The sequence below is a fragment of the Dermacentor variabilis genome, chromosome 11, assembly GCF_050947875.1.
Source record: "Dermacentor variabilis isolate Ectoservices chromosome 11, ASM5094787v1, whole genome shotgun sequence".
NCBI classification, from domain to species: Eukaryota; Metazoa; Arthropoda; class Arachnida; order Ixodida; family Ixodidae; genus Dermacentor; species Dermacentor variabilis.
Window position 1 is genome coordinate 23119166 of NC_134578.1, and position 72089 is coordinate 23191254.

General features: G+C 45.7%; 1 protein-coding gene across 1 annotated transcript; it reads right to left on the minus strand.

The window, feature by feature from the left end:
• Nucleotides 1-12166: 12166 nt before the first annotated feature.
• LOC142563138 (uncharacterized) lies at nucleotides 12167-50197 on the minus strand. The gene is made up of 13 exons (XM_075673684.1): nucleotides 50121-50197; nucleotides 47222-47266; nucleotides 44718-44777; nucleotides 39686-39748; nucleotides 34368-34403; nucleotides 33065-33091; nucleotides 32941-32970; nucleotides 26745-26783; nucleotides 25063-25119; nucleotides 24172-24320; nucleotides 20768-21058; nucleotides 15949-17061; nucleotides 12167-12742 (listed from the first exon to the last, which is right to left on the minus strand). Exons 1-13 carry the CDS (start codon nucleotides 50137-50139, stop codon nucleotides 12260-12262), a joined length of 2412 nt encoding a protein of 803 aa, XP_075529799.1. The 5' UTR covers nucleotides 50140-50197; the 3' UTR covers nucleotides 12167-12259.
• Nucleotides 50198-72089: the final 21892 nt, after the last annotated feature.

Consider the following 72089-nt stretch of genomic DNA (forward strand, 5'->3'; position numbering starts at 1 on the left):
ACGTTTGAAGTACCAGTGGTTCCATCACCAAACGTTCCAAAATATGTTTGTTTTAAAAAGCGAAACTTAAAAAAGGCGTCGTCATTACCCATCACTGCAAGTGACCTACAAGTTAGCCAGTACAAAACCAGCGCCTTTGTAGTCTGCCTTTCTTGAATATACCGTTCCCGTGTATCAGCGAATAGGTTCTTCACGTCTGCTAGCCATGGAGTTAGCTTACCGCTAGCTGCTTCGATCACTGGGCCGGCGCCTTTGTTAAATGACAAGCATGCTTCACCAAGTCAAGGCGATTTTCTCTATCTGGCTGTCTGCGTTCAGCGAGATGTGTTCGGTCTCCGCTCGGCGACGGGGAGCGCATTGAAGTGACCAAGCCAGAGAATCACAATAAACTTTGAGAAGCCAAACTGTGCCTTCAACACTGCAACGAAAATAAGAGTAGCGGTGACGTCGTCAACTAAATTAAGCGACCGAGAGATCGGGCTGTCAAAAATCAAACCTAGCGTCCTCATCCCTAGGTAGTGTGCAATGTAGCCGCTGCGGTAACGGATGGTGAGGCTAATAGCGCTGCTGACTCGCTGGTTTTTGGCGTTTTATTACCGCTGTCGAGTGGTGTAGTCATGTCTATGGTACTCTAACATGACTACTCTTGTCTTTGTTATGTCGCCAGGTGACCTGGATAGGCCTCAATTGGCAAAACTCATACACCTCACACAAGCAAGCTTATGATGTTTATGGTCAGCGGCGAATGAAGCAGTACATTTTCACAATTTTTCGCACAGGTCAGGTGACTTAATGTAGTCGATCACTTAGTTTGCAAGATACAGAAACGCAGGTAGCCATCTAATTATTGGAACTGAAAGCTAAAATTCAGCGAATTTTTCTCGCCCTGTTCCGGGTGTCATTCAGCGCAGGGAGAACTAAACTTCAGGCAAAAATTATTTATGCTGGGCTACCCTCGTACTGTAGTCGCACAGTGCTGTCGGCCATTTTTTCACACTGTACGTAGGTTGTCTTCGTGCGATGGTCTGAGCTAGATTGAAATGAGAAACAATATATGCTCGTTAATGATGTGCCTGCAAGATAAGCTCGAGGTGCGAGTCTGATTCCTTTCATAACACATTGGCGAGAGGCGCGTTGTGCAAAAAAAAAAGAAGAAAGAAGAAAGAAGTTATGCTATGATATCAAGCATGTACTGTCTGCTCTTGATATTTCTGCTGTACATAGCGTTCAGGAGTCGCAGTAGAGGTTTTGACACTGGTGGAGTATTGACCAGAGAGAAAGAAACGTTACAGAGACAACAGTGCTTACAGGGACTCCTGCGAAAAATTGTGCGAATACAACAATGACACTAAATGAACAAATATGCAATCCCAATGAATGCTCGCAGATACTTGAAAAATGCAATTTACGGTTTCATGCCTAGAAAACCTCCATTTACGTATTCGAACAAGTCAAAGTGGTTGCAATGACATCAACATTACAATTGAGTAACAAAGGTGAAAAAGGCAAGCCTCAGCCTGGAGGCATAGTTCCAACAAGCAAACATATTTGGTGAGGGCCACGAGGAAGAGAAGTGTCCACACTGAGGCTTCCCTTGCTCGAGCACTGTTGACCGGATGAAGGCTAAGACAAACTTACTATTTTCCGAGTATATTTCTAAAACTTTTATTGGGGAACACACTGACTTTAGGTTTGTCCTCTACTGTTTGAAGAAAAACCAAAAATTGTTTATAGTGATTTTTCATGTTTCCGAAATGTGCAGTAGGCCAATACTGTGAGCTTGCCTTTTCTATTGCAACTCTTAACTTACTGTGGAAAGCGAGCCTGCTTATAGAATTCATGCTGATTGTTCATGAACCATGTAAAGGCAACTGCAAGTGATTCAGTCCGCATGAAATCCCCTTTCCTCGAAACTTCCTTGAGCGATTGTGGCCATTTTAAAATAATTTCCACTTGTATTTCACGAACGATTGCAGTGAGGAGGCATGTGACACTTCGGGGTATCACTCAACAAGAAGATTTGCAAATAGCAGATGTCAGAGTTTGCGCATTAGGAAGTAGGAGCTTGCTACCTTGTTTCTGTTCTGGTTACCACGCTTGTAATGACTTGAGCAGAAACAAATCGGGGCTCAAGATGTTTATTTCTCAATTTGTCATAAAATGGCCTGAAAAGGAATTGTATGCTACATTCCTGCTCGACACAGTACAAAATTGTATTGCGCTGATTTCCTGCACCGTGCTCCCCACTTCCCCATCTGGTAAAATTGCGAACAGTTCATAGTGAGGCCTGGAGTTCAAGGGGACCCGTTGTCATTACGGCTACCTTTGAGCTTTTTATGGCTTGGCATGGGCAGTTTGCAGACCAATAATCTATCTTTTGTTCGTCTTTCTGAAAAGAAAAATGATGAAGCCATGAGAAGCATGCAAGCAAAATGTAGTCAAACGACAGCAGTCGAATAGACGAACAAATGACGGCTGTAGGTTAAGTGTTCAGAAACGTACATTGTGATGATTCTGGCCTTTGAGGTTACTTCCAGTAGTGACACATTCACTGTTGACATGCACGGCCAGAAGCACTATAGTTCAAATGAATCAACAAATTTGAGCAGCGTACTGGAGGTCGCCGTCACAAGTACAAGAAAACAGGCTCAGTTACTGTGGCGGAAGCGTGGGCGAGCTTCTGGTTCTTTTCTGACTAAGAACAGTGAACACAACGCTGCATCACAAATGCAGGCACACTGCTTTGCGTGTTCATTTCGTTATGAAATCACTACACTATTTAAAGCATAACTACAAGAATGAGCTTTATCCGCCTCGCTTGCAAAAAAAGAAAATCAGACTTGAAAAAGTCCCGAAGCAGACTGTGCTCCGTTCCAGCGATGAATTTGCTCCATAGTTAGCACTGTCTCTCAAGAAACACGTCATTACGCGGCCAGGCGTGGCAGATTACTGACAATGGAAACCATGCAGCCAATATGCCAGTGAAACGCCGCTGCTGTTATAATTCACCGTTTTTAAACACACGTTAGCTTCGTGGCGGTTTTCGAAAGTTGGACGCATAAACTGACTGAGATAACATAGTTATCAAACCAAAACTGCATTTAAACGAACCTGCGTGACGCTTCTCCATGGAAACGACTACGCCGTTTGGGAAATATTACCGCCGTACAGTTTGAAACGGTAAACCGCTCGCACTGATGGACAGCATTGGGACGCTGCTTATAGCACATCAGCAGGGTCTCAACCTTGAATCAATTATTAAAGGGCAGACTTTATTAACAAATGTCCAATAAAAACAGTTCCCTGCACGTTTTGAAAAAGTGGCAACTTGGGCATATTCGTCGCACACATATGTTTATAGACCAAGTTTTCAGCTGCGCTGAAGGCCCTACCGTACAGAAAACCAATCAATGCACGCGAACTAATTACAGTAGTACCACTTACGCGCGCCTTGCTGGAAAGGACCGCGGTTGATGTTTCGCCCTCTGTGACGATCGCTGAAACTTACGAGCGGCCGGGCGTTGTCCGACCAAGCTAAGGGACCTTAGCTAGCTTAGACCGTACGGACAACTACCGCCATCTCTGGTAAAGTCCCGGAAGTAGCTGAGGCTCAGCGCAAGCTGCGCGCAGTTTAACCCGTTTGCTATGGCGGAATTGCATACAGGCATCGTGTGACGAGCTGATCTTACACGGTTAAGTGACTGTGCTCGCGTAATGTAGCCTGTCCGCCTTCGTCAACTACAGTTCACTGGAATTGCGCACGTTGGCTGGTCCTTGTCGCAATTTCCTGCTGCAGCGTAGTGCCCGCTTGCGCCTTCAAAGCTGCTACAGGAAAGATGGACTCTGCCTTCCTCTGCGCAGCATTCAGTACTGCACCGCCATCGTTCGTGTTCGAATACGTGTCCGAGTGGATGTTCGAGCACCCGAAGGCGACATCACTCGTTGGCACTCTTGCAACGGCTATCAACAATATCAAACGCAAGCACGCCGGGAGACACACCAACATGGAGGAAGGAAAAAAAAAACTACCCAGTCCGCAAGCTAGGAGAAAGGTGTGTAAGCAGGCAATTTCTTTGTAGCAGTCATGTTGTATCGACACAATGGCGGTTTCGTTGTCTTGCTGCTTGCTCATGTGTATACTGCTCCGTAGATGTCGCACAGTGATAAAAGCGTCGTATGGGCAGGTTTGTGTTAGTCTCCGTGCTTTGCGTCACCGTGTTAGCTAGACCTTGCTCTCCCGGCTGTTGCTGTGGCCAGGTGGAACTCGAAGAAGTAAAAAGCGGGAAGCTAGGACGCGTACAAACCGGCCCACTGTGTACCGCGTCACGGACGAAGGACGATCTAGGAGTATTATTGCTGTCTTTCGTCGATGCCTGCTAACGTGGCACCATATAGACAAACCGCGGTGCTTCATAGGGTACGATAACGGTACAGTTGTGCAGTACTCCCGCTTTCGATAGAGGACGCTGCATTTGTGGCACGCAAATTAGTTATGCGCAAGTTTGAGGAAAAAGCAGATGGTCTGAGTAATATAGGGACCAACACCGCATACTCGAGACATATGCGCGTGCGAGGGGCACAGGGAAGCGAAGTTTGGCGAATGCGGTGAAAACGTGAACAAGGCTTCCCAGACGAACGTAATCCTGCGCGCCCGTCAAACGGCTGATCGACGCACGTAGTCCCAGTCAGCGCACTAGCCGCGCTCATAAGCGCTGTTCGGCACCGCGTGGCGACTACCACCAAACTTAGTTTGCATGAAGCTTTCCTTACCGTAAGAAGAATGCTTCTCTGGCTGCAGTCAAATATATAAACGTGTTCTCTTCTGCTGACCTCCTAGTCGGCGCGCTCTGGCTTGGCACATCGCTGCGTTGCGCAGTCGCCCGAAACATGGTTCAGTAAAGCAAAACTATGCCTCACGCCACGACTGGCCCACGTGTCAACTGCAGATGGGCTAGCCATACGTCTGTATGTCGCGGTGTACTAAGTATAGCGCGGTGCCGGTAATCACCTGTGTATTCTTGCAGTACAGCGAGGATGCCCAGAGTTATTTCCACAAAAGCCGGCAAAAGTAATGGGGGCCGCCTTCAAGGTCTAACTCGCGGAATTTATTACCAACTTCTTTCAATGCTAGAGCAGAATACTAGGACGACGAGACTTTGGCAACGGTATCGCGATTGGATCTGTTGACTGGATAGCTACGGAGCGCGCGCATGCGCACAGCCCGTCGTGGCCGCACGCCGGAGGCGATAAATGTAAAGAGAGGAGAATCCGCCTCGACAAGATGGCGGAGTAAAGCCAACTTCCGGCGTCGCGGATGGCTACACCAAGAGTGACCTCAGAGATGGGCGTCCATCCAAGGACACCTGTACGCAGCTGAGAGATCAGCAGTCATGTGCGGTTGCGGGACTGTGGCTGTATCCGCCGCACTACCACTCACAACCAGGTGCTCGTGCCGTCTGCATAATAGCTATGCAAAATGCTGCTAGTAAGAAAACCAAATAGCAGCCCTGTGGCTTTGCCAAGATTAGTTTCCTAGTATATGCTACGCTTATGTAGCCAATTTAGACCGAGTGAAATTTCATTGAAGTTGGCCTTCAAAACCAGTTACGTAGGGTAGCCAACCGGACGTGCGTATGGTTGAGTGCCCTACGTTTTATTCCTTCTTTTCTTCCTCCTCCTCTCTGCTTTTATTGTGGAGAATAAGTAACTGTGCATTCTTTATAGATATTCCCTAATATATTCCTTAATAATATGTATAGTGCATAATAATAATATTCCTTAAGTACATACTCCTTGACTACGCAATACCTGCATGACTGCTGGTACCTCAATTGAATCAAGTCCCTCTTTGTGACATATGGAAGCCGTTTATAGAGGCTGGTTGTACTATTCAGATTTCTTAATTACCATATTAATGACATGGACGTGATAGAACGTAGGATGCCCCCTTCTAACCCGCCGTGGTTGCTTAATTGCTATGGTGTTGGGCTGCTGAGCACGAGGTTATGGGATCGAATCCCGACCACGGCGGCCGCATTTCGATGGGGGCGAAATGCGAAAACACCCGTGTATTTAGATCTAGCTGCACGTTAGAGAACCCGAGGTTATCCAAGTTTACGGAGTGCCTCACTACGGCTTGTCTCATAACCCGATCGTGGCTTTGGCGCGAAAAACCCCATAATTTAGAATGCCCCTTCCGAAGCCAGCTTGTTCTCTCACTTGACTCCAGTCATTCGTAGCGCTGATTTTATTTAAAATTAGATTGGTGAGCTTTTCTTTTTTGAAATACTCAAAGGGAACTAATGGGCCTATATTTCTTTATTTATATGACCTCTCCTTTCGTATAGATTAGCATAATTGAACTATGGCTGATCTTGATATCACTGCTCAGTCATAGCTAACATTTTCGCTTGAAACAACTAGCTTCTATTGGCCAATGAGCCCGGCATTCGCATTACAAAGTCATTAAGCCGTGAGCGGGCCCTAACAGGCTCGGCTCTCTCTCAAAAGGGCACGTGCACGGCATGTCATGTGAGGAGCTTGTTTGTAATTTCTAGGTTGTTACTGATTATAATGTACTACCTCCACATTAGCGTTGCTTTCAGCGTTCAACGAATCCCCTTTATTGACGTTGCTTTTTCCGGAGATAAGTTTTTCGGTACGTTTATCTGCCGTCTTTTTTACGCATTCTATCTTTCTCTCTCTTTTCGGTGATCTTATTCAGAGGGGCAGATTTATTCCACTTATCGTTTTCGAGCGTTCCAAGTGTGGCCCTATGTCCGGCTTGGTAAAGAAATGACTTCACAGATGTATGCCAATATGAGCAACTGAGAAATCAAAGAAAGTGCAGCTCAATATGCTAGTTGAAATACCCGTCGTGGGAAGTACTAAGAGTCTCCTGGCTCACGGCCTCGCTTGCACGGAGAAACTGCGTTCAGGCGACTGCCTCCAAGCAGGTGACGTTGAAGCACCACGTTGTTCGCCTACGTTCAAACTCCTACCTGACCTCCAACGTGAAGCTGCCGGTGTAATGCGACCTGAGAAACAAAATTACGGAGTACTGGATATGCCAGTTGTAGAAAATAAAACACAAAGAAAGAAAGAATGAATGAATGAATGAATGAAAACGAATGAACGAATGAACGAATGAATGAATGAATGAATGAATCGAATTGACAGAGAATGGAACAGGCTCCCAGCCTACGTTGTGGATTTAAGGCTCTTTGAGTTGAACTATTCATTCACCCACTGAAAGTTCACCACCTGGCTGGTGTAACGTCGCTGAGAAATCCATGATGTATTCAAGAAGACAGCAAGCCTTCTCCCGGTTTATGCTTTTTTCTGCAGTGCCGCCGCTGTTTTCTCGGTTAAAAACCCGCAGGACGCCCAGGTGCGCGTTGAAATGCCGCATTTGCGTGCTGTTTTGTGTGAGAAGCCCGGAAAACAATTTTGTTGTGCTCCGATACAAATGCGGCTTCGGCACTCACAATATTCGCATGTACAGCAAGTGGGCTTCGAACTTCAATATCGCAGGCGGTCACTTCCTTGAGCTTCCATGAGCCACATTTCTCGCTGTATATTGGTCGGTCAGAAATATGCATCCACGCATATTTGTTGGTGTGGACACAGACAACACCAACGACCTGCTCCGTAAAAGACAGGCGAAAAAAAAAATCGAGCGCTCTTGCCAAAATCTTCGTACCACTGCGCAGCGTCATAGCGAGGTCAATGCTCGGATCTCTTTGGTGGCGAATCTCCATCCTTTCTTCGCGCCGGTGGCATCATGTCTTCTGCAAATAGAGTGCACATATCCTAAATAAAGAATGCCAATAAATCAGTCAATAAAGCGAAAAGTGATAACGAAACTTACCGGCGGATAGGAGCTAGTGTTTCGGGCTGGTCCTCTGAAGTTTCCTCATCCGAACTAAAATACAACAATGCGACGTCAATGTCCGAGTCGTCACTGCTTGAGGAGTCCAAGAGATCGCTTCTAGCAGCGTCGGGATGAAGCGGAACTGCCTTCTTTCGAACTCGCGCGGTTTTGTATATCGACTCCATCGCGTCACTCAAGTGCAATGTTGCGAAACTTCGAAGCCAGTTTTCCCCTAACTTGGCTTCAAAAATTACCCAGATTTCTCTAGAGTTTTGTGAATTCTGCACACAAAAATATTCTGTTATCTGAATAGGCCTTGAAGTGTATGTTTATTTCTAGACTAAGTTTGAAATATTTAAATAGAATTTTACTGGACTAAAGCTGAAATTATGTTACAGTGCAAGTTGCTTTTTGAACACAGCCTAGCATTAAGTAATTCATCGGAGAACAAGTCAACAAACTTATCCTTCCCTCAACATGAGAAACAAGGCTTCCGCGGAACCGTTTAGGGATTCTACGGAAGATGGCCACCCAACCTCTCTTACAGAATGTAACAGGTCAATGCAGTCTGTCACTTCAAGGCAACAAGATAAAAGATGTGGAATAAAATTTTCTTGTTTGTCATGCACTAGTTTGCTGCTCAGAGCCAAGACCGCCTTGTCGTAATCGGCATATAGTAAGTATGTGTCAGCTTACACCGAGATTTAGCTTGCTGCATTGTTCGGTGTTGCGGCATGCACAAGTTTCGCAGGTGACAAATAAAAATTTCCTTCAAAGTGCACGTATATCTGCAGCACAATAGCAATCTACACCCTGTAGTTTGCTTGGCGTGATACGTCCTCTAATGTGCACTGAGATTATAAGTCACTCTTCGCAATGTTACTGAAATAAAAACACGCCTTCACAACAGCAGTTCCAGATATGGGTTGCTGAGGCGCCCCAGCAGTGCTGTCTTCTTAGTAAATCACTTCACCTGCATTTCGACAAAATTCCCTTAATTTCTCTGAGCAACACACAGATGTCCCTAGATGTATGGGGAATTTCCCTATAATTGGCTGTACTGCGAGTAAAGTGCGCTTCAAGCTTTGAACTCTCGCGCTGTTCAATACATCTGCGCCACGCCGCGGTAAACCTGTGAACCGCGCACAACTGCCGCATATAGTTGCTTTACAATCCCCGAGATGGCGATAGAGGTCCAGGAGCGCAGTGAAATAGGCGTTTCAAAATATCGCACGCCGGTGATTGATCATTGATGCCTAATTGAGTGGTAATTAAAGCGTGCGTTCTAAAGCTATACTCATACGTGGAGCTTTTCGGCGGCTGCAACATGAATGCAGCGAACCACTGTTCTCCGGCAGAATTCATCTGACATTAATCAGATTAAAGTGAGATGGATTGCGACGGATTTTTTGCGTGCATAACCACTCCACTCTTTTCAAAGATATCTAGCGCAAACGTTCCTTGCAGTTTGCGTTGTAGTCGCATGCGAATAAACACAGGTGCTAGGAGTCGTAATCGAGTCGTAGGGACAGTGTATGTGCTGTCCACCCCCCCCCCCCCTTCCCCCCAACAGCTTTCCTTATATTTTCATCTTTCTTATTGCTTTCGTGGACACATGATGATAGAGAACGACACCTCCGATGTGCCGGCCCTGCTGTGTACTTCCGCAAAGACACTGTAAAGTGTCTGAGGAGGACAAGCTGTTCATTCGTTCGAGGCAACACAATTCATTCACCGCCAGTATAATTTAGAAGAAAAAAAAACTGGCATAAAATGCTCAGTTTTGAGCACTGTTTTTCCTGCCTCTCTCTCTCTCTCTCTCTCTGTGTATATATATATATATATATATATATATATATATATATATATATATATATATATATATATATATATATATTGCTTTACGGGAAGCCATCAACACGGGAACCTTTTCTTGAATGTCGATTACTTGAGTGCTGTTTGTATTCCTCTTTCGGAAGACAATGCAGCGTGCATCACGACGGTATGCAAAGTACGATGTGTCTTCTTTCCGAGTGCAGGATCACTCAACATGTTAAATCTTGAGTGATTCAAGTCACATAAGAACCGTGTTGAGCAAGTTGGTGGAGTGGACTGCCACCAGCTATTTATATCCCTAACACTACGTTAAAATCCACCCGATCCTTGGCCAGTCCCCCTGAGTGCGTACGTACCAATGACTTTAAGATCATCATCATCATCATCATCAACTATTAGAACCTGCAATTCCCATCAATTTACAGGTTGTTCCACCGCTGTCAGAGCCGGGTTTCTTTTCTTGGCGAAAAGGATAGTGCACGTAGTCGACGCCAGCTGTGACCACATTGTTATTATTGACCAGGAATTCCATGGAACGTCTACCTACAAGTGGAGCCTGGCGGTAATTGGCGGTTATCATAAATATACAAAGACGGCGCGACTTGACGATTTCGCCATTGTCCTACAAATGGAAACAAATATAAGGGTGCAGGGTACAAATTATTCTTCTATGAGCGCCACGCGCTTCTCGTATTTCGTACGAGCAAATGATCCTTCAGCTCGACGTGTAACATGATTGGACATCAGGTCCAGCAAGATTGACGCAAGGACAAGTTGGCCTTTCCACATAATGAAAACGGCATGGACAGCAATGAAATTGAGAAAATACAATGCCTACGCCCAAGCTAGTTGTCGTTTATGACTCCTAAACAACAGAGTCGTGTATATTTGCGAATATAATTTCTCTTCTCATCTCTGCTCCCAGGCTTTCTGTCCCTATTCTCTCCTCCTCCAGTGTAAGGTATACAGAACCGGGCTCAGCCGCGTTAACTTTGCTGCCTTTTCCATGAGACATTTCTCCCAGCTGTTTCCACAACTCACACCGATGTAGGTATTCTTCTGTCAACGCATTGTTAACGGTTGTGGGAATCAGGAAACTTATGGCAGGTGCCACTCAGCGTTATGCAGCATCTGCTATGGTTCATTTTCAGTGCATTAGGTGTCAAACTGAATTGCAAAGTCTGTCCGGTCAAATGTACAAAATATGGCGACTAATCATAATTTGACCTAACCGGAACTCACCTGAGAGCCCAGTTTCTAGGTATTCGCCACCCAAATCTGTCATGAAACCGGTCAGTGTTGAAAGCATAGCAACTAATCCTGACATTAACATCCACTTTGCAAAAATCTGCGACGAAATTTTACATTGGTGTTCCACTTAACTTCGTCCCGTGTTGAGAGGGAAAAGCTTTCTGGGAAAGGCGTGGAATGCCAATCAATTTATCCGCAAAGGTTGGCAACGATTGCAGGTAGGTCCTGGCGGCGGCGTCAGTATTCCGCCTAAATTAACGTATCTACGTCGCACTCGCGTGAAGTCGGCTTGCAAAAAGTTAGCGACGTTTCACTTGGCGTTATGGCTGCCATTCCTATTAACATTGCGATAGCAACGATATGGACATTCCAGGCGCATTTCTGCCGTCATGATCGCCGCGATGTTCCGTACAAAGTCGAAGGGCGATAACATCGTCCCCGCGCGAATGTATGTATGTACTGTACGTGCGAGTGAAAGCGTGCGACCAGGGTCCCGGTGCGACGGTGAGCCGAATCGCGCGCAAGGGAGGAAATCGAAAGTGCAGCGGGGGGAGGGGCTTGTATTCTGGCAGCAAGTGCGTAGGTTGCGCAGCGACGCGCGGCGTATCCTGCAGACCTGCAGCTGGCTCATACCTTTGTGGGTTCCGTGTTCTCACCGCGCAGTTTGTGGTGAAAGGTCGGTCGACTCGCGGTCGGCCTGACGCCACTTGCGTTGCTTCTCCGTCCTTCGTATACGACGCTCGGCCAATTCGATCACGAGACCAACCCGGTACCTCCATATTCCGTATAGAACCCGTCGCAACTGATAGATGTGGTCAACCTAGTGCGCTTCGCCTACGATCCTCCTCTACGAAACGAAGTCTATTTTTCCTCTAGGTGGCGTTGGCTTGCCACGTGCTCAGCGGGATTCTTCGTACTTCTGCGGGCGCGTTATTCTCCACCTCGAGGCGCCTTCCTCCTCCGTATCTTTCACGGCTTCTCACTAACCCTGAACAGGCCTCGGTGCGCCTAGCCATGTACGCTTGGGCGTAAAAAATAAATAATAAAAAAATAGAACGTCAAAGCCACTAAACCATCGCGGCGAGTGTCGCCTAAGCTAGTGATCCCAATTCCGAAAACTAAGGCATTGGCACTCATATTTGTACATTTTTTGTGGCTGCTTGGTTAGCCAGATATGGGACAGAAACCGAATCCAGTGGGCGTTTATCTAATAAATGTCCTGACAAAAACACAAAAGATGCGAGCAACGAAACCTCCTCGAAAGAAAGCAATAAAAGAGAACGCATTGGGAGGGTCTGTCTAGTCGACACAGCATCGGTTTATCTTCCACATCTGGTCTCTGGGTTGACACTGAAGAGCCTGGGCGAACTGAGGCAGGTTGGTCACGGCGAACAGGCACGCCGCGTACGACGTCTCGAAGTCCAGGGTGTTCACGTCCGCAGGGACGTTGCGGGCCGTACACAGCGAAAGGCAGGCGAGCTTGAAGAACGCCGCGTTGGAGTCCTTGGAGCGCTTCTCGCTACTCTTGACGATATCGACTTCGTGGTGTCGCTTGCCGGCGTACGCAAGCCGCAGGGCATCCACGACCGCGAACGCGTCGTCGAACTGGGAGTCGTCGAGGCGCTTGACGTACCTGGCCGAGACGCCTGAGTAGCACGTCTGGATGGCCGTGTAATTGGCCAGCGTACCCGAACTCCACCCATCGCCTTTGGTGGTGGCCGCTGTTCCGTTGTCGACCGCCTCCTGTGGGTTGAAGCTCTTCCGGTCCAGGAATGACAGTACCTAAAGATGCGAGTTCAGGTTGGTTGATGACCCCTGCTCAAAACATGTGGCACGAGGACAAGCTACAGGATCGCATGTAGAACAGGAACCTATAAGATATTTGAACGCTTCGGACCCTAGGGAGCACCCTGACACCTGATATTATCTCGCCTTTGAGACTGGCAAGCTAAAGCCGCGGAATGTTTCCCAATTGTCCAGCTGCTCCGCCAGTTAGAGCCAAGTGTTCGAAATGTTACCACAAGGACGAAAAAGTATTTCAAAAATCAAAACAAAAAAAAACATTCTGAGGCCTCCGGCTGGGCTAGCACAATGACACCTACCATCACCATGGCCTCGGTGTGAGAAACCTAAAATCCGGGAATGTTTTCCATGTCTCTAGTTCCTCGGCTAGTTCGTTACTCATCTTCAAGATTGTCACCTAGGTGTCAAATGAAGAGGGTATTTAGAACAGAGAAAGCACGAAGCCTTCCTGGGCTTCGGCTGTGGTGGCAACCTGAGACATGCTATCACCTTAACCTGTGAATGGTCTTCATGTTCTGTAATAGTAATCAATGTTTCCGCGAAATTTACGAAAGTGTAGCTTCAAGAAATATTTTATGAATGTTAACTGCTTCCGCGCTTCTCTTGGTATTCCTTCAACCCTAGTGTGCGAGTGACACATGGCAAACTATGCATCGGCTCTGTTACGATGCCAAGTGATCTCTCGCCGCATTCAGGGAAACTTGATACATGTTGTTCTGACATGAGCGATTACTTTGGATGAGATGGACAATGACATGTGCACCGAAATTTATACTGTACAGGAATAATCTGTACGTCCTTGATATTACCATTATAACAGCGCAAGGACAGAATTGGGATGACAACACACGACACTTAGTGTTGGGTTCTATGTCATTCATTGCCATTTTTATCAACTGAACACTATCCTAAATTATTCACGTTATACCAATAAACTCACTAACGTAAATATTTGCTGATATCTACAAGAAGTAAACTTATTTTGAAGATGACATTGCTTCCTTGATTATCATCAGGGCAGTTTAAAGGTGCTTGTCTCGGTCCGTTCAGAAACGTGGTTGTGCCATGCAAAGATGTAGTGAGTCTAAGGTTGGCTGGGGTTATGTTAGGTTGAATCGAGGGAGGAACAAGAATTCATACTTATACACCGTTTCATACGTAGAAGCCACGGAGAACATAGCAGGTCACTCTGTGGAGGCTAAACAGGCTTTTTCATGTCTCTGATTCCTGAGCAACCAATTGTGCGTCAAATGTGCATAAAAGATATATGTATGCACCGTGTAAGTCAGTCTCACATTATGTCGCAATATATCACATAATTATTACGTGAAAGGAAGCTGAATGACCGGTACCCTTTGAACACCGCGCAGTACAAAACACAGCAGGTCGTGTACACAAATAAAAAAGCTTCCCAAATGATGCGTGCTCTGTGAACAATTATAATATCAACGCATGAAGTAATAATTTTGTGTAAGATTGTGCAATGTACATAGCATGCCTGCTTAGTATGAAACAGGGTACATATATCTATAAGGTGGTGTATGTATGTCCTTCTCTCAAGCACAGCACGCAATTAAGATCATGTATATCCGCGCATCTGAGTAGGCGCTAACAGGAAAAGGACAGAAACACCGTGCGACACAATACGCGTGCGGCGACACTCATGTCGGTTCTCGTCTTGTTGAGTGCTGCCCATTACACCACTCTGGCACACTGACTCAACGTGAACAAACTTTACCGACTCGGCTATACTTGGGTAAAGCTTAGTGTGGCGGGGAAGAGAAAACTACGGAGGTGAAGCGCGCGCATTACACAGAGAGTTATAGCTTAGCGGGCTTACAGGCCAGCGAGAACAGCGGGCGAGTGGAGACGCCAGCGGAGCGATCCACGAAAGGAGGAGTTTCAGCTCAGCGATCCTTCCTCCGGACAAGCGGAGCAAAACCCCTTAAACTTCGTAAAGTAGTGGCACGCTTTGAACAATGCCGCTTCCTCCTAGTGCGCTCTGGCTGAGGCTAACGCCGCGTCGCTATTGCTCTGATAGCATGACGTGGGCCCTCGCGCCGTGCTTCAGCGCCATTTTTGCTCGAGAAGTCTCTACGGAGTGGCGAGGAGCGCATGTTGGCGCCGTTGCTACGTTCGAGCAGTGTAGGTGGCACCACGGTCGGCGAGGGAGCGTGAAAGAGGGGAGAAACGAGGAGGAGTGAAGGCGGAGAAGGAGAGTGTCGCTACTTTGGGAAGTGCAAGGGGGTTTAAAACGGAGCGCTTTGCTGCGCCACCTGTCGAAAAAGGTTAGACTTACTCTGAAAAGACCAGTACGCTTACTTCAGGTTCTCGATGACGGTTCCCACTTCAAATCGTCGCCATATGGCCTGGTTGCTATGACCTCTCGAAGGACACAGAGGCCCTCATTGGCGCTAAAACACCTCCTAGACTTTTTCGCCTGCAGGCGAGTCGGCGCCGCGTTTGCTCTGTTCGTGCGGGTAGTCGCCATGTTTGTTTCACATGGACGCTGGCCGGCTGCGCGCTCTCCGCTGGGAAACGGGACCGGCGAGTAACGGGCGGCTCCGTAAGCACGCTGGCCGCCCCAGAGTATCGCACATGCGCAGTGACGTCTCCACTCGCCTGCTGGGCCCACAGGCCCGTAATCCGCTGAGCTATAACTCTATCCTAGTCCTAGCGACTCGGTTTAGATTTGTTTTGGCTACTACAGCCACGTAAAATTAAGCAATGTGCACCCCACAGTGTCACACTTGGATATCTTTTCTTGCTTCGCTCCGCCGCGTTCTGGAAAATACGAAACCGTCGCAAGTATCAAGTCAGAATCAGGATCTGCAGTGAGAATCACAAATTATAGCGTATGATAATGTGGAGTGGTATTCTGCACAGAGTCAAATTTCACCATGTTGTCATTTTGAGTCACTCGTAGAGGCCGTAGCAGCCTTGTGAGTCAACTGGGTCTGGCAAATCACAAATTCGACAATATGGCAGAATTCGACAATGTCTTGAAAAAACTAGAATAGCACTCATGGTCTATCAAAACCGAAAGAGCTGTCAGACTCCGCGCGACTACACGGGACAGTACACATGTGCAGAAGCTCCGCCGCCTTATCATTCCCTTCATGTTCACAGGTCTACTGGGAGATAACATTATCGCTCTGCTAGTGCTATAAACATTGGCGAGATACCTTTCGCCCGAGCTGGACGCCCAGCATCGCCATGTTGACGAACTTGTCGTTCTCCACTCGCCGGTAGTACATCGGGGGAATCGCGAAGGATACCGGCACGTACACCGTCAGGGTCTCCCGTTCTGCGACCAGGTCCGTGCCGGCCAGGATCTTCGTGACACGGGAGTCGCTGCGGCTGAACTCCGGGTAGAACAGACACTTCTCGACATCGCGGGAGCGCAACGACACCAGGTTCGTCGTGAAGTTTGCCGACTTGCTGAACTTTTCGGCGTAGCACCGGACCGCCCGCTCTGTCAACACGGCGGTGCGGAAGCGCAACATCCGCGCCTTTTCGAGCTTGCCGAGCGCAGCGCTGCGGTCGCGTTCGCTCATCCAGCTCCTGGCACGGATATGCTCGCTCATGCGCAACTTGATGAAGCCCATGTAGGCGTCGACACCCTCCTCGACGGCCTTAGAGACGGACAGGAAGCTGCTCATCAGCTGCAGCCAGACGTCCTCGAACGCGGCCCCTGTGGCACGGTAGCAAGCACCCTTGATGGCGAAAGGACTGCGGTCCTCGGACAGCTCGTAATCGTAAGTGATTACGGGGACCGATAAAAGTGCCAGCACGTACAGCGGTCGGGCCGCACTGGTGGTGCGCACGAGAACGCCTTTCAGGTCCTCGCAGATTGCGTCCGCACCTGCCATCTTCACAACGTGTTCTTGCCGGGAGAGGTCCTTCTCGAGTGCTCGCCTCCAGACATCTGCTGCGAAACCCGGACAGCTAACGTCTTCGAGCCTCCGTTCTGATAGGCCGTCCTGTACAACCATGCGGGCTCTCGTGAGGTCCAGCTTCAGGACTTCCTCGATGACCGCGTCGTTCGCGTGTTCCTTGCCAATCGCTTTAAGGACGACTCTCGCGTAGTTCCCCAGGTGCGCTTCGTAAATGGGTTTCACGAGAAGGTGAAACGGCGACTCTCTGCGGATCAGGAGAGCCTTTTCTGAGTCGCTCACGACAGGGGTCGTGCTGACCAGCGTGTGGAAACGATTCACTAGAGACAGGTGAAGGATACTGTGCAAGAAGTTTTTCGAGCTCGTTTCCGCGAACCACTGCGGCAAGGGTAGCTTCAGCGCCTGCAAAGGGGACACATCATCATCACCACCACCACCACTCCGTCACACGACTACCATCATAACTATCATTATCGTCATCATTATTGAGTGCATGATATGCGCCTATCCTCCAGGTCTCCAATTGTCTTGTGATGCGTTTAGAGGAAATTTTTTGCAGCACCCTCAGTTTTCGCATTATGATCAATCTACCGGCTCGACATGACAGATCTGTGACTAAGGCACTCTGATGCAAAGTCAGAAACTGTGAGTTTGATTTCGAGATGCGGCTTTCGCATCCCGCAGCCATGGGACGGGAAGACGTTCTTGCGTAACATGTCCTGTGTGCGCGTTAAGAACTCCAAGTAGTAATAAACAAGCCCAAGTATACAGGATTTTTCTTGCAACGGAGCTGTATATGTCTACGTTTCCATATATTTCCTATGTCCGTGCCTCGAAACTCCCGCGCCCTCAATGAGGAGGCAAGGCAAACCGGTAAGGCATGTGCTGACATCTCGCGTAGCAAAAGGAAAGCTAGCAAACGGGTGGTGAATAGCAGCGAAGATCGTGCCCGCGAGGCTGCGCGCAAGCGGTGGGCTCGACAGGAAGACAGGTGCCGCGAAGCGGAGAATGTGGCGAAGCGACGCAAGTACCACGTCAGCAAATTGCGCGAGCACGAGGGTGCGTTATGCAATATTTTACAGGGAGTTTTTTGACAGACATTTTAGATTCAGTTGTGCGGTGTGTGACAGATTCGTTCGAGAACAATTTGATGGTGATTGGTAACGTTCGAGATGCCGCGAAGCGGCAGTGTTATGCGGGTCTGATAGCTGCCCCAGCTATCAAATCTAGCCAGCTGCTCGGTTTGGCAGCGCCGAGGGAGCGCTAATACCACAGCGCGCATCGACCATTTGGTGTGACAGGTGGCTGCTAACAAGCCACATACTGCATTTCCGCGCCTGCGCAAAGAACCGAATAGACAGTTTGTTGCGTGTGATGGTACGGGGAGGCAGCGCGTAGTGCGTACTGCCGAAGAACAAGCTGCTCCCGAGGCCCAACTTCGGGACCACAGGTGTGAGCGAGAGCGGCGGGCGACACGAACCAGCTAGGAGGGTGCCGAGGAGGCTGCCCGTCAACGACGGGCTCGAGCGGAAGGCCACCAGATCGCGAAGCGATTATTGCGGCCCAACGACGGAGATACCACGCTCAGAACGCTGATACTTATAGTGGGCTGAATACGCGATTCTGCCTATATTTAGCGAACAAAGCGTTTGGCTTCTGTTGTCGTGTGTGTGACCGACGGCAGTTTGAAAACGACCTATCGGTGATTGCCAACATTTCTCACTACGACGTTTACAGCTACGCTGGCCATCCACCTTTGCAGGGCTAGTGGCTTTGATTTTTTATGCGTTGCATATTGCAATCACTCAGTTCAGCCCTTGGGCGCGGCCGGGCAGCCACCATTGACATTTAGCGCAACCACGCGACGTGACGTCACGACAGCCAGAGGAAAAGCTGGGCCCCAACTCGGGCGGTCGCGCGCGGCCGCAGCCACCGCCTGACACCCGCTCCTCCCGCTAGGGGCGCTGCGCCGGCGCGTCACGTCTACGAATTACGAATTACATTAAATTACGAATTATAGCCTGAGTGTTCTTGAATTGTCCGACGAAACGCACTGGTGTTGCAGTTACGTTTTTTTAAGAAAGGCGATTGGAGGATTGGTGGCTCAAAAGCAGAGAGGTGACATAAGGTTAAAAGGGTAGGAAGACGTATTTAAAGAAAATCGAGAAATTCAATAACACGCAACACAGATAAAAATAAAAGACAAAATAAAAATCTGAGCATGGTGGCAACTGCCATCGCCCCGTTTCAAAGGGGACGCTCCTACCTTCCATCCATCCATCCACGTCACGGAGGAAAAGCTGGGCCCCAACTCGCGCGGTCGCGCGCGGCCGCAGCCACCACCTGACTCCCGCTCCTCCCGCTAGGGGCGCTGCGCCGGCGCGTGACGTCACGGAGCGAAAGCTGGGCCCCAACTGGTGCGGTCGCGCGCGGCCGCAGCCACCACGTGACCGCGCAATATGTAACGCATTCTTGGCTTAACCAAGCTAAGCCTGGCCATTTCTTTTTAGCTGCAGCACATCTTTAAAAATTGCCTGAGTTGCCTGATAGCACACCTCTAATCCTTGAACTAATTTACTCGATGGGGCGGTTATTAATTCTACGAGAAATAAAGATGCCAAATTCCCTAATTAAATTACTTATGCTAATTAACTTTATCGTTGATTAGTTTGCGGCACATTTTGAAATCTACGAATTATAGCCGGAGTGTTCTTGAATTGTCCGACGAAACGCAGTGGTGTTGCAGTTACGTTTTTTTAAGAAATCGTTTTTTTCGTGCATTGGAAGCACAAAATTATCTTGAACGCCAATGCATTTTGTCCGACACTTGGAAAAAAAATATTTTGAAACTGGTGCAGTCCAGAAAATTTGTTCGAAGTCTATGCACCTCCCGCACTCACTAGCTAGAAGTCGTAGATTAAAGTATGTGCAGTATAATATTTAAAAGTTAATGATCCTAACTATAATAATTGTTCATTTAAGGAGTTTGAACTCTGGTAGAAAAAAATTGGCGCCTCATCGATTATTTTATGCCAAGCATTGCAATGAATTGTGTCATTTTCCACAGGCAATTTTTCAAAATTTGGTGGAGCTAAGTGTTTTCTGTATGATAAATCTATCAACAGGTAAGCTTTTTTTCTAAATTATCCACCTTTACGTCATCATTTTTCATGTCCACTGGAAAACGCCAGCCTCTCGGACCGATCTCCAGCTACCCCAATCCCCAACTATATCAGTGATATCCAGTTACGTCTACCTCACCTGTCCGTAAAGACTGGCGTATAAACAAACGATACCTAACACAAGCTCCGCTTGAACACATGACTTTTAGAGCCTTTAAAAACATGACTCCAAGGTGCTGGCCTATGCCCAAAACAGTTCTTCTACGGTGCATGAGTGACTGCTTGGGGCACATATCTCTTGACCGAGGACAGCCGACGGAAGTGACTTGTGCTCAAGCGGACATTTGCAGGATTTAATGTTGAATTCCAATGGCGGAGTCGGAGCAAGTTTTTCTGCTCCATTCGGAGCAAGTTTGTTCCAATGACAGAGTGAGGGCGGTAGTAAGGTGTTCCAATGTGAGAGTCGGAGTGGATTCAGATCGGGAGTCACTCCGTGAAGCAGAAAAAGATGCTCCGCCAAAATTGGCGGAGTGTACCGGCACTTTGCGTGACGTATTTCCTTTACCACGTTTGTCGACTGGGAGGCGCCACCGGTAACGACTCGCGAGGAAGCAAAAGCTGCTGCACGCTTGGCGAGATATCCATTCCGCACTTTCAAAAAAAAACGACAGGTGAACGGCGCTGAAGAGACAAGTGACCGGTGCGGCGGTGCTGGCAGCAAACAGCGGAAGGAAATGACAACACGCAAGGTATGCTGGGTAACTCGGCGATAGAAGTTCCGCTTCCGCCTTGCTCCGGCGGCGCATGCCGTGTTCCACTCGCGGACTTGGAGGCGTTGCTGTACGCCAGAGTCGAGTGCTCGCTCGCGGAGTCCGTCGACCGTTCCGACTCCGCCATTGGAATTCAACGTAAGTTTGAAATGCGGTAGCGGACTAAGAAGTGAAGAGGGGATTGCTTTGTACCCCCTCCACTATCGTTAAACTCACGTCGAAGAGCTCTTGAGTCACGGCCCCAATGTCAATCGGTTTTTCAAGAGAGGCCCGGCACGACCGGTAGAATTGTGAGGCGTCCTGCTTCAGCGGCACGTAGTCTCCTTGTATGTGGTCCATGGTCAGCTCCCGGTGCCAGACGTTCGTGAAGTTGCGCGCCATGTCAGTCATGAACGAGGATGGCTGCTTGCCCACTGGCGTCTCGATCCAGCGATAGCACACGTGGCGGTAGAAGTCGCGGCAGGGTTTGACTTGGCTGTCCAACAAGCTGTCTGCGTGGATCATCACCTGCACAGCGATGCAATTCGAACACCGGATTCAGGTGAGCTTCAGCAACAATCGCGGCGCCGTTTTGTTTACTGACACGTTATTTCCGACTTGCCCTAAATTAAGGTTTAACTCCTACACGAAAGAATGCTCCAAAACGGTAGAGTGCCATAAATAATTTACTATGAGAGCCTGGAAGTAATATTGCACTTTTTTTTCTGTGATGTACGAAACCGCTCAAGAAATGATTATTTGGTAGGCTGTCTCGATAGCACCTCACGCTCCCAATCGCGCTATTGAAGCACCTTCTAGTGTTCGCTCGTACTTGCCATGACGCATGGGAGCCATTTTTTATGCAAATAGTAATGGTCATTTGATATCGACTGCTTGCACAATCCTGCCACTTCTATGTTTATCAAAATGGCCCCACGCATGTCTCGTTTCGTCAACGTGCTAGTGTACATTTTTTTGGTGAAAACGCAAATTAGAAAAACAAAAAATATGAGAGGCTTCCACGGCCGCACGGCGACGCATGAATGCCGGCTCGAGCAGTGCGCGAATATGGGCGAAAGATTTTAAGGATCGTCAGATAAGCATTGAAGTCTCCCTCAGACTTCAATGCCAACGAGGAAATCGGTATAATGCGGCCGTATATGTTCATACCCACGGTGACAAGTTATGTTTTCCTCCGCTTTCATTTCCTTTATCTTTATTATTTTCTATATTTAAATTTGAACCAGAGCTGATTTCGCCAACACTTTTCTTGTCTTCATTGTCTGTTGACATTATATGGTCATGAATACCAAAGATCCAGCACCTCCGTTTTGCTTCTCTTGTTCGTTCGTGGCGAGTGTCTCGAATGTGGCAGGCATGATTTCATTAGGTAGCATACGTGGGCTTCTTAGTAACGTACCTGCTCTCCTAATGTGTTACGTTACGCTATCGGGAAAAGAGGGATGTTCAACATCCGCCCACCACGGCTCTGAGAGGCGCTGGCTAAAGCTTCTATAGGACCAGATCTAGCATACATAAATACCCAAGTTAGTGACGCACTGATAACTATCACCGTAGCACAACTGGTAGAGAAACGCCCGCATGATAAGGAGGTTGTGGATTCGGCTCACATCAGCTACAAGTTATCTTTTCGTTCACTTTCATTTCCCTTTTCTTTATTATTTGCTACACTTCGATTACAACAACAGCTAACTTCCCCGATGCTTTGCTCCTTGGCTTCATTGTCTGTGGGCTGTATCTGTTGGTGAACAGTAATATATATATATATATATATATATATATATATATATATATATATATATATATATATATATATATATATATGTATATATATAATTAAATGAAAGTTCTGTAGGTCCGGGACATAGGTAGTTGACGAAACGAAGGACCACACAAAGAACATTGCATTTAACAAAAATGTTGTGTCTATGAGTTCTGTAACCGACTTCAGGTCTAAGTCTTATTGCTCTTCTTTTAAGTAACTAGAAGCGCATTAGTATCGGTTTGACATGTGGTTGCTCATACCAGGGGACAGTAACTGAGTAAACATTGGAATATGGTATGCCAGATAATGAGCTTGAACTTATAGACTGAAGCTTGTGGCGACATTTTGACACGAAACCTACAGCGCGTGACCGCTTTGGTGCACTTGGACCTGATCGGCCCGCCTCTTGTTGTCATCAAAGATTGAAATCTCTCGTACTCATCAAGAGATTTAAGTTTACTTACAACTTGAATTACTGAATTATTCAGCATCGACATTTGATTTACCGGGAAGTGTTTTTTAGTTGCGGACAAAAATTACTCCTGTAGTCTTTTTCCTTTTTGCTAGCAATTCATTTGCTCCAGACAAAATGCTTAGCGCCCTCAAAGCGGCTATACCTCTTGTTACGAGCTCTTCTTCTGAGAAGTTACCGAGTTCACACCAGTTACTTCGTACATTCTCCATTTCGTGACGCTCACCTAAGCTCGGCGCAGTTTTGTACAAAAACAATCAGGGAGAGATATGGCGTTACAGTCGTTCACTACCACGGGAACTATTGCTAGTTCCTAAAACGATGTACAATTCGGCATCCATTTCCACGGCCGCAACCGAACGCAGCAGCGAAACAGCTACAATGTGATCGAACAATTAATTTCATTTATAACTAACGGAGCCCAAATAAATCAAGAACATTATGAGTGTATGCGTGTTGCTAAACCTCATTTTGGTAAGTAAAATGAACAGCAGTTTCTAATCATTATTTTTTTAAATCTAAACAATCATTCGTGCTTGTAACCTTATGAAAATGACCGAAACATTGAGTGCGATGGTTTGTTGTCATACACAATTATTGCAAGGCGAAAATAATTTCGGAAATGTTAATCTGAGGATCCACACGGTCGTCTAAGTCAGAAGGACGAAGTCGAGACACGCGCGCGTGGTTTCCATTATCCAGCAAGATCTCTGAACAGGCACACAGGTACGACACACACTATGACGCACAGACACTAGCACCAGATTTCACTCTAGTGTCATCGTCATGAAACTCTGTGAAATGTAGCATGGAGCACGAGACCTGGCTGCGCCCGCTGCTGCCACTGTATCTCGGAGGCTATGGAGCTAGCCTATTCGTGGACTATTTATATCCTCGTGATTAGGTTTCTGTGGCAATGATGGAACAGCTATGGATACGGGAAGCGAACGCGGACCGCTCTCCCGAAAATATTCCCAACGCCTCGTTCGACACTGAGCTATAGGCTTGGCAACCGAAGACGGGGACATCTTATTTGCTACATCACTCATACCAATGTAGGACTTAATATGCACCACTGAGTTTCAAACATAAATTTAGTTTTTTTTTTTTCTTCAGCCACATGGCAAATGCGAAACCGTCTCAAGTAGTGAGATGAGATGATGTAGTAACTGTCCTGTTTATTCAGCAGCGGTTGAGCTGGTCCAGTAACTGTTCAGTTGATTAAGTAACTGTCCGGTTCTCGTGCTCCGAGAAACTGAAACAAAGGGTGCTGTCGAACTCTGCTACGCACTACGTGGCGCAGTGACACACGTGAAATAGTTCTCTCTATGTAGCTTTTGCGAAAGTGCCGCAGAATTTTGTGCGTTTGTTTAGTGACGTCACCTCTTGGCATTTTTGGCTGACGCACGCCAGGCCCTTCACGGGGGCTGTCTTCTTCCATACTCCCATCATCGTGAGCGCTATTAAGATGAAGCTTACGACGATAACACCGCCTGCTGCTATCAGCCGCATCTTGACGTAGTCGACGGCATCTGCGCGCCATAAATCAAATATAGTCAACAAATCAATTCATCTGTCGATTGCACTGCAATCGCAATGTCATGCCCAGGTCACATGAGTTGTTTGTTCGAAGTAGGTTTGCATCGAAATTCCAAAGTGGCATCAAAACAAAGTTAGCTTGCTCGACGGTAAATTTCAACGCTTGTCGAAACGCTGATCGCGATTGATATTTTGCCTGGGTGAATTCCCTATAAATGTGCTCAAATGAGAAGAGCGATGGCGAAAAATGCGCCTTTGACACTATTAAAATTTTCTTTACTGAAACCACTGGAAAAAAGCTATCATCAGAAACAGGATTTACACTTTCCGATTTTCTCCAGTGCGTTCTAAGGGACCTGAATAAATCGCAAACTAATCTGTTTACGTTGTGGCACTTGAAGTTGCAGCTGAGTCCCAAAGGACTAAAAACAACAGAAGTCTGCAAAGCAATCTTTAGCAACAAAAAGCTCTTGCACATCTACTGTTTGAGGGAAGGCAGAATATTTTACTAATTGAATCATTGCTAGCAACTGCGACTCCATGCACAGTAGAGAACGAATATAATAAACTGATACATTAAATTCTTGGTATTTATGCTATCCTTGTGTTATTTCCGGGTCAATTCTTATTCTTCTTTTGCGCCTGCGCGTCCTCCGAAATCAAGCGGTGTGAAGGGTGGACCCTGCGAACGTCACCCAAACTGAGGCGCGCTCATTCTGTGCGGCCGAAACTCACCCGCGTTCGAGGTCTGCGGAACAGGTTCCCCATCCAATGCCGCAGGGCCTTTTGGCACTGCGATCAAATAAAAACACAACACAAAAAAGGGAGAACCGCGGATTCTCGTTGCAGAGAGTGCATACGGGTTTGCAATCCCGTCGGATGCACAAAATCGAATCCTAGCGCATTGCATTTCCCAGTGCCTCGTTGCAATGCAATGCTCCAGCGTTCAGATGTAAACACATATCACCGCTCGTGCGACGGCGTCTGAAACGGCTAGAGTTGAAAACTGAGCTTGTTGGGGTACCTATCTACGTGTATACTCGGGGACAGCGCCAAAATACGGGGCGAGAGCAGAAAGCGCGAGCTCCGTTTTTGAGATCGGACATCGACGTTTTTCCTTCATCGTTTCGTCACTCATCTGCGTCCGCAACGAGCTCGTGCCTACTTTTAGCCAGTGTATGTAGCCAGTGAATGTGGAAGAGGAAACAGCAGCCTTCCATAATAGATTGCGCACCCCTTGATTCCACGCGTTAGCCGCTTAGACGAATTCGCTGGAAGCAACATGACCCACTAGAGCTGCTTCTAGCCACCGCCCCCCCCCCCCCCCCCCAATGAGGGATCCACTACTATTGTCCCCATCTGGTATTTTTTGTTGTTCGCTGGAGGTCGTAAAGCGCCCTGTATATGCAGCGTTCCATGGCAAGAAATTTTTGAATTGGTGCGTTAATGGTGCAGGTAAAAGCAATTAAAATGTCTCGAAGCTGTGCTGCCTGGATCCGAGATTCACTACCTATACGTAGACACTCTCTCCCTTTGTCTCGAATATACGTCCACGAGCGAGTTGTTTGCCAGCCTTCTCCTATACCTGAGCTGTAAGACTGCGTCAAGTTTACATCACGAGTACTGCCTCTCGTTTGATGCGTTAGCATCAGGCGTGTCTACGTGAAAAGGAGAGGTTTATGTATGGGAAGCCGAGACCACGTAATGCGTCCTCTACCGCGTGGTATAATATATGAATGCATTACCAGAATATTACTAATTAGCTTTTTAAGTTATTTTTTACGGCACATATCGCTAATTACGAGTTGTTGCCGGTGAGTTTCTTATACACTTGGAACAAATCTAGGATAACGCCAGTTTCGATATATGCGGTTCCAAAATGTGCTACGAAAGAAATTGGCGTTCCAATTGTTTTTGCGCCTCAGCAGTATACAGAGAAGCTTTCTGAAGGAAGTTAGCTAAAGGAAGCAAGAGCGCATTTTCACTGCAAGATAGATCACTATTTCTTTTTACTTTCGTTAGTTTCACAATTTGCTTCAAGTTCATGGGCCTTGAGAGGTGACTAGCTTTACTTCGCCAACTGCAACATGTGGCCAACGAAATCCCTTCAACAGTTATTCAGCGAAATTAAGAAAAATAATCAATTCTGGAATACAAATCTTGTGCATTGTCCACATCTTCCAGTAATCGAGCACAAGCAGCAGATTTTCGCTATGTGACAAAGGCTACTTCTAACTAGTCTGTTAACTCTCACAGAAAACGATGTTAATATAAAATGAACCAAGTGCGCCATGAAGAAGCTGGGGTAATAATGTGCTTGCACTAAGAATGTACGGTTTTTCACTTAACAAGCTAGGTAGCGCGCTCACAAGCCCAATACAGAACAAATGGACGAGAAGTGAAAGGCCATTACTTACCTTGTAGCGCAGTCTGACGTCCAGATTTTTTCTTAGAGGCTGCGTGTTGTTAGTAATAAATTCAGTCAGTTGTGAAGAAATGAGGTCACTATTTAATTGAACTGCGCTATTAAATCGAATACAATGCTTTAGCTTGTCCGTATACATATTATAACATATTACAATTCACGGGTTACGCGAGAGGTCGATAATAAGGACAACGCTTATTGCGACGTCTTCTTAGACTTTGTCCAACTGCGTATTAGCGGTATATAAACGTTTTGTTGTTGCATGGGTGTTTTCGTGGAAATAACGATAGTGTAGGTTGATAGCTCCGCTGCTGACACCTTGCACCACCACATTGGCGGAATGTGGTTGTCCAGTGAAATAATAGATAGGGCTGTGTCCTTGCTGGTTAAACTTCCTGACACAAGACGGCGCCACGGACGCGACCGCTTCGATGAAAAAAATGGCCGGCTAATGTGCGCGAGCGAGATGGTAAACCGCGCGAGATGGCTAAAGGCATAACAAACACTACTGCATATGTACGTTGCGTGGCCCGCCGCGTCGAGAAAGCCGTGGGCCGGGCCGGTGTTAAGGTGGTGCTTACTGCACCTAACAAGTTGGAAAGGTTGCGCAAGAAAGTCAACGATAGCCGTCAAACGCCTGGACTGTGTAGTAAGCAACATACCGCCAAGCCTGTAGATTGCAAAACCTCTGTAGTTTATGTTAGGCCATTCCCACCTCTTGCGGCGGCACTTACATAGGGCAAGCGGGACGCTGCCTTAATGAACGTTTACGTGAGCATGCGCACAGTGTCATGATTAAGACTGGTAGTAATCTAGCCGTTCATTGTGCAAAGTGTGATTGTTCACCCGGCCCAGCACAGACGCGTGACCTAAGGAGATACAGCGATCAGATGGCCAAGGCAATCTTTGAGGCCTTTTCAATTTGTCACTTAGGAGCCACTTGCGCAAGCACACCTTCTATAGCTGTTTGCGATAAGGAACTGAAGTTCCTTAGAAGTTCATCGCCTTGGATTTTGTCCATAGTGTGCACTTTCCACTTGTATAGATTTATGTTTGCGACGCATGCGCAGCAAGAGTTGATTGACGAAGACTTGTCTTCCCTTTCTTCCTTTCTCTCGTTCAGCATATTGCGAATAGTGTATATTAGTGCAGGCTTCAATAAACTTGTTGTTGGCTGTCAGCGCTGGTCCTGTGCTCTTCCTTGTCCGTGTTTTTTGGTGCTGTTTAAAATGAATGATCCGCACCCACTAGCTAACGCCCAAACCCGTCGAAGTGTCGTAAGCCGGCAAGTTGACTGATTTAACATGATAATCATTACTTATACAAGAACACGTGTGTTCCCTAACCCTCTGCTCACGACGTCAACAAGATATCGTAATATAAAACTCTATGAAACATACCTGATCATATTTTATTAGTGATCATGAGAGACACGGGACATAATGGTTTAATTTGGATTTTTTAAGATAACAAATTCAAGCTATGCCTGATTTAGTGAGGTAAAAATCTCAATGCTAGGACGTTTGTCAGCAAAGATGGGAGCAAGCGATTTACCTGAAGTCTTTGCTTTTGACCCTTTCTTTGAACCCTTTGAGTCTGCAAACGAGTTAAGTAAAGCAAACGACACAAAGCGCTCATGGGGCATCAAATTTATCTGATTAAATGCTCGTGGCTAAGAAGAATTTGACTGATAAGAAGTGCATTTTCTTAGCCTGCAGGTGCGCTGTAGTATTCAAGTCATTATTAACCAACTCAGGAATCTTCGTTTTCCAATTTTCAAATCATTCCTTTATAGAAACGAATACTTTTATATAAAAGCGTTCGTTTGTTCCTACAAATGATAATCAGTCGATGGCTTCTGCATAATGTTTTCTCCGTAAACAGAAGCACTAAAGTCGGCACTACACCATCTGCTTTTCGTAGCGTTTAGTATCGAATATTTTAGCAACATAGTTTCAGGCATATTCTTTTTCCATTCGGAGACGATAATTTAAAGGACATAAAGAAAGCCAAAAGGGCTTTCTTTCGAGATATTTATCTTACAGTTTCTCAAGATGCCAAGTGGTTTTGCAAACATTATTTGCGCACTAGCACCAAAGCAAGAACGGAGGCGTTTCAAGGTGGCGTATCTTGACAGCTCGTTTTCAGATTTAGCTCAAGATTCTCTGTTGTATTTTATACGTTGTTGAGACTACGGAGCAGGAGCCCACTTGTTTTACTGCGCCGCAACGTGTAGTCCTCTGAGGAATCATCTGTATAGTGACTATTCAGGGTTAATGAAAATTTACTAGTCACTATTTCTATTTTACGCAATCCATTTACTAGTACAACTGTTGCGGAGTGGAAGAACTGTTTGCGGAGTACAAGGAATTCCGTTTAATGCTCTTTCAAGATTAGTGGTTTTCCGGTGTCCGTAGCTCTTTTCCAAAGATGTCCTCCCCCGGCTGCAGCTCGTTGACGTCGTCGAAGGAGGAAAGTCCGTCGCGACTCGCGAGTCCACCAGCTTCGCTGCCCCACCAAGCGTTTTCAAACCAAAAGCTGTGCGCACAGGCCAAGATACTGGTGCATAACTTTCACGCGCCAGTAAGAAAACTGGCAGTGGCTTAGCTCGCCTATGCAGGATATACGTAGCGAAAGCTAAGGCGTAGCATGGTTAGCCTTGGTTAATATTGATTGCGAGTCCAGGTTAGTCTGGTTGTCTAGCTATGTTGCGGCTCTTAGCCAGTCGTTCGGCGCGCTGTTCGTCTGTTTCCTGGGCGATTCTCTTCCTCTTCATCTCGTTTCGATGTCGATTCCACGCCTCCTCCTGCTTATCAGAATTGTCGCCGTCCATACTGCCGCCTCAACTGTGGTTGCGGCGCACGCAGGCTCTCCTTTTCAATCCTCCGACATGTTATCAGGCATGCGACGCAGCTGGCGAAGCGAGCGGAGGCGAGCGCAACGACGAGGAACATGGTGTGACATCATACCTAACTGCGGCTGCGGTAAGGCGCGGCGCTGCGCAGCGGCGGAACACCTGTGGCTCGGTGCTACTAGTGGCGCATACGCAGTAGTGACTAGGGAGCGAGAGAGAGAGAGAGAGGGAGAAATAACCGCGGCGATGCGCGCGTTGTGACGTCATGTGCCTCCTCGGAGCACCGCCACGGCGAAATCGCAAGTTCGCGGCCAGTAAAGCGTTCGATTTAAAAAGCGACTCGCAGCTGTTTGCGAGAGCCGCGTGTCGGAAGGTCGGCGAGCTCACTAGTGATAGCAAACGCGGTGCCTTCCGGATTAAGCTCAGCGTAAGCATCTTAGTTGAAGTCAAGAAAAAGAAATGGGCATGGGCAGGGCATGTAATGAGGAGGGAAGACAACCGATGGTCATTAAGGGTTCCGAACTGGATTCCAAGAGAAGGGAAGCGTACAAGGGGGCGGCAGAAAGTTACGTGAGCGTATGAGATTAAGAAGTTTGCAGGGACGACATGGCCACAATTAGCACATGACCGGGGTAGTTGGAGAAGTATGGGAGAGGCCTTTACCCTGCAGTGGGCCTAGCCAAGATGATGATGATGATGGTGACGACGATGATGATGGTTATGATTATGATGATGACGATGAAACAGTGGCACCCTAGAGTCACCGAAGCGCAAGTGCCTGCGCCTTCTAGCCGTAAATGCACGTGCGAGAATCGGGTGGACAAGACTGCTGCTTGGTGAGAGCTTCTCTTTCGCAGCTCTACGAATAAAAGTGCATCAGCACTTTCTGCGAAATGAAATTCCGACACCTGCAAAACTCGCTCAAGATGTGGACAGTGACGGTGACATAAACAAGCTTAAAATTAGCGTGCCAACGATGCAAAGGCTGCTTAATGATGTCGGCTTTTCCTTTCGCAAACGGAAGAGATATTGTGCGCTACTCTAAAGAAAGGAAGTCATCATTTGGCGACGTCAGTACCGGCGCGCCATCCGAGAACTTCGCACTCAAGAACGGTACGTACGAGAGCCGGTCCATTTTATAAACTTTGTAGCGTGTAGATGAATAAGTATTTTTTTATTCACTTAGAAATCCATACCATGAAAACCTTGCTTTCGAGACGCAACAGACGCGACGCGAGTTTCGCTTTAATTACGTGCAATCACAGAAGACGCGCTGTCCTGACCAGCCGAACACTCTTCAGTAAGAACACCGTAGCGTCCGACATTACGGTGCTCGCGAAGGACAAAAACATAAGCATTTTTGCTTGCCAGTTCTGCGCATGCATTACTTCAGCGGAACATACATTGAAGTGGAAGTTACAAACGCCGCTGTTTTTTCCGCCATCAAGTCGTGAATGGTCGCACATCGACGGTAGCAATGCCGCCCACGGGACTCATCTGGCCGACGTCCTTATGATGCATTAAACGATATCCCTTGGCTGTTGGGTAGCATGAACAAGCGGCCTCTGCGCATCGATTGCTCATATTAGCTGAACAGTGCCGATTGTCTGCATGCGTCTCCTATCTTGCGAGAATGTCGTTTTCGCAGCTGATGTCATGTTTCAATTTATTTTTATTGTTTCTTTGATCTTGCAGACCGATACACTACTTGAACGAAATTTGGGCCAAGGCCAGCCACAGAAAGGAGAAGGTATAGGAGGAGGGGAACATCAGCACACGGGGGGGGGGGGGGGGTGGAGCCTGCGGAAAGGGCTTCGCGCATCAAGCCGCAAAGGTTGCAGGCGGATCCTGTAGCACTATCGTAGCGAGGATGGCTTCAAAAGTGCTGCGTGCCTCGTTTTCCTAGCAGCGAAAGAAAGTGCTGACTACCACAAGGAAACTGGTGGTCCGCGCTTCGAGCAGTGGTTCACTGAACAGCTTTTTCCTTACAACAAACTGCACAGTGTCACCGTAATGTGAAATTGCCCTTACCATTGATATAGCGTTCGCTTCGAGCAAGTTACAACGTCGTCAGCACGCAAGAGTGACATTCAGCCTTGGCTCCGGGCGAAGAACATCGCATTTTCCCAGGACCAGCTAAAGGCAGAGTTATTGTATCGTGCAGCAATACAAAAAGCTGTTTTCCACCTATCACGCCTGGATGTTGTCGCTAAGGCTGCCGGTCGCAACGTTGTGAGGTTTCCTCCATATTATTGCGAGTTCATTCCTATCGAACGTATATGCAGCCAGGTGTGAAGTTACGTCGCTGCTAACAATGCCACATTCACCCTTGCCGCCGCCGAAAAATTGCTTCATGAAAGCATCAATTGCAACGGCAGACAAGTGGGTTGGACAATGTGCTCACGTTCAGAAAATCGAAGAGGAGTTCTGGCAACGTGACGGCCTCGTTGACACAAGTCTCGACCAGTTTCCGATTTTACTCGGATTGAATTCTAGCAGCGAGAGTCATGCGAGTGACAGTCACACGTGCGCAGTAGAAGGGCTCACTTGAATGAGAGCACAGTCACAGAAGCCACCGCAACACTGCGTTGTGTACTTGTGCATAAGTCACACGTTTTTGCTAATCTCGCGGCACTATAGTCGTCTGACTCTGAAGTTTTACGTGTTAAAGGCCCAATATGACGAGGCATGGTGTAATTTACAATTGAACCTTTCAGACCGACATATGTAATGTCTGTATATATATATATATTCAAGCAAAGCGTTTATTGAAGGCGTTATCGAAAAATGACATACATATTGTCTTTTACAGACGAGGTCAAGTGAATGTGTAGGACTATATATATATATATATATATATATATATATATATATATATATATATATATATATATATATATATATATAATACCGATTCGATTAAGCTTTACCCTACTTACACAAGGATTATACATATTCACCGCATGCTCATAAGGCAACGTTAAGAATACGTGCGTTCTCGGAATGCACTGGTGATATCGAAACCGAAACACCGGGCGAACCAGCAGGCTACTTGGCGTAGTAACACATGTGCCCACGTAGCCTTGGCCGTGATGCCAAAGAAAGTTGTCACAAAATACACTGGTAATATGTTCTTACGATATGACTCCGCGAACATTAGTGAAAGTACTGTTGTGTAAACAGAAATATCTAAAACGCCAACGGGTTTCTAAAAGCATGACAAAGCTTCAAAATTTTACAAGTGACCCGTCGAAAGATGAAAGCCTAAGTTAATTTATGGTAAAGACCTCGTGTCCATGAAAAAAAAAGAATATCGGTACGAGAGGCAGTTTACCTTCCTTTTCTGACTTTGACGTCTCTTGGCCTAAGAGGAAATGCAGCGTTGTAAGGACAAAGTGAGAAGAAATACTGTCATGGAAGTGTTCCATACACTGAATGCGTAATTTGTGGTCACTTACCCGAACCCTTCTTCGAACCCTTCGATCCTGCGCAAAATGAAGACAAACATTCACAAAACTTGAGTTCGGTCGTTTTACGAAATGTCTTATCGATGCCGGGACATTCAACCAGCGAATCGACATTCTGTCTCAACTCAAGACACTATAGGTGACAGCGCTCTGCCCTATGCCTAAAGCGCTGGCGTCGATTCTACGCGATTAAAATGGCCTGTAGCGAAGGCATGTATTTTGAAAGTGTCATAGCTTCTCGAATAGCTGATCCTCGAATTATTCTCTAAGGCGACAAACAAACGCAAGCACGCACAAGCACGCACACAGACACACACGCACACACATACAAAGCTCCTGTGTCCTCTTGTATTTGTAGCCTAGCGTTTCGCGTTGGTCCTAGTAGTACTTAAATCAGTGGCTGACGGATTAGCTTCTGATCGCGAGTGCTTAAACCAGATGCAAAACACGCATAATGAATGAACTCGTACGGCTACCTAACTACCCCTGCACGTGTGATGTTGACCGGTGTTGTTTTCTAAAGAATTTAGAAAGGAAATAACCAGCTGTACTTAAAAGTATTCCCGTTGAAACACATACAGGACTGCAAGCGTATGATTTCTTTGCTGAAGCTATTTGCGCAATTCACTTGTTGCTTGGCGCGATTGCTCGGACGGTGCCTCGGCTAAAGTGCGCCGAGCTCGGAAGCAGTGTTGCGAGCCGCTTCACCCCGTCGCGATATACATTGGGCCGATCCTGGAGGCAGTGTAATAATCCACGATCGCGTCCTCAAATGGTGGATTCAGTGCGTATCTCGTCACTCTCTTCCGGTATGTGTCGCACCCTCGTGATAGTGCCTAGAATATACTCGTCGTGGCTTCGTCCTTTGGCTGGTTTGCATAAGCGGCCGCTAAGCAATATTGCGGTCTTTTAGGTCGCCTAACTGCACGGTGCGTTGTGATGGACACCGTAATGGAGGACTCCAGACTAATTTAGAACACCTGGAGTTCTTTATTGTGGAGCCATAGCAGAAAACAAGAGCGTTTTTTTTTTGCATTTTGCTCCTATCAAAGCATGGCCACTACGGCAGTTAATTGAACCCACAACCGTGAACTCTAAACGAAATTCCAGCAGGATTCGAAGACGCTAACGCTGCCTATGACACTCATTACCAGTGGACTGTGCCACATTTTGTTTTTCCGTGAGATGTCTACAGCAACACAAAGTGGCATGCAAGGTTTTCATAGGTAACCTACGGACTGCAGTGACCGAAGAAAGAGGCCTATGCGAAATTTAGGTGAAGTGTCAAACTCACTCGTACTTCCCGAGCTCTTCTTGGACACTTTCGAAGCTGGAATGGAAAGTAACACATTGGCAAACCAGCGAATGCCTCAGCGCCGTAGTTGATGCGACGAAACGGGATCGAACATTTGACGCATTGAAAACGCGCGCACTAGTACAGCGTGCTCCCGTGAGAAAAGTAGGTTTGGTTTGTTACATAAGGCTTAATCGTACGTCAAGGCCATGTTTATAAAATGAGACAATTAAGGATAATATTACCACCTAACTAAGCGATCACTGAAGAAGACAAATCTTAAAGTCAATATGATGTGTACAATATAGTGTCAAAAGAGAGAAACTGAATGTAGTAAATGAGACACAGAACACGTTTTCAAATGGGCCAAGAAATATTGTCATCTTCTCAACAAGCTTTGCTGGGCTGTTAATGGCACGTGGACAGTAACCATGCGACCCTCTGAGCAATGTTATAAAATTAATGGAAAACAAAGAACATCAGTATAAGATTCACTTCATTATATATATCCAAAGGAGCAAACAAAGACTCAAAGGACAACATTGGAGAAATTATTTGTACTTACTAAGTGAATTAAAGAATTGATAATTTAATGGAAATGAAACGATAAAAAAAACTACTTGCCGTAGGTGGGGAACGATCCCACGTCTCCGCATTACGCGTGCGATGCTCTTACCGCGGCACTGCTTTCCCATCCACTTTCATGGGTATTTATGTTTTCATTGCTAGAACTAACCTTGGGAGTGTTAGCCACCACCACCTCTCACATATCTTGGCGGTAGATGTGAGATATCCTTTCTGCCGCAAGTGTCACGGGTACATGATCTTTGCGGGGGCAAGGCAACTGGTCAATGAACCCACACATATTTTCTGTAACATGTTTGGGCAGTAACTAGCGTATGCAGCGTGGTCCTGTACAAACGCTTGGCGCCAAAGCCCGCATTTTGTAACGTTTTGACTGGTTGCCCGCGTGATCTCGTTTTGTTCTCGCAACGATGCCGGAATGTTCATGTAACATTCTCGCCTTGAGTGCCCGGACAACGGCTCAGGATTTTGGCTCAAGGACTCAAGATCGCCGACAGCGGGAGCTAAAAGCATTTCATGCTTACAAACGAAGCATACGACGAGGCTATAGCAGGCGCTCGGCACGTGACCCCACCTTAACCTTCATTCAGGCACTGGCATCAGATGTCGCCACGGAAGAGTGTACTATAACGTTTTTGAGTGGCGCAACCGCACGTTTCGTGTCGGCAGTAGCGGTGGTGCTGCAGTCGGTAACTATACATAGTATGCACGTGACGTCACATCCGCTGTTGTCGTATGCTTGCGCTACCTTTCGCCATTTTGGGGAACCTTATCAACAGGCGCGCGCATAGGCATATAGGTTCCCCAAGGTGGCGCCTCCGTAAACCGGAAGTCGCGGAGTATCCTTGAATGACGTAGGTGCATACAATGTATTGAAAGTGCATCGCGGCCGACCGCGTCGGGCGCTGGAGCACGGCCGGTGTGGAGCGCACATCTTGCCTCTGACCAGACACGCGCTTCCAGAGCGGTCATGGGAGGAACGCTAGTTTGGCAGACGCGCTCAATCGCTATCGATGTCAACACTGCCGCTACGAGCGTCCCCTAGCGCGACACGTTCACTGCCAATTTTGAACCTCCGGGGGCGCACTGCTCATATTTTCCAGTTCACCCCCTAGCTTCAAGTACTACCGCGACATATGTGATGGTTAATGGTTTCGTCCTCCATGGAATTATCTAATGAAACAACAAACGATACCTAATTATTCACAGAACTACAAATCTGTACCATCAAGGGCATCATTCCTTTAACGAAATGAACAGCTTTCTGTAGAATCTTTGCTTTGCTCTAATTGATAATCAGTCGATCAATGGTTTCTGTCGAGTTTCTTTCTCCTTAAGTAAAAGCGCTAACATGAGCACTATAACACGTGCTTTTGGTAGCCGCTAGCAGCGAATGTTTTAACAGCATAGTTTCAGGCATATTTTCCTTGCATTCGGAGACGATCGCTTAATGAACATAAACGAAGCTAAAAGACTGCTCAATGTATACATTTATCTCACACTTGCTGAATATACGAAGTGGATATACAGAAAAACTGCACATTAGAAGGAGAGCAAGAACAGTGAAGTTTCAACATGTAGGATGTTGACAGGTCCTGTTTGCGTTTACTTACATTGCTAGTAGTGTAGAGAAAAGGCGCTAAGTATAAAAATGACGACGCACAATGCCCCAAGCCTTCCTTTTGTTAGTACGCATCGCGACGTTGCGATTTCGGCGCGCACCTGAGCTCATGCTACGGAAGAGCCTGCGAACGCAGAGGGTGCACAGAAAAAGGGGACGCATCCATTCAGTATACGTTCACATTGCTTGTGATCTGCTCTACCAGGTGTCGCCTAGCGATGGAGACGTCCTCTCCTGTTTATGATTCTACAGTGAAGCTCTTTATTCCGACACTGTGCCGTCGTTGTCGGCTTTCGCTAAAGCTATCATCATTAGCAATGGCTCGAGCGTCATCGTCTTCTTCCACAGCACTACCACGCGAAGGCGCTCGTGCCCACGTTTGTAGCCGTCATCGTCTTCTTCCACAGGTGGCTCCGTTGCCGCTCCTAAGTTCAGCGTGGAATTTCAATTCTGCCGATGGTACGACGTTTCTGAAGTGATTATAACAAAATGGCAGCGTGGTGACGATGACATGACGACAATTGCATGAAGAAGGCTGCGTGACGACGGTGGGGTATCCATGACGGCATGATAAGAGTTGGATGACTATGGTAGAGTTATGAAGATTGAACGACCATAGCGGCACGACGACGAAGGTATGAAGACGAATGCATGAACATGAACTTATGACGACGAGGCAACGTCACTGGTGGCATAACTATGGTTTGAGCACAAATAGGATGTTGGCGAGTGTATTACGATGATGGCGTGGCGAGGACTATATCACAAAGACTGTATGACGACGATGTGGTGACGATGACAGCATGACGAGAGTTGGGTGAGGTAGCTGAAGTGAAGGCTATTGAACGAATACCGCGCCCTCAAGATGATGGTATGAAACTAATGCATGACGACTGTATGACCACGATGAAGTGACGATGATGGCATGACGAGAGTCACATGACAAAGCTCGAAAGACGACGATGCAATGGCCATGATGGAATCGCGACAATGAGCACATAGCTAGTAGTCCACACTATTTGACAACTTGGGCTGCTAAGACGCTGTAGAACTCGTGACGACAGTGGTAGGAATAGTTAGATGATGAAGCTGGAATGACGTCAGCGGAAAGACCACGACACCCAAGCCGGCAGTAACTTGGGCCACTTGGGTCATTATACGTGGTGGTTTGATTGGTTAGACAGACAGACACAGACAGACAGACAGACAGACAGACAGACAGACAGACAGACAGACAGACAGACAGACAGACAGACAGACAGACAGACAGACAGACAGACAGACAGACAGACAGACAGACAGACAGACAGACAGACAGACAGACAGACAGACAGACAGACAGACAGACAGACAGACAGACAGACAGACAGACAGACAGACAGACAGACAGACAGACAGACAGACAGACAGACAGACAGACAGACAGACAGACAGACAGACAGACAGACAGACAGACAGACAGACAGACAGACAGACAGACAGACAGACAGACAGACAGACAGACAGACAGACAGACAGACAGACAGACAGACAGACAGACAGACAGACAGACAGACAGACAGACAGACAGACAGACAGACAGACAGACAGACAGACAGACAGACAGACAGACAGACAGACAGACAGACAGACAGACAGACAGACAGACAGACAGACAGACAGACAGACAGACAGACAGACAGACAGACAGACAGACAGACAGACAGACAGACAGACAGACAGACAGACAGACAGACAGACAGACAGACAGACAGACAGACAGACAGACAGACAGACAGACAGACAGACAGACAGACAGACAGACAGACAGACAGACAGACAGACAGACAGACAGACGGACGGACGGACGGACGGACGGACGGACGGACGGACGGACGGACGGACGGACGGACGGACGGACGGACGGACGGACGGACGGACGGACGGACGGACGGACGGACGGACGGACGGACGGACGGACGGACGGACGGACGGACGGACGGACGGACGGACGGACGGACGGGCAGACGGACGGACGGACGGACGGACGGACGGACGGACGGACGGGCAGACGGACAGGCAGACGGACGGACAGGCAGACGGACGGACAGGCAGACGGACGGACAGGCAGACGGACGGACAGGCAGACGGACGGACAGGCAGACGGACGGACAGGCAGACGGACGGACAGGCAGACGGACGGACAGGCAGACGGACGGACAGGCAGACGGACGGACAGGCAGACAGACGGACAGGCAGACAGACAGGCAGACGGACAGACGGACAGGCAGACGGATAGACAGATTCAAAAAGGTTGAAGTAGGCAAATAAAGCTAATCGCGTTAAAACGTATCAATCCTTTCATGACGCGCATAGCTTTCCAGAGGCCACTTTCCTTTTTACTTTCATTGACATTCATGACGCAGGGTTTCTACTCCCTTAACAATTTTTTGTTACGCTAAATGGGCAATATTAGTCTCTTGAGCGAAAAGCGAAGACACAGTCATGAATGCTGAGAGCGAATTGACTTTTGTTCGTTTCCGTACTGTCCACAAATAAAATATATGAGCAGCTTCAACGCCATCGTAAACGCCGGCGGACAAGTGTGGTACGCGCTGCGCGACTGTATTCGTCCTAATTACTGAAAGAGGTAGAGCTACTCATCCGGCCATTCATGCCAGTCAAGTCAAGTTTATTAATATTGTTAGAGTTCATCCTTGCATTTAGAGCGTATTGCCAGGTGCATTGTCGCTTCTAGCTGACTCCTGGTTTTAGACGCTGCGCTTATCTAAACTATTATCGTCTGTTACGCCGTATTGCCACACATGGCTCTCCTGTACACCCTGAAAACTGCAGTCAGGAGAATAGTAAAATTTGCTTCTCTACGGGAGTGAAATCTGTAACCTTCTTGTAAAATAAATGGAAAGCTATCAAAAGAAAACAAAATGTACGTGGCTAAAATTGCCATATTCTTTTTGTTCTTCTCACAAAAATATGTTACAGTTTGCAGACAACGTGCTAGTCGACTGCACTTCAACGTGTGCAGCAGATGGCTGCCAGAAAATGGCGTTGCGCGACAAATGGCGCAGCTGTTGTAACCAGACATTAAAGAAAAGCATTTACACATACGTACCTTCTTTGTCAGTTTTTTCGGTTACCCCGTGGTCTTTTTCAGACCTCGTTGTCGTTTCCTCAACTAAAACGAAATAAAGCAAGGGAAACTACAAATAAAAGCGCATGTATAGCGTTTCCTTGAATGTAGTTTGTACTGAGATAACTTGGTTTGAAAAAAGCAGCATGCCGCAATAATATCTATTTTGGCTGGTATTCTCAGCTTGCCTCAAATTTCCTACGACGTTCCCAACGTACTCGTGTCTCGTTTTAGCATCGCTATAAAGGTGTTCTTATGGAAAGTAATTAAGTTTAAGGTAGTACTATATCGAACACTCTCCCCCCCCCCCTTCTCTGAGTCCCTGCTTTTATGCCACGTACATCACAGGTTTAAAAGAGCAAGTGATCACGGGTAAGCAACACAACAGTGATTGATTGTTATTCAGCACAAAAGAAGAAGCGAAATTTGAGTCGTGGGCCATGTTCACTGGCAGTTGTTACTGTCCTGTTAAATTCAGTATGCTCAGCAAAGATATGTTGAAGACAGGTATTTCTAAACTTGGCGAGGCGTAAGGGTTCATGATGAGTGGACGCAACTTAGTGACGGCTGATTATTCCACAATAATCACGGAACATGGGTGCGTGTGCGCGCACTACGAGCGGTGGTACTACTGCAAACAAGTGCCCAGTTGCTTACTCGGTGAACCACCGTGCATTACTTTAATTATAGAACTGGAGCGCAGGGCGACATTGGAAGCCGATGTATACGCAACATACTCGTGATATGTTCTTTTGAGCCCCTCTGACCTCTCTTTGACTTTTCCGTCAATGAAATGAAAAAAAGACGGGAAGGAAGATGCTGCAACATTTCACGCAAGTGCTTTATGTAAAGTAACTCGTGCGCTGCATGAATTTGTCAACTTCATGGGGTTTTACAGATGGAGTTTCCAAAATAGCGATATGCTTTTTTGGCGCAGGGTTACGAACTTGTATACTTCGTGTGTCGTTTTATTTTAAACTTGCTGATTTCCGCTAGTTTCTTTGCGACAGCAACTATGTATATATATATATATATATATATATATATAGATATGGATGCGCCAAGCGCATTTGCGTGATATGATATTGTACTTTACGTTGATACCACAGTTGTAAGGATGCGTGCGGATGAATAAAGTTCGTTGTCAAAACTGCCGGATGTTCTCGTTTGAGTTCTAATGGCTTATAACTCGAAGAAAGGCATTTTCAATTGGCTAGAATATTGTTTTCCAAGATTAGTGGTATAAATGGGGCGTTTTTTTCGTTTTAGTTTTATGTGCTTAGAATGCCTTGAGTGTAATCGGGTTAAGATGCCATTTTTGAAGTTGCATTGGTTTAACGACGCCTTTCCCAAATGTTAAAGTCCTAAAATACCTAAAAAGTCCTTTGCAAATTCTGTTCGTTTCAAAATGCCTTTTTGTTAGTGTTGTGGCGTAAAAATACCTCTTATTGAGTTTTAGGGCCTATGATATCATTGTCCCTGCTTTAGGGCTTAAATGCCTATTTTTCACATTTTAACCCCTAAAATGTCTTGCTGCAGGTAAAGAGAAGAAACCGAATTTTTTCGAGTTTTAAGGGTTTTAAAATGCCGTTTTCCGAGGTATAAGGGCTTAAAAATTGCTTTCCCGGGCGTTGAGGGCTTAAAATGGTTTTTACCAGATGTTAAGGGACTACAAATGTCTTCGCTTTGAGGGCTTTCATGTGGTATTTACGAAGCTTTAATGGTCTAAAATGTATACTTCGAAGCTTTAGGCATCTGAAAACTATCTTTGGCGAATTCTAATGATCAATACATGCCTTTTGCGAAGGCTTAGGGCACCTATAAGGCTGGTTCCGGAGTTCTAAGGAAATAAAAGTGCCTTTGCGCTAGTTCCAGGGGTTTAAAATGCCGTTTTCTAAAGCTTAAGTGCTTCAAATGCACTTTGCTGAGTGTTACGGGCCTACGAATGTCATTTTACGAGTTTAGCGGGCTTGAAGATACCTTTTTATGAAATTTATTCGCCAACTAATGCCTTTCTTGGTTAATTTTAACGCGTTTTAAGGTCTTTTTCCGTATTTTAAGCGCTTAAACGTGCTGGTTTCTACAATTTAACGTTTCAGAAATCGTGCGGTTTATTTTGCAGAGATTTGAAGGCTGCAAATGATCTATATACGAGTTTTAAGGGCCGAAAAGTACCTTTCTTTATATTTAACTGCAAGGAATAGTTTCCAGTTTACAGGTTAAAAATCCTACTTCCCAAGTTTCAACAGCCTAAAGTGCAATTTTCAGAGTTATAAGAGCCTGAAAATGTCTTTTTCCGAGTTTAGAGGCCTTAATATTCCGTTTATCGTGTTGTAGTGGTCTGAAAATACTTTGTAGTAGTTAATAGAAGCTTCAGATGCCATTTCCCGAGTCCTAAAGGTTCAAAGTTCCTTTTCTCGTGCGATAAGGTGGGGGAGTGTGCGTTGCGTTCTAATATGGCGGCGATTGTGTATGGCGAGGCCGAGCGCCACCGCACTGGTCCTTGTTAGGGTTGGCGTCTGACACCACGTGGCGACAGGTCATTCACCCTATCCTCTGAGCCGGAGCGCACGAGCGACCTCTTCCCCTCCTCTAATGGTCGTGGCATCGTGTGTGCTTACCTCATCCCCTTCACCTTCCCTTGGCCGGACCCCACGGCGCCGGAGAGGTCATTCACCCTACTGCTGAGCCGGAGCCCACGGGGGCCCTCTCTCCGTGCCTGTCACGTGTCATCGGCGGAAGCAAGATCCCGCCCACACTTGTAGAGAGCCTATTTAAGAGGCTCCGAAATGTACTTTGAGACTTCATACGAGACTTCATACTTGATACTTCATACTTCATGCTTTTCTTATTTTTTTCAACTACCTTTGAATAAACCGTGCAAGTTTCGCACTAGCAAATCGTCTCGCCCCTGCTTGGTCGCCACGATCTACCGTATGCCTGCAGCCCGCCGACAGCGCCACGCTACCCAATAAGTAATGTCGGTCGAGCTTCGATAGGCAGGCGTCGCTACTTCTCGGCAGCAGTACAGTACGCTACCCTGGAGTACGCAACACCCTATCTTGACAGACATCTGCGGTGCGTACAGTCTAGGCGCGTCGAGGGTTAAAGGCTTCATGTGAGCTGTGTTATCGTCGCCTACTTCTCGCTGAAGTGAGAGTAAGCACGAAGGGCAATACGCTCGCTTCTGCTGCCGCTCTTCCTCACGCCAACATCTTCACAGCGAGTGTTTACGGTGATCCAGTGAGATGCGCTCACGTTTGCTTGTGGGCGCATGACACCACGCTTGTTAATTTAGCTGGCATTGCAAGTTTGTACGGCCGATAAAACTAGTGTGCTTACTTCGCGCAACTGTCTAATAATTCTCTATCGCAATCGATGTTTGGCCTTTCAGGTGAATGGGCGACACGTTTTTATCACTATATATGTCCCTTTCCTCGAGCGCTAGGTAGCAGACCGGAGCCACATCTGGTGGACCTCTGTGTCTTCGCTATCTTCCCTCTTCTTCCTTACTTTGCGACAGCATGCCATGACTGCAAAAAAAAAATGCTCCTTCAAGTGCATCAATCCCTTAATAAGGCGTATGGCTTCATAGAGGCGTTAGACTATTAACTTTTATTAGCAGTCACCGTCGAAGGTTGGTGCGCATTTTTTTTTATTTCGAGAGAGTTGATGTCCTTAAGTTAACACGAAAATTTCTCATGAATACTGGAAGCGAAATTACTTTAGTTGGTTTCTTCACTATCCATAATTAACATACGTGTGCCAGCTTTAGCAAAAGCATAAAAGCATACAGATGGGTTTCGTATGTATGAACGATTGAGTGCCGATTACTGAAAGATATAGCCGCACACAGGGCTAGACATGCCTCGTGAGATCATAGTTATATATCTGGTACTGGTAGTGTTGGTCATTGCACGTATAGCTATGAGCGTTAAATTTAAAAAAAAAGAAAGAGAAACAAGACAGGAAACGGGTGCGCCCTGTCGCGTGAGGTGGGTTGCAATGGGAGAGACCGTAACAGCCGTAGTAGCATCCTCGGCCGCTTGGGGCCAAATGTCGCTAGCTGCCGGGGATGGGACGCGTCTGTTCCCACTGGTGACGGCATTCCAAGTGCATCCCTGGCGCATTTTCTATGCCGGTCCCAGTCAGCAGTCTCGGACTGGTGGCGCCACGGCAGATGACGGCGTTTTCGATGCAGGCGGCAGGCTGCACCTCTTTTATTATCCAGCGGCCTTGGTATCACAGAACTTGTGGTACAAGCACACCGAAGGAACGACTAGACGTGGACACAGCTCCGTCAGCGTCTATTCTTTCCTTCTGTGTCCGTCTTCCACAAGTTCTGCTGCTACGATCCTCGATGAATGAACCAACTAGCTCAGTCAAACGCCCTCTTGGTATTGCATATTCCCGGGGGCCGTTTGGCTTTGGATATCTACTGCCAGAGTCTTGTTTTTGTCATTAAGCTCGTACATGCACGTACACTCTGTTACAACCGCTTCACCAACACATGCCTTTTTCTTGCTCCCTAAAAAGTGCTGTCGGCAGGCGAGTAAAAATGCTGCTCCCATACGCAAGTGAACAATGCAAACATTCCTTTATAATGAAACGAAAATTATCTGCAGAATACAGAAAAGTTACGTGGATAAAATGACCATGCACTTATCTCGTGTTCCCACAAGAAAAATCTTGCAGTGTGCAGCAGCGAGCAAAAGTTCGGAGACCAAGGCATCAGCGAAAAATTGAAATTGGCTTAACAAATTATATTGGTAACACAAGCGCATGCAGACGTGTGCTCTTGGCTTCAACCGGAAAGGCCATGCTGCGAGAAATAAAAAAATCCCCGACACCTTTGGTTCCCAAACCTTTGCTCGCGACTGTACATGCAACGTGCTAGTCGACTGTAAACCGAAACGAATGCAGCAGACAAAGACTGCCAATTGCTGCGACTAGGCACCAGATGGCGCAGCTGTTGTCGCCAGGCAACAGGCAAGAGCGCATAAATATACTACACCTTCTTTTTCGCTCTTCTCTGCGTCGCGGTCTTTTTCAGACTTCGTTGACATTTCCCCAACTAAAACAAAGCAAAACAAAGAAAACTGCTGGTGAAGGCACGTGTATAGTTACTCTAGAGATAGCTTGCATTGAGGTGCTGTAAGAAAAACTTAGAGCGTTAAAAACACAAAGGACGTAGAAGAAGAAAAACACACCACACGTTCTTTTAACAGAAATACATAACAAAAGTCTAGATAGGCGTGCTAGTTGGTAATGCATTATAATAAAAACTTAGGGTGCCTAAACATAAAGGACGTAGTAGAAGAGCACACTCCATACACGCTCATAGAAATACATTGCAAGAGGATGGATAGGTGGAGTAATTGGTAGTGCATTATAAGAAAAACTTAGAATGCTAAAAACGCAAAGGATGTAGAAGAAGAAACACACACCACGGGCGCGTGTGCTGTGTGTTTCTTCTTCTGATTTGATTATTTCCGAAATAAAGAAAAAGAACACGTACTCAGCTACTCAGCAACTAGTGTTTCTCATTTAACTTCTAATTAGTCACTCTAAAATGCGTCACAACGCAATGACACCCGGCGAAACGTCCCTTTAATGTAGCTACGCACTGAAACCAGCGCCAGTTTTCTACGCATCCCTCCGCGAAAGTCTGCAATAGAATTACTGTACTCCTGTATTGTCTAGCTTCATTCCACAGCAGGCGGTGAGGTAACTTTTGATGCGCTTTCTAGAACATTCTGTAGACAGTCATCTCGCAACTGTGTGTGGTTTAAATATTTCTGATAGGTAGACATAACATCATCACTGGTCATTTTCTTTTTTTTTTTGCGATAAAGACTTGCCCTTAAGGCATAATACTTGGTGCGTATGTGTGTATTATATGTGTGCTGTGAGGCCTGTGTTATGTATGAATTGAAGCAGTGTTTTGTGATATCTGTTGTCATGTATCTAGTGGTCATAGCTGGTTGTCACACTGTAGCGGAGGCCGGCTTGCTGTAGGAGACCCGAGCGTTCCGATTTTAAACCAGTACATGTCCATATTAGGTGGTATGTATCTGCTTCTATCACAGGAACGGAGCAGTATGGACAGGCAGCACAGTATGGACCGTAGCACGTAGGACATTGGTCATTTTCGCACCGTTGTCAATGTATGTGACATGTGAGCACGCACATGCTCGTTCGTGTGCGTGTGCTTTGTGGTGGGGTTGCTCAACAGCGCACGTTCGGTACGCCAGCTTGCTCTGCAGTGCCCTGCACTCTCTCTCCAAGGCAATGCAGGGCAATGCTGATAGTCAGTGCTCGCACTTTACCTGCAACGTCTTTTTCTGATCCCCCGCGGCTTTTCTTCAATTTTTTTTATCCCTGATAAATGAGGACAGGAAGAGAAATTTCGCATTTCATTGGAAGTATGTCATGTCAGTTGCGAACTCGAACAATAAACTTTCCCGCTCAGAGCGATTGAAGCGGTATATCAGGTACTACAGCATGGTTTTAAAGTTGCATTGTAGTATTAGATTTCCTGCAAACAATCACGTTATGGCGTGTCTCGCACAGCAATGCCCGCGTGTTTATACTCCAAGTGCATACTGTTTTTGACCAGAGGTCCACGAGTAATCCCTTTCCCGTGTTTTAGTCTCCAAGCTTCCCACCAAGTTTACAGCAGGCATTCGAGGTGGAATAGCGTTAGTCAGGTAATTATGAAAGCCCAACTTCAGCCATCACTTTGTTATACAGTTTTATCAAGGTTAAAACTTAAGTACGAGCAGTACATTTGAAGAAAAAAATTGAGCAGCGCTGCTTACTTACATGTCCACGCGAGGCATTCATTCGGCAGAGGTGGCAGCAAAGTGGTTAAACTAATTAGAAACCAAATTAAACTGTGGCGAGGATTCGAAGTGGTGCAATTTGGTTCCTACACTACCAGCTGGAACGTCAATGCAGCGTAACGCATAGTTTTAAACGGCCAGCAGGTGCCAACAGCAGTGCCGAGCGCTAACGGTGCTGCTAGGAGGAAGCTTTTCTTCTTTAAAAATTAAGTATTGTTCGTTTCCCGCCGCCACACCGTGCTACAACTTCGAGGAAACAAAACCGTCTGCTCTGCTTCGGTTGAATATTTCAAAAATCTTACTGCACACTTGAACTTCACGTAGCGCGGTCGTCAAGTAGAGCGTTCTATTGCCATTTGTGTTTAGTCACTGCAGGACCTGCTGTCTGGGCCCTGCGCTGTGTTAAAAGAAGTAGCAGAAACCGTTCCCACGAAGCGTATGTATGTTAATGTTTACGCTGTAACGAAAAACAAACAAGGCAGGAAAGTCTAACAACTTTATAGTCACACTGTCTAAATTCTTAATTAGCTTTTGCCTGAGTCATCGATGGTTCTGAAAGGAAGGAACCATAACCTTGGAATGGTTGCAATTTTCCGAGGTAAAAGGTTAATTCTCTGGCATCTGTGAATTATCAGGCGGCAATATGGGGCGACTATCTTCCGCATTTTCTTACCTTGTTCCTCAGCCGTTGGCTTCGCTTCTGTAGTTTCCTTCCTTTCTACATAAACAAACAAAAAAGATACAAATCAAATACACTAGCCATTATGAATTGCCAGTCGTGCGACAGAGTAAGCATGAACAGTGCAGGCAACTGATATTAAAAAAGCAAGCCTGCGCTCCAGAACATGCACATGTACTGTATCAGTGTTTGTGCCCTTCAGGCTCCTTTAGCGAGATATTTCAATTTACATTGAAGGTGAAATGTAATTCCTAACTAAGACATTAGAGCGCCATAACTACTGAAACTGCAAGACAGCTTAAAGGCATAATCCTAGTTCAAGCCTTATTAGTTGCTGGTACATTACTAACACAGAAAAAATATTAATTTTTGTTTAGTTATCCCGTTTTTACTGCTGAAAGCGAAAACTTCATGTACATCGACAAGGTAGCGGTCTACGCATTTCCATGGAAGGAAATTCTAGCAGAGTGCGTGTATGACTATTGTCTAAGTTAATACTAGAGCACGCCAACCCCGAAGAAAAACACAAAAACACGCATTTTATTCAACTTGCATTTCATCATCATTCAGCTCAAGTGTTTCGCCACGGTAGATATCAGAGGGCGGGGAATGCTGAAGGGCTGAAGTATGATACGCACTTCAACGATGCCATACGCGAACTAGCGAATGATCCGTCATCGCGCCGTGTGATTGACGACACAATGGCGCTATTCGCATCTTGCAAGGACGCGCCACCAGACCCCACATTCTAGCCACAAAGAAAGAGCCACCTCCGAACGTCCGCCAGTTTTTCAGTGGTGAGAATACAGAATTATGGTTCAGCGTGTGACTTCGAATGAATCATGGTACAGCTGCATCGGTTTTCTGTTCAGGTGATTATGATTACGTGGTGACTGGTGGCGCAATGGCGTGATATGGTCAAAAATTGCTAAGCGAGTTCTTTCAAGATGCAAAGCTTCAACATTGATCGTAAGCTAGAGGAACGGCCGCTCTCATTTGTGAGCCGCTGTTCCACACATAGTAAGAAGATTGGCGACAGTTGCTGAGTAATCCTATCGAGACAATATACATACTTAGCAGCAGCAGGCCAAAGTGGGTACAGCGGTAGGCAGAGAAATGCTTTCGCACCTACAGAATTTGTCTGAACCACGGGGCCTAATCACAGATATGGAAGGTCCAAACATCATGTGATGGGTTGATTTATGTTTTTGGTGGACCCTGTTGTTGCAAGTCGTCTCGCGGTATTGGAAACGGAATGAGCAGATACTTTGTGTCCTCTGTGACGACACAAGTAATTTTGTCGAAAGATGGCTGCATGAACGTTATTAGGCCTCTTTCATGCAGTTCCGAACCCAACTCACTTCATGCCCGGATGATGAAGGTTGTAAGCAATTCCTCGCGATTTAACTTCGACGAGCACTGGAGGCAGTGTACAATACAATTGACAAGCGGCCTGAGGAGAATGCCGAGACAACAGACTTCACTGTTTGTTAGTTAGGCTGGCACGGCCCTGGCTTCCGATATCGCAGCGGCGTGGGCAGTTTCAATTTAGGAGGCCATGGTTCAATCTTACTGTCTAGTTATCGCACGGAACCGAGCACCAAAAGTTGAGTTATGGCCTTCTTCGTAGAATACGTACGCTGCCGTTTAGCGAGAGAAAAAGCCCCTTGGGAAGATAACCAAAAAGAAATTAACACACACGCGCTAACTTTACATGAAAGAATTCACTTGAAGCGTGATCGCATATACATACATGTCAATATCGTTATTGAAAGAAGAAAATGAAGTACGTGTGTTATAATATAGTATTCGCAAGTGAAAATATATTCGCGGCGTATAGATATAGCGTGTGTTATCCGGCCATCAGATAAAATCACTTGTTCAAAAATTGTAGCTTCGACCACGGCGGCCGCATTTCGATGGGGGCGAAATGCGAAAACACCCGTGTGCTTAGATTTAGGTGCACGTTAAAGAACCCCAGGTGGTCAAAATTTCCGGAGTCCCCCACTACGGCGTGCCTCATAATGAGAAAGTGGTTTTGGCACGTAAAACCCCAAATATTATTATTAAAAATTGTAGTTGTGCCTACTGAATGTCCTTGTCCTCGTCGCAGGATATTTGCGCTAAACACCAATTTACAAAGTAAGTAAACGGGATTACAGAAGAACTTACAAATGGCATTTCAATTAGAGAATCAGCGCTTCTGGCTTCCATTCGGAGAGCAGAATGACATAGCCGGCTACGTGTATTATTTCGAACAGATTACCAGTGCGCAGACAATCGGCACACAAAAATACGTATATGAAAAAAAAAACAATTTCGCTGACTGATGTTACATTTAGTTCTACCCATAAAATTGGCTTCTATAGTTTAATGAAAATGAAATCAAACCACTGTAACACATCATCTCTATAAAGCGCGATCTTCAATGTTGGATGTTCAAATTCGTATTTACCTTTAGGTTTATACTTGTTTACAACAACTCAACAGGGCAACGTTGAGGTGAATATCATTCGAGATTACGCCTGCTTAGAAAGCCAATTGCCAGGCATCGGCTTTTTAAGTTATTCGGACGCGATCACGTAAGCTTATGTGCATGAAATACGCGCCCAGCTATGTCACACGAGCAATATTTGAGCACATGAGCTCAAAAAGCTGGACCTAATGAGTTCGTAGAGGTACATTCGAGTGACATATCAATGAGCAAGGTAATCTTAGATTAACAGATTTATTTAGATATCGCTCATAAAACAGTTCGTCCTGAAGGGGAGACAAATTAGGCGGACGATAAAGTAAGCTATCGTGACTAACCACGTCGTATGAGCGCTTTGAAAGGGGTGAAGAGTTGTGGTGCTGAAATGTAGTACTCTATTTAAGGCTTGAAGGTGCTCACCCTCCGGCTGGCTTGCCATATTATCACCACGTACACACACCGAGACCAGAACAAAACTGGAAGAAGGCTGTCAAAGATAAAAAGAAGCTACTGTGAGTTACTCACGCATGCAAGCACGCTGATATATATATATATATATATATATATATATATATATATATATATATATATATATATATATATATATATATATATATATATATATATATATATATAAATGGGATATGTGATGTTGACAGTGAGCACTCTGCCACAAGAATGCCGACGGAAATACACTGGAGTCAGACGCGAAGAAAATCTCCATATCTGCGCCAGCTAATTATGCTGGCACCATTTCTCTACCTCACTGCGGAGACTACGCGCCCTGCATTGTCTCTTTGGGAAATATGTTACAGACCGCAGAGGCACAGAGAGCAAGTGCGGTGCGGTTTTGTGGGCGAAGCTGGTAGTGATCGAGGTTCGTTCACCGAGAATAAAAACTTGACTTTTTCTTTCTTTAATGTGTGCAGGTAGCAGTAACTGGTTGTTCACTGAAATAAATAATAGAGAAGTAAAACTGAAGAAAACCATTGCCGACTGCAACTGCATCTAGCGTAGTCAACTGACACTTGATCGGTGGTCAGCATGTGGTGGGTTGGCCCTAAGGTAGTCAGAACACAGGGAGAGCGAATGGCAAGGAAGGTCTAGTAAACGTGAGAACAATTTGCATACGCCCTGTACAAGAGCGACACAAGGTACCACGTGAAGCCACTGGGAAGAAAAACGTGATCCGCAGCCGAGAAAGAAACGGGGATAGTTATCATCTGTGCCTATGCCTCCGCCCCGTTGTCGGACCAAACGCCGCACGCAACAGCCGCGTCGCATAAGGGAGGAGCTTTGTACCGATCCTAACTCTTGCATGCGTGATCGAACGACAATTAAAATTTGGAGTCGGACACCTCGGAGCAGAAACACGCTGGAAGAGTTCTTCCAACTGGTAATGTGTAGAAACACGACTGCCTCAAACTTTTCAATACAGACATACCGACTTACTGCAGTCAACAAGAAGTTAATTAATAAATTTTAGTTAAGTTGGCGGCTGACAGCGATAGTTATCACCTCACTTTGTGTCCCCCTGGCCACATACCTTATTTGCGCATACAGACATAGCGTGCGTCCCAGTGCCTAACTTTAAGAAAACCATAAAGCTTAATTTTAACACCGGGTATGTTTATTTTGCACTGTTATTGTTGTCATTCCTTCCTTACCCGCCGTGGTTGCTCAGTGGCTATGGTGTTGGGCTGCTGAGCACGAGGTCGCGGGATCGAATCCCGGCCACGGCGGCCGCATTTCGATGGGGGCGAAATGCGAAAACACCCGTGTGCTTAGATTTAGGTGCACGTTAAAGAACCCCAGGTGGTCAAAATTTCCGGAGTCCTCCACTACGGCGTGCCTCATAATCAGAAAGTGGTTTTGGCACGTAAAACCCCAAATATTATTATTATTATTATTCATTCCTTCCTTGCAGTCCTCGGAGCCGTCCCTGTCTTTCAGAATTCAGCCTGCTCCCCGAGCCACTTCGCAGCATTTCCACAAACGCTATTGCTAGAGGCCAACATTGCCAGAGCCGTTTAAGCGTTACGCTAATTCGACCGCTAACTGGGCAGCGGTGCCAAAGTCGGGGCAGTGACATCATGATCTGCGTGTTAGGTTAGGTGAGGTCAGGTTCCAAGACTATGTTGCCGTCAGGATGTCCATTCTGTAGCAATCCGCCGGCAGCATTATCACGTCTTTGCTCCCAGCCAATAGGGCTCAAATACCGGCGTGGTAATCACCGTTACTTTACCGGCTGCCGGTAAGCTCGGCACGTCCTTATCGGTTTTGATTTTGCTTTCTTTCTAAAGCAATATTGCATTTATTTAATCACCCGATAGTTCTAATATAATCCCACCATGGCATCTTAGTGCCTACAGGGTTGCGTTGCCGAGCTCGAGGTCCTGAGTTCGATTCCAGACGCAGCGGCCACTTTTCAGTGGACAGGCGTAACACCAAAATGTTCGCGTGCCAAAAATTGGAAGACCCCCCTCCCCACCTCTCTTAACGGCACACATCACATTTGATATCGTGCTTCTGGCTCGTAGAGACCCCAGAAAGAAAAAAAAAATTTAGAACTCGTTTCTTTCATGTCATCGGGAGCAGACGGCTGTGGTAACTTTGAGGTGGCGTCAGCCACCAGACTCCAGTCGTTTATTCCTCTTGTTGCTCACACCGCATCTCAGATCGTGGAAAGACACTCATTTGGTGCTACAAGCAGAAGTGCAGTATAATATACCAATGCACCCAAACTTGGTAATTCTGTTTAATGTGCGTTTAGGTTCGTGCCATATAACAGACACGACCAATCCATGGTTTAATTAAGTAACCTCTGGGTCATTAGTATAGCAGTCGCATGCTTAGGGAGTGAATATTTTAGTACACCCAGCCGGGACTGACAGACACAGGCGCCATTAATCGGTAGGAGCAAAGTTTCGCATACCCGAGCCTATCACCAGCAAAAAGAGAGAGAGATGCGGTAGTAACAAAAGGGGAAGCGGAACAGTTTGAAATACAAAAGGATCGAGCGCGCCTACCTTACAAGGACCGTGGCCTTTGGCGCAGCAGAACAGCGAGCGGAACGGGTTCTGTGAGCACCGTTGTGAGCGAGAGCGTGACCGCGAGATCAGCTGCTGCTGCAGCTGATGATGATGATGATGATGACCTTGATGTATTTGGCCCACACCCACTCACGGGGATCGGCTAAGAGTCGGGCGGTCTTTGCATATGTTTTCAGGTAATAAAATTATAAATCTATAAATTTGATGAATAAATTAAAGCGAGGAAAGTTCAAAATAATTCAGTAGACAGTCATTGAATCAGAATGAAAGAAGAATGTTATGATATAAATGGTGCAATACATGAGGAAGGAAATGAGTAGTACGGTCAACAATGAAAGCGTTGTTATTCAATAATCAATTTTTTTCTACAGCGATGCATACATTCCTGTATGAGTGCCCTAGCACAGACGCTCCGGAAAAAGCATGACATGACATGACAAGAATTTTATATGAGTCCTCATGGACTGATATCTTGGGGAGCCAATACCGAAGGCTCCCGAAGATCAAGTAATACCGGCAGGCCCAGCTGTCGCACTGTAATTTCCAATGTCATTTTTCTTAGGAATGGAGCGAGCCCGACGGATGATTATGATGGTGAAGAAGATGATGATGACGACGAGCTCCAAGCTGTCTCACCCGGTCCCTAAAGCATCACTAAAATTTACTACACCAAAGTATATTATCTCTTTGATATATTCTCTTCAAATTACAAAATTTCATTTCATATTTCTTCTTTGCTCCCCTACTACATTGTAAAATAGTTTGAACCCATAAAAGTGAATAGTGTATAAATTGGCCTATGACTCAAACCCTTACATACTTTTCGGGTCTAATTCTGTGGCTTTAGAATAATTTACACATTTATTCGTTTAAAGGTGTACATTATTTTTCAGAGTATCGCGAGATTCATGGCGAATTCCCCGTAGGGGGCAGGTCCATAAGCCCTGGCTTAATAAACGGAACCAAGGAGAAAAAAAAGTAGAGTGGTTGTCCTATTTATTATTATTATTATTATTATTACTATTATTATTATTATTATTATTATTATTATTATTATTATTATTATTATTATTATTATTATTATTATTATTATTATTATTATTATTATTATTATTATTATTGTTATTATTATTATTATTATTATCATCATCATGAATGAGCCCTGCTTCTGGACACTTTAATAAACACCTTTGATTGATTTCATTGGTTGCTGATCATCTCCAACCTGTTCCAGATGTCGCCGGCGCCTTCGCCCTACACTTCGGGTCTGTGTACTGTGAAGGGTACAGCGACGGAGTTACCTTTCCACTTACCATTCCCTGGATTCAAGTCTAGCGGTATCCGAGGAACTTGTTTTTAAGAGCATCGAACCCTTAAAACCGTCTTTTTTAAGTGGCCCTGATGACAGTGTACCTGCTATTATTAAGACGTACGGGGCCCTGCTTGTTCCAGTGCTTACTTGTGTTTATTTTTAATTCTGCTTTAAGACAAATACATATCAAAATGCTTGGAAGATAGCGCGGATTGTTCCCGTCTTTAAGTCAGGGGTAAAAATACGCCGTCTAACTACAGGCCTCTTTCTCTCCTATGCGCAGCATCTAAATTATTCGAGTCAACTCTGCACTCAATAATTCTATGCTAAATCTACTACCAATCCTCAGCAGCACGGTTTAGTGTGCTCCACAAATACCAACCTCCTTATCTTCATGAAGCGTGCCTCTCAAGTAGTGTAATGCAAAGGACAGCTGAATGTAATTTATTTTGACCTCTTTAAGGTGTTTTATGTTGTATGCCGCAATATACTCCTTCAAAACTTCAAACAACTTGATCTGCACCACTCTTTCACAGCACTGATAAGAAGCCACCTACGCGACCAGTACTCCTACGTTAGTGTAAATGGCCAGTCGTCAGAACTTTATGCGGTTACAAGTGGAGTTCCTCAAGGGTCTATCCTGGGCCCTCTTCTTTCCTCGCTGTTTGTTACAGACGTTTCGGCAGTCACTCAAAACTCCAGTTCTGTGATATGCTGATGGCGCAAAACTTTTCAAAGTGGCAAAAAAGGTTAATGATTGCGCCGCTCTCCGGAAGGACATTGCGAATTTCGCGTCGTGATGCTCTGGAAACAAGGTGATCGTAATCGCCTCAAAATTGAATATTGTAAGCTTGCTTCACGCAGAAGAGTAACAAGACGTTATTTCCCTATGGCGTTAAAAACGTTCTGCTGCCAAGAGCTCAGGGAGCAGAGGACCTTGGAGTGTACTTCGATAGCTCTCTGAGTTTCTCGCCGCACGCTCAAGAGACAAGGCAGCGGGCACTACAAATGCTCGGCACAGCATGTCGGGTGACGAGAGACTTCAACAACCTCGTTCATTTGTAACTTTTTATAAACATGTATACCTTCTAGTTCTTGAGTAATCCTGCATAACAATGACCGGCACTTGTAGGGAAAATTGTGAACTTCTCGAAAGTGGGCGAGAACATGTTCACATCTATATTTAAACAACGATTCTGTCAAAACCCTTCCATCTCCGTAGAGCTAACACAGGTCCTCACGTTACCTATCCTCACCTGTAGACGCAACAAATCGGATGTTATTTTTATACACAAATTTTCACGTGGGAAAAGCTGTTGTTTGCACTCGCTTTCGAATGTGCGCTTTCCTAGTGCCTCGGAAATTCGCGTCAGTACAACTTAAACTCTGGGCGCTTGCCGTACAAAGAAAGATGAAATGAGACTTTCGTGTGGACGTGAGTCACGAGATGTGCTCGCGCAGAAGAAGAAGAAGAGGAAGAAGAAGCGGAAGAAGGAGACACAGGCCACCGGCGCTCGTCATCTCGACGTTCTCTCAATTACCCACGAATCACAAATACCTATTCAGTACCAACTGCTTGAGGTAAGTGACCTTCGGTGATCGTTTACTGCTCCTTGGATACATTTACCACTTGGCGGTTGTTTCAGCAAGCGGCCTTGAGGGCGGTAGAGTTGGATTGTTACGCTGGTTCTAGTCACACATCAAGACAGGTCAAAAAGGCTGTCCATTGCACTTCGTAGTGATGTTCCCTGTGCAATCTTCTCCGAATGAAGACCTCAGCATCGATGTTTAGTATTTGCTCAACCTTACCTTGAAACTGTTCGTCGAGAAAGATTGAAAATGTTGTGACGGCACTAGATTTGTACGCCACGAATAAGATGATACATTAGTTCAATGCAAGTGAACTAGTGAACAAAAAATTTACCGACGATTACCATGCTTTCTAATGCAAAACTTGAGCGCACCTCTGCACGTGTTTTCAGTTCGCTATATATTTAGGCAAGGAATTTGACAGAAACATGCAGCGGAGTCGGCAGTCGTCGAAAATCAGATCTGGGGGCCAAGCGCGCCGGTTGTTATGCATGACTTGTCGAAGGTTCCAGTGTATTCGCTGGGGCCGCTTGGCTTCCAGAAGGCGCTACATATTTCAAGTCTCACACACAATCAGATTACAAAACAATCGCAAACCATGACAACTGAAACAAGCCCAAACAATACCAAACCAAGCAAACCAAACAAGCGCGAGTGACAGCTGACGCGAGCAGACGATAGTACGAAGCTAGTGGTCCGGCTGAGACAAGATAGGAGTACGCATCGAGCGGTCGGGCCGGTCCGCATGCAGCCATATTCCCTCATGCACGTCACTGAAGGGGCGGCTCTCATTGGTGTCCTCCGTTCGTGGCTCGCGTCTTTCATTCGCCGCTCCGCGTTCGCTCTTTCAACTTTCCCCGCTGTGCTCGTTTGCTTGGTTACGCCGCTGCCGACGCCGACGCTCGCCGCAGGAACGAGCCATTAGGAGCTGCACTCTAAAACAAAAAATCGTAGCGCAAAAAAGGATTAGGACAAGAACACCGTGCGAAAGAATCCTCGTTCATGACTTACGTGTGAGGACCAAGACTTTTGATTCAAGGTACAGCTGCGGAAAAAGGAAGGGAGAACACGGGTTCGAGGGAAGAAATACATCCGAGTTGCGTGTCGATCCACGGGTACAGACGCAGATCGAGAGGGGAGCGCTAGCCCGACCGCATGCATGATCTAATATATAGCTTCTCTGCTATGAGGCTAAGGGCACTGGGGCGTAGTTTAATCGCAACTCCTGTGTTTCCAATTCCTTTCGCCCGCACCCGGTGTCACTCTGGAAATTGATTCGAAGTGGATACACCTTGCAAACGCACCGGGCAAAATGCGTAAATGGCAACACGTGCCGTGAAGTAACTCAAAAGATAGTGGATTTTGTTAGTTGAACAGGTATTTCGATTTCTCATGCAAGTAATCTCCGCCTCACTGAATGATCCAGCTCAAGGACTGCAATTATCCCAGCTGCAACAGGCTGTTTAAAAATTCAATAAAACGTAATAATGATGACGCTGTATAGTTCTCTTCATATGTAACTTAGATGTAACTTCACTGTAACTGATTCACTGTAACTTAGCATTTCAATGCTTCCATGTAATAAACATTTACGTGTTAAATTTAATTCTGTTATAGGCCATGTTCTATTTTCTTAGTTTCGTATGACTTATTAAACGACAATTAATTCTTTTTCATTGACTAGTGCATATTCAGCTAATGTTTCTAATAATAGCATAGCCAATCTTTCTTTCTCTGTAGTACGTAAGTGTAACTCGAAGTCTAATTGTAGCGTTTCTAGTTTAATTGCAGTATGTTCCTGACACCTTGTTTTTTGTATTACGCGTTCTGTTCATACTTTCATAATAAAATTATAATTGTATAATTATGTATCTCAGTCCCCCCCCACTCCATCTTTTTCTAATGCCTTCATGTATCTGAAAGCCTTTGCGGGTATTCTTGAATAATCTTTAAAATGGAAAATTATTTCAGGACAACATTCATTTGGGCTAGATGGTGCATACTTGAATTACGAAGGAACAGCGCCAACGACACAGGATGGCGCTTGTCCTGTGTCGTTCTCCCCACTTGTGATCGTCTTCGTTGGCGCTGTTCCTTCGTAATTCAAATGGAAAAGTATAATTGCTGAAGTGAGGTTTCATAAACGCAGCCTCTGATTTCTTTGCATGATTCCGTGCAGAACAAAGCCTGTCACCAGCGCATTTTTAGGAGTATTACAGATGGCTATAAATAACTCGATTCATTACATGTGTACCACGTCGAGTCTCTAAGCATTCACAGTAGGAGAACAACGAACCAACCAGTCATTGAAGCATTGCATGGTTGTAAGTAGGCGAGCACTTAAAAGACAACGAAACGCTCTCTTGACTTCTCACTATTTTTATAACAGCGTTGTTTTTATTTCCGCTCCCACGACGCCCTTCATTCGCCCAGCTTGCTTTTCTAAATTTTTTTTTCAGCAGAAAAAAAATATCATTTTGGCTTCTTCTTCTCCATAAGGTATGCCTCCGGCCGTCTCCGCGAAGCCCGAGAAAAAGAAGCCCGATGGAGGGTCCGGCATTAAGAAAAAGATAAAGCAAAAAACTAAGGAGACGGAGAAGCAAAAGGTCAAGATGCAGCAGGGCAAAGAGGACAAAGATCAGCAAAAAGCCAAAGAGCCCGAGAAGAAAAGAAAGAATAAAGAAAAGGCTAAGGATAAAGGTAAGGACTGGAGGGTTGGGTGGGAGTGATTAAAAATGCATCACCTTTAGACATAGGTCGGCAGAATAAGCCGATAGTAATTGACGTTGACAAATATCTTCTCGGGCAGTTTACTCACTCACACTCATGTGCAAGTTCCTGCGCATACTCGGCAGTACATGTGTTAAAGTCGCTTTCGTGAGAGAGCTTTAGCGTGTCAGGTATTCGAGTGAACGCAAGCCGAGTGGGCGTTTTACTGTAAGAGTGGAGGAGGCGCAGGCATGAATGTTTTTCACGATTCAGCCACCTGCTGGCCCAGAGTTCAATCAGACAAACGCAGAGCTGATATTAGATTAACCAAGTGTATTCTACTTCAGTAGTGGCGTAAATTTTCGGCAGCAGCACAATTACGTCACTGCCGAAAATTTACACAAGTAGTGCAGTAGAATACACTTGATCACTGCAATATCAATGCTTGTCTGATTGAACTCTTTGCCACCAGGTGGCTGCACCGTGCAGGGCGTTCGTGTTTGCGTCTCCATTAATCCAGTAAAACACTCAGTCCACTTGCATCTACGCGAATACTAAACATGCTGAAACCCTCGGGCAAGTAACGCTTACCCACTCAACGCTTAGCCACTAACGCTCATACTCGCCTACACTTACACTCTCCGACACTCGCCAATGTACGCACGCACTCCCATTGACACGCGTCGGCGGTCGCTAACGTTGATAGCTATGTCCTCTCAACATCACTCTCAGTCTTTCGTTCGTACCCACATTAACCAGTACACACTTCTGTTCATGCTCAAGCCCACACACACCTTTTGTGACTCAAAAATGCTCTATCTCGCCCGTGCGGAGGGAATGTGGCTCACTTCATTCGTGAGTGATCATGCCAACATATGCCTTCAGTTGACCAGAAACGTACAGTATGGTGCACTCTTAACAGGATGTCACGTCAACTGCGACTTCCCCGTTTAAGTACATGTAAAACGCAGAAATACTGACATTAGAAAACTTCTGACTCGATCTTAATGAAATTTATTGAATTTGGAAGAGAAAGCTGAATTCTATCAGCTGAGGCAAGCACAACTTTGATTTAAAGCTTGAGTATGTTTACAAGAACTTCCCAACATAGGCAAGCTAAAGGAAAAAAATGAAGTGCAGAGTTTGGAGATCAGTAACTCGTACCAAGAACTAATGTCGTAGTTCTGTACACTGCACCTGTAAGCATATACAAAGCAGACAAAAGTTTCTTCATGACCCGAATCATAAATTTGAGTATATTATGCATCTCTCGCAACTTCTTCTGTTGATGTATGCATCTTGCCCAGCTTATTTGCACTGTGATCTTTTCCCACTTTTGTCCTTAGGTCACGCAGACACCAATAAGACAGGTTAGTAAACGTGCTCCCTCGCTATTATTTTTAAAATGGGTTTTTCCTCTGAGGAACGCCACGTGCTACGAACTGAAAGAGGCAAAATATATAGAAAAACAACGGGAATATTTAGTCAAAAAAATACAGATAGTAGGAAGTTCCAGAGATGAACAAATAGGGCTTTTTGGACAAGGAAATGTTCACTTTAATACTGACCAAGCACGAGGGCTTTCACAATTTATCATCACGGTTAACTCTACGAATTATTTTCAGATTCGACAACCAGGTAATTAGATATCGTGTCACAATTCACTATATATCGTTCCATTTCTGTGAAACTACAGCTTCCATAAGTGATAACACAGATCAAGAAAGTCGAGTAGCGTCATATTTAGTATCATTACTGCTGTACTACTCAGGAAACTCATCCCTATGTCAGCGACGGCTGGGCAATGGAGATATTTCGCGTTAAACTTGTGACTGAGATGTGATGAATACTCTTAGAGAGTAAAAGTAAGGCTTATGTGGCTAGGTAGCTAACGTCTTACCAGCTCTGCGAAAAAAAAAAACCGTGCGCTGATACGCATCAGCTATAACAGTAGTGCCTTTTCCACAAACCTTGATGATGCGCTGGTCGAAAGTGGCGCTGTATTACACGGCGCACAGCGAGGACGTGGACATGATGTGGCTGGCTTTAATTTTCCAATTACGACAGGTTCGCATTGACGACTGATTTGCTGTATTTGGTAGCCGTATATTTTCGTTAAATAGTTCTCCTATTGGCGATTAAGACACATATTCTGATGCTGGCTGCAGCGAAAGCTGCCTCGTCATAAAGTTCACTTCGAATCCAGCTTACTCTGCGCTTCATAATGGCCTAAAACCTCTGCTAAACCACCGCGTAGACCCACTGGTGTCAACACCAAGACGATACTTGTACTTTACCGGGACTGTAGCGGCATAACAACCTGGAAGGGTAATCGGTATGCACACCATTGGAGTGACGTTAATAGCTCCCTCCACCACGAATAATAGTAGGTGCCTAATGCGTGGTGGCTTAAGTGGACACTAAAGAGGAAAGTTAAAACTTTACTAGCAAATATCTATAGAAACATTCTGCCGTTTTACAAGCCAAAATCACGATATGATTATTCGGTCTACCATAGCGAGGGATTCCGGAATAATTTTGACCATCTGCGTTTTTTTTTTTACATGAGCTAAAACATTACAAAAGCGTATTTGCGTTCCGCACCCATCGAACCCACGACATCGATCTGAGCAGCGAAACGCCTTAGCACCAGTAAATAACCATTCTAGGATACCAAATAATAAAATAAAAAGTAGCTCCAGAGTACGTTGACGAGCCAGAAAACCAGAAAGGGCGCAGAAATGAAAGACCGGTAGCGACGCCTCCTTCAAATTCGCAAACAAGCTTTCTCTGACGTCATGGATTTATATGGCATCTACTCAGGCATGTTTCGTTTTGTTTTCTTGGTATATGACTGCAATATATACTAGAAGAGTCAAAGGTTGAACTTTGAAAGTCTCGCCGACTATCAGAACGCTAGAGCGGTCCACATATGAGCAAAATACTTTCAAATCCGTGACGTCACAATGACGTAGGGGCCTTGGGAATTGGGCGCGAAAATCAAGATCACACAAGGCCCAAATGCGAGAAAAAAGAATAGTTGATCCTTGGCCAGTTGGTGGATCATCGTGTATTGTTTAGCGGATTGAGAGTACGTCTGTGCCGCCCACATCGTTTTCTGCCGCCCTTATTCCGCTTACTTTTACAAAAGGAGAAAAGTACTTTGATATTCATGACGTCACAGTGACGTAGTGGTGCCGGAGATTTGGCGCGCGATTCGAAATGCCATCAGGCACAAATAAAGAAAAATAATTTGAAATCTGTGACATCACAATTACGTAGGCGTGTTAGGGACTTGCCAACACATTCCGAGAATGAAAGCTTGGCCATGCATTTTTTCTTCCACTAATAGGCACGTTACCTGGAAAGTAACGCATACAAAATTTGCAAAGAATGCCGTTGCGGTCTAATCTGAATCAGTGTTTCCTTTTAGTGTGCGTCGAACCATAATACCAAAAAAGAGCACTTCTGACATAAGAGTTTTCTGCAAAAGTTTCCAGAGGAAACTCTGGAGCATGTGTCTGTGCCAGCTCGCAAGCTTGTTAGATCAGAGTGTGAATGACAATCAGTGCAACGATTGCCTCATAGTTCGTCCTTGGGGCTTTATAGCCACTTTCTAAATTTGCGAATGAATTTTGTTTTCGACAATATGTTGCGTTAGAGGTGCAACAGTGCGCAGTGCATGTAGGCAGAGTGATACTGCCTTCTACAGTCAGAACAGAAATATTAATCTAAAATTTAGGTCAGTAAAAGCAGATAAGGTTTTATAAATAACGGCACAAGAATTTGTGAAGCCACAAGAACGAATATTATCAATCAATCAAATGTTTTATTTCCAACAAACTTGTTGGGGGTCCTCTAGGCGAAAAGCTGCGACATACAGCTTGAATGTGCCTGAAGGCCCTCACATGGCAGCAGTACAAATGCAATATACAATGCAATGGGGGACATTTACAATAATTACAAAGATCACATTTCAAAAATTTCTTTACAAAAATATGCCCTAAGCTGTTTTCGAGTCAAGGTATTTGTCATAACAATTTCTTTCCCAAATTTATTAAACAGTGAAGGTAGCGTGTGTCTTAGCGACGGCATGAGGTAATTTGTACGCCTGTACGGTACTAATACATATTAGACAATAATTAGCAATTATTAGGAGCAATAATTAGACAAATACACGTAGGTAATTATCATTCACGTAGCGACTGAACGATCGGAGAGCCATAAATTACTATAGTAATTTCTGTAGGAAACCCTATGCCTTATAATGAATTTCTTGTAAGACACTTTAAATTTATACTTGGCGTGTTACAACATGTTGTACATAGAACGCTCATGTTCTCTATCTCTCTCTTTCACACGCAAAAAAAAAGATATAAGCCCTGAATCACGTGAGTAGGTTCCCAACATTTTTCGTTCCGGCAGTGGCGTTCTTTTTCTTTTGAAAGTATATTCCTTTCTGCAGATTGTTGTCCTACTTGGTCGACATTCTTGTTGCATTTTTTTTTCTTTTCTTGTTGCCTCCAGAACACAACCCGAATGCAGGTAAGTTCCAATGGATCCATTCCTTATCAAGCACACAGTGGGCTTAGCGGAGATCTCATTAATGCGGCTGCCGCTCAACGAAAGCTAACGATACTTTGACACTACCAGGCGTCTGCCAGCGCGCCAACCATGTCCCCTTATGACAGGACATCTCTCTGTCGTAACGGAGATAACCTCGTACCGGTCACTGACACCCAGTCGAGTTGGTACCACAGTTTCAATATAGGAACAATTCACCTGCGATACGTAATTTCCCTTGACGCAGTTCGAACCCGCGACCATTAGACTGTCATGACAGTTCTGTTAAAATGACCGAACAGATAGAACAGGTTATGGCAGCACGACACACTTGTAGCGAGGTGAGTTTTTAGCTTTGCCTTACAATACGTTACCGCGTGATACGCGATACGTTGGGCCAGGCACGTATACGCTTCCTCTCCTGGGAACCGCAGTAGACAGGCCGAAAGGTTAAAGTCTTTAGCACACACTCATCGCCTAGCGTGCTGAGGTGTATGCCAGAAGGTTAGTGATACAGCGATAAAGTGGAGATTTATAGCGCGCCTCACCGCCGACGCACCGCCAACACTAATGGTGTGTCCGGTTCTGCTTCAGGATACTACTGCGCAAAATTACACAATGCCAAAACAAAGACAAGACGCACGCAGTGCTAATCTACCAATCTGTTCACGTGTGGTCTTTTGTGTTTTTTTCCGCATTGCGCTATTTGCGACGTAGTTACAAGTAAGGATTGCCAACACGCCCAGCGTACGGTTCACTTGAAGCCCCGGTCTGCTAGGTGAAAATTAAAACACTGTCTTTCTAGGCCTGTCAGCGCGAAAACAAACGGTTCATCTCAATAACTACAAAACATCTCTAACACTCGGTTCTCAGCGTAAGTGACCCTTAGCGATGCATGATTTTGTCATTGATGTCTTACTATCCCGACGCGGAGCAAATGGTCGTACAGGCAATGTACCCAAATCTATAAGCTAAGCTCCCGATAGCCCCCATACATTGAAATTGGTAACAGCGAAGATATCACCGTATTGCTATGCTGTGCAGGCGTGCATGCCGTACTTCTTAAATGCTCTTTAAGAGTGCTCTGTAAGAGTACTGTTTGAGCGCGTACGTTAACCAGGTGTACAGGCGATTGCCGAATGTGCGATTGCGAGTGCTTTAGGTATGCTTTGCAGATCTGTGAAAGTATACGAAAGAACTTCCATGGAATTGACAGTTCCCGCGATCGAAGGTTTCGTTGTAAAGGAGTTTTCTTCCGGGACGATTTCCCAGTGAACGGTCCAGCAACTGATCGAATGAGGAGCCACGGTTGACACGCTCTGACAATCGCTGATAGAATATTGCTGTTGTAACTCGAGCGCCAGAGAGGCTGTTTGCCGCTTCCCTTAACACTACAGGCAACGTGAACGCTTTCCAGCCTATGGAATAATGTTTTTTTTTTCTGTAAGGTAACTGAAATATAAAGAAGCCGGGCTGCTCTTGCTGCCGTCTTTGAGCAGGCATGCAAGGACACAAGACTCGCAATGTAATGTTATAAGAGCTGTAATACAGAATATTGGAAGTAAGCTTTTCGCAGCATCAAATAACCGCTACGCAAAATGGGCGACTTTCTGCTCACAGCATCATTTAGCCAAACGTGGCTTGCAAATAGCAATGGTGTAGTAATAAATAATGGGAATAATAGTAATAATAGTAATAATAGTAATAGATAATGGGAAAAGGCAGTGGCATCGGCTCGTCTCCGTCATCTTTTATTCCTACTTCCAGGGTGACGTCCGCCAATCTTGTGTGTGTGAAAAGAGATGCGCGGAAGCGCACGCGCGTAATTCATCATACCCTCTATTCAACTGAGTCGAATTGAAAAAAATAATCATTCTCAGGTGTATGCCATTCTGGAAAACTGAAACATCTAGATTGCGCTACAATTTAGCGGGAAATGAGACAAACTCGTGTTAGCTGTAGATCTCGCCTATTTATGGTTTAAACCGCGTTCGCCCCAGTGGAAGGTATTCTTCAGGAGCTCACTCTGCTCCTGCCTCTTCGAGGAACGAATTGTAATAGGCAGTGGTCCGGAGCAGGTCATTGGTAGTTACGCTGTATATATATATAAAGCCAACAAACAGTCACACCACGGACAATATAGGGGAAATTGTACTTACTAGCTGAATCCAAGAAATGATAAATCAGTTAAAATGAATGCGGAGAAAAAGAGCACACAAGAAGAGCACAGACGATACGTTTGGCGCTAACTTTCGAAAACGACTATTTAATTCGTGATCACAGCTTACATGTATGCCTTTCTCCGGCATGCATTAGAACACGTGCTCCGAGCAACCTGGTAGCGTCCCTCGCCGCAGAACGGGGTGGAGGTGATGTCAGGTTGCTCTAAGCGCGTGTTCTGTTGAAAGCGCGAGAAGGCCATATATATACACACAGAACACAGACGACACTCACGTTTGGCGCCAGCTTTCAACGAGTATTTATTGCGGGGTCACAGCGTATATATGGAATAAATACTCGTTGAAAGCCAGCGCCAAGCGTAAGTTTTGTCTGTGCTTTTCTTTTGTCCCGTTTCTGATGCGCTACGCCTTTTGCCCTCGTGGGGATACGAACATACATCTTCACATAAGGCGCGCGATGCTCTTACCAATTGAGCTACCGCGGCGCTGTTCTCCCGCCTACATTCTGGGGTATTTATGTTTATCTCTAAGAATGAGTGTATATATATATATATATATATATATATATATATATATATATATATATATATATATATATATATATAAACGAGAAGAAAGGGGGTTAACCGAGGCGCCCGATTCTTATTAGTCATATCATGAGAAGCCAACAAACACTGACACCAAGGACAACATAGGGGAAATTACTTGTGCTGAATAAATGAAATAAAGAAACGATAAATTATTGGAAATTAAAGTGGATGACAAAACAACTTGCCGCACGTTGGAGCCGAACCCACAACCTTCGCATTTCGCAGTTGTTTTTTCATCCACTTTATTTCCACTAATTTATCGTTTCTTTATTTCATTCATTCAGCACAAGTAATTTCCCCTATGTTGTCCTTGGTGTCAGTGTTTGTTGGCTTCTCATGATATGACTAATAAAAATCGGGCGCCTCGGTTAACCCCCTTTCTTCTCGTTTATTACATAACGAGGGTCTCGAATCCGGCAACATTGATGCCTTCAGGTAGCATATGTGGGTTTATTGACCAGTTGCCTTCACCCAAAAAGATCACCCAAAAAGATCACCCAAAAAGATCACAAGAAGAAATACATACGACACCTCTGCTCCTGTACAGTGTTAAATGTGATAACAAAAGAGGAAAAACGAAAAAAAAAGGCCACGCCCTTAGCAATGCACATCTACAATCTACAACGTCAAAAAGAAAGCATCATTTGATTCAACCCTCACAACATCACTCGGCAATCTATTCTATTCCCTAATGGTTTTGGGAAAGAAAGATATTCTAAACAATTCAGTTTTTGTCGCAAATTCACAGACCTTAAGATCATGGTCAACACTATTGGATCTATAAAAAGGCTCTTGCACAAACTTTTCGCGATCGACCCGAACAGCTGAATAATAAATAACATGGAAAAACTTCAGCCTCAACTTCTTACGGCGCGTGTCTAGTAATTCCCAGCTGAATGCTTCCTTCGTACGCGATGCGCTGTATTGAGCCCCGCGTATGCCAGATACGAAACGAGCGGCAATGTTCTGCACCCGCTCCAGCTTATCTTTATCTCTACGAGGAGGCGGGTCCCACACCGTACACGCGTATTCCAGAATTGACCTCACATAAGTCTTGTACAAAATGTCCAGACTTGACTGTGGAAAAGTGTTTGCATTTCGGCGAAGAAATCCCAGGATTTTGCGTGCTTTAGCAGCGACACAATCGACTTGTCGGCGCCAATTCAAAGCGGGAGTAGAATAAACACCTAAATATTTAAATTCGAATACCTGTTCCAGCATTACATTCCTAATAGGATATGGTCGCATATCAAGGTTTTTCTTTCTTGTAAATTTCATATGAACAGTTTTAGACAAATTCAAATTCAGATTCCACTTGACGCACCACTCTGAGATTCTGTTCAAGTCTTCCTGAAGCATCTCAGGATCACGGTCACAAGTGACTACTCTATAGAGGACGCAGTCGTCCGCAAATAACCGCATTTGAGACACTATTCCGTCACTAATGTCGTTCACGTACAGCAAGAACAATAGAGGCCCCAACACGGAGTCTTGCGGAACACCGGACACAACTTGCACCTTGTGTGACTGAGTACCATTCACCACCACAAACTGCTGACGTAAACGTAGGTAATCTTCTACCCATGATATCACTTGAGGACTGACATTGTAAAGGCCATTTCTTTTATTAGTAAACAGTGCGTCACAGTATCAAATGCCTTTTTGAAATCCAAGAACACACAATCCACGCTAAGACGTCTGGTCAGTGCTTCTGCCAGCTCGTGCACAAATTCAGTCAACTGCGTAGTACAAGATAGGCTCCTTCGAAAACCATGCTGACGAGGATTAAACAATGAATGTGCGTCCATATGTGCTACTATACTAGCATACAAAATAGGTTCAAGAGTCCTGCACGCAACTGAAGTTAGTGATACTGGCCTAAAATTTGAGACGGTGTCACGAGGACCAGATTTGTGAATTGGCACTATGCTTGCGATTTTCCAGTCATCTGGAAGGCAGGATTCGTCAAGCGATTTTTCGAAAATAATCTTCAAGTACGGTGCAACCGACTGAGCACAAAATTTATAAAACTGTTCACGGCTGCTCACGTTTTGAACCTGCACTGTATATGTTCATTCCACTGCTTTCTTCAGCTGGACCAAGGCGACCAACGAGTAAGCGATCCGATGTACCTCCATCTTGTTTCAACAACGCATTATTGTGGGTTGGTGTCGATCACCGTTATTTCGTTTCTCTGTAGTTTCACGGCCTGGGGCACCAAGAAGACATACAGGTAAGTGGGAACGCGTCGCACACTGGCAATGTGCTATTGAATTTTTTTTCTTTTTCCAACCTCCTCGCATTGAAATGGACCGACCCAGTGGGTCGGTGCGTTTCTTTCCTCGACGGCTGAGCACAAGCTATGGCCCAATTTATCTTCATTATAAGCATCCAATAGCGCTTCAAAATGGAGCCCCACAGCGCACCAACCCGATCTGACCAGTATTTTTCGTTTCCCTGAGTGGAATTGGTGAGCGTACGCCGCGAGGAGGAGAAAGCACCCGTGGGGAGGGTAACTACGACCAGCCAGAAACAGCGGCGACCGCGTAGTCGTTCAGGAAACGCCTGTGACGTTGCTACAACGGCAATATTTTAAAGAAATACGAGTGCGGTTTCATTGCATACTGGTACATAGCTGCCACCATTAACAAATTTTCGAGTTCAAAGGGATTTAGGGGCTCTTTAAGAGAAAAGCTTTAAATATGCCAAAAAGCTTCTGGTAGAACTCATCCATTCGGGATGTTGTTCGTAGTTAATGCGGTTCGCATTCACGTAGCGGGGCACGTTTACTTTTGTTTTTTCTAGGGGGGGGGGGGGGGAGTTTGTACTCCGGAGTGCTCTCGTAGCGCTCTGGACATAAAAAGGTGTCACGCTACTAGCAACTCTCCAATTGAATAGTCTACTTTCCTCGCACATGTGGTTGAGGCGCTTTAATCGAATAGACCACCAGCTGATGGGTCTGTTTGCGATCCATACAGCCGGCGAAGTCGCTTTTCCCGAGCGTAAGTATTTACTCATGTGAGCCAAGACTCGTTTTCGAGATGTTCGGCGGTTGGACTGAATTGAAAGCGAATTTTCGCATACATAGCGCGAACGGCAGTGTCTCGATGTAAACATAGAATATCGGGTTCTTCTACTGAAGGTGCTGGGTTCGAATACCCGTTTATGGCAGCAGGTTGGCGCGACCCCGCCACAGATCTACCCTAGTCCGATGGAGACTTGTGTACGCAAAACCGAACGATACTCGGCTGCGTAAACCCACACTAGAAAAAAAGAAGAAATGATTTATCCTCCGACCACCATGTGAACGAGGGACTGGATCCTGCAGGAATCAGAGTAGCAATAGTCATATCTTATATTTGCTTAGTTCTCCTGATTAGCTGGTCTGTGTAAAGGATACCGCGTAACTTTCCTTAGCATATATCTTCAGATAGCTCGTGCATCTTTTAACGCCTTTTTTTTCTGATATGCACGAAATTATGCCCGGATTGTTGTCTGCGTTGTTGATACTCAGTTTTTCATGGGTTTCTTTTTTTTGCGTTATCATATTAACGTACCAGTCATCCCTATGCCCCTAATAAAGACACATAAAGTACATTGAAAGAATGAATGAATGGGTGACAAGATCGAGAGCTGGACATTTCGTACATTATTGAAAGGTCAAAACAGAGCGTCCACAAGCAAGTAGATGACTGAACGAGGCTGTTACATTCGTAGGTCTATGCTAGGGAAGACTTTCTATTCCAGCGGCGTTCATGAATATTGATGATGACTCTGCTCAACCTGCTACAGACGTTTGAAGGCCAATCACGTAGTTGCACATTTGCGTCGTGATTCTGTGGGATAAATGCCAGCAAGACATTTGCACTTGTGTTTAAAGGCCTTCGCACTTTAGCATTTTAGTTTCTGAGACAGATAAGAGCAATGGGTACGCGGGGCATAAAATGCGGGGCTGAAGATATGTGCGTTCTGTAAAGATTCGTGGGCAAGGTCGGAAATGCCACTAGGGACGGCCATACATGAGACAAGATAGGGAATTTCGGCGTCAAACAATAGAGCCGCGTGATTCAGGACGGGGCTAACCGGAGATCACCGCGAAAGCCTTCATCGTGTATTTAACCTATTAGGTGGTGGTAGGTCACGCAATTATACAGTTGCCGGGGCTTTCTCGTGTAGGGGGGCTCAGCTTCGTCAATTCCCATTACCGAATTGCCTCGAGCAGCATTTATTGAGTTGCTAGGTTAGGTGAACTCAGGTTAGGCTAGGCTACGGTTTCACCTGCCATTACAGGTAGCTGTGGAGTCTCGATAAGCTAGCGTTGGGCCTCGTGCGTTTACAGGCTAGGCGAACCGCGCCTAATAATCGGGCCCTAGTCTGTAGCCAAAAGCAATGATCGAAGATGGCTTCTCCACGCTTCCATTGTGCATGCAGAGAAGACAACTTTTGCAGCAACCTTTGTTTTAAGGTTACTTGCTTGTGTATTGCGCACGTTCATGAAACACGAGGGAAGCTTTGTATAAACGTATAATGAAACCTTTTTTTTTCCCAGTCGCGTAAATAAGTTGTTTCGCATGGCTGTTTAGCCAGATGTCCGCAAACTTCTCTTTTTCAACAACTCGAGGTGGTGCCGCAAGCCGGCGGAGTGTTTTTTTGCAGCCATCTTCCGAAGCTTTTCTCAAGCTTTCACAAACCGCTTGCAAGATGAGTTCGTTTGTTTCGTTTGTTGAGCTTGCCTGTATTTAAACAAATTGCACAGTTTGTCATTTTCATAATCCGCTTCATACGTAGAAGTTAACTCTGCGCAGTCTAGAGCAACGTTTCGCATTACTTCCACTCACGATCCAAACGTACAATATGCACCACATGGCAGCAAGACACGAGAATGTAGTACGTCATCTGGCCTAACATTCACTTCATACGTTACAGTCACCGAATATGAAGGAAGGCAGATATGAACGTATGACCTAGAAAATAACGGGCTCATTGCCTGCACAGATTCTACCACAAACAGGCTGCATCCCCCATAAAAATAAAAGTACATCGCATAGTGCAAGCTCAATGCATATTAACAATGCGTCATTTGACCTAACGTTTACTCTACACGCCGTTAGTTCGCCTACGCCAAGAGTTAATCGGCAATAGATGCCACGTATCAGAATCCAGCTGTCCCCGAAACGTGCGGATTGATGCATTCTTATGAGAGCATTACCTACGTAGGTTCCGCAGAGCTGCCTGTTAAGAATGAAATATGAAGCATACTATTACATTGATGGCTTACGTTTACTATGATGCAACATATTCTTCAGTGTCAGAAATTATCTGATTGATTATCCATTCAGACGAAACATTTATATGACACAAAGAATGAGCTATAGAGCTTAAGTGTGGCACTCGTAAACATAAAAACAAAGTCAAGAGTATTAAGCAGAACGTATGAGAACGCTCCTGCACCTTAACAGTGACTTCATAAGTATGCTATTGCTGTAATGTTACGAATACGCGAAAACAGGTTTGATACAGTTGTTCTTAGTGCTCGATACAGACGTGGCCCGCTAAAGAGATAGTACAACTTAGATATCCTCCGGAAAAGAAGCGTCTAATTTGCGTATGGTTGTTTTCTCTCCTTTTCATACCGCAAAAGTTCAGTGTGGCAACAGACTCGGTAAGTTGAATTTGAACGACGTGGGAAAAAAAAAAATTCTGGTTGCTTCCTTCTTTGATGCCGAAGCTCGTTAGTGCCTTCAAAAGTCAACTAAACACGTTTTTCTGCTGCAGATTCGTTATTAGGGTGTTTTAGAAATACGGGATCCGAAGTCGAGCGTTGTTATCGAGCGTGCGTATAAAGAAAAGCGAACTGAGTACTAAAGAATACAAGCAGAGTTTCATCATCATCATCAGCCTGGTTACGCCCACTGTAGGGCAAAGGCCTCTCCAATACTTCTCCAACAACCCCGGTCATGTACTAATTGTGGCCATATCGTCCCTGCAAACTTCTTAATCTCATCCGCCCACCTAACTTTCTGCCGCCCCCTGCTACGCTTCCCTTCCCTTGGAATCCAGTCCGTAGCCCTCAATGACCATCGGTTATCTTCCCTCTTCATAACATGTCCTGCCCATGCCCATTTATTTTTCTTGATTTCAACTAAGATGTCATTAACTAGCGTTTGTTCCCTCACCCAATCTGCTCTTTTCTTATCCCTTAACGTTACATCCATCATTCTCCTCTCCATATCTCGTTGCGTCGTCCTCAATTTAAGTAGAACTCTTTTCGTAAGCCTCCAGCTTTCTGCCCCGTAGGTGAGTACTGGTAAGACACAGCTATTATACACTTTTCTCTTGAGGGAAAAGGGCAACCAGCTGTTCATGATCTGAGAATGCCTGCCAAACACACC

Coding starts and splice junctions, on each gene's coding strand:
- LOC142563138 (XM_075673684.1), bottom strand. Junction 26,784..32,940: donor GTCAAAGTCAGAAAAGGAAG/GTAAACTGCCTC, acceptor AACAACACGCAG/CCTCTAAGAAAAAATCTGGA. Junction 24,321..25,062: donor TCCGCAGACCTCGAACGCGG/GTGAGTTTCGGC, acceptor TATGGCGCGCAG/ATGCCGTCGACTACGTCAAG.